This window comes from Drosophila subobscura, chromosome A, assembly GCF_008121235.1.
Source record: "Drosophila subobscura isolate 14011-0131.10 chromosome A, UCBerk_Dsub_1.0, whole genome shotgun sequence".
NCBI classification, from domain to species: domain Eukaryota; kingdom Metazoa; phylum Arthropoda; class Insecta; order Diptera; family Drosophilidae; genus Drosophila; species Drosophila subobscura.
In genome coordinates this window covers 14,914,339-14,986,111 of record NC_048530.1, presented here as the reverse complement: position 1 = coordinate 14,986,111, position 71,773 = coordinate 14,914,339, and the positions used below count along the sequence as shown (strand labels likewise).

Sequence of the window (71,773 nt, the reverse complement as noted above, 5' to 3'; positions counted from 1 at the left end):
GTGCAAGAGCCAGCTGGACAAGATCATCATCACTGGCTACAAGGGACTCCAACTGGAGTACTTCTTCACCGCCGGCCCCGACGAGGTCAAAGCCTGGACCATCCAGAAGGGCACCAAAGCCCCGGCCGCCGCCGGACGCATTCACACTGACTTCGAGAAGGGCTTCATCATGGCTGAGATCATGCACTTTGCCGACTTCAAGGCCGAGGGCAGCGAGGCGGCCGCAAAGGCCGCTGGCAAGTACCGCCAGCAGGGGCGCAATCACACCGTCGAGGACGGTGACATCATCTTCTTCAAATTCAATGCCGGCGCCGGTCTGAAGGATGCCAAGAAGAAATGATACCGCCTGGCCGCCCTCATCGCCATGTCCACTGTTCTGTATATTAATTTGATTTTATACTCCCAGATGTTTCGCTTCGCCTAAAGGCCACGCAGAACCCAAAACCCCGCATGATCATGCCTTAGAATGATGCATTTTGAATTTCTATTTGTACGCCACGTAAACCACTTTTGACAAACTCAACCAAACGTTGTTCTTGTTACTGGTGCAGCCAGGGTAGTCGTAGAACGAAGGATTTATAGCTTGTGGTACTTCCCGTAACTGATCGCCACACTGCGGCCACGAGCATGCGTTCGGTGGAGAATCTTTTCGTGTGGCAAATTCTATTTTTAAGCTCTTCTGATTTGATCTGTTAAAACGACCTTGATTGTCCGGGCGGGCAGGCAGATATTTTTGGTACATTAGCTGTGGCATGATGACTCGGTCATGGCTCCTCGTGGAGCGTGCGTAAGTGTCTCCTGAGCTGTTAGAAATCTTGCGAATAATTTAAACTTTTGTAGAACATTTTCAGCACAAAAGCTGTGGAAGTGTTTTAGCTTTGAGTTGCGATTGTAGTCCAATGGTTTATGGTCGAAATTATTTGTTATATTTATATGAGATCCAGCCGCAGGTTCAGTAGACCAATCGGTGGCCAGTGTTGCAGTGGGCAAAGTTAATTTAGTTTAAGCCTCAGCAAATGTATCGCTTCCCATCATTAGCTGCTGTCAAAGGTGGCGGGCATTGACAATTTCGCAACTGAGGTTTCTGGACTTAACTGAATGCTGGCTCTGCCTTTTCTTCTTAGGGGAAAACTTTTTAATCATCTTGCCACAGCGCTCACAAAGTTTTTGGATGGAACACCTGTGCAAAGAGCGCCGGCCAGCAGCAGTGCAAGCAGACAAGGCACAAAGGCAAAGGGCCAAAAGGGGAGAGCGATGTGGAGCAGCTCTTTGCTGTGTAAATGCAGCTGCAAGACGCACACAAAGCGGCAAAAAGCGGGTGGTTGGTGGTTGTGGGTTGGGTGGGGCTGGGACTGGGACTGGGACTGGGACTGGGGCTTCGGTGGTTGTGTGGTTTCTCGCCCCATCACCGACTCTGGTCGCAGCGGCAAGTTTCTAAGCACATAATTTGGTTTACCGCATTGCCAAACATGCGCCTGGCAGCAACACGCACCAGGCTCCTCAGCGCCCTCCGACCACCACACTCCTCTCTTGCCCCTGCACTGGGCGCCGTCTCTGTTAATCTTTGCCGTAAGAAACTTTCCTTGTGCACTGTGGGACAGATGCTTGGCATTTCAACTTGGATCTCCAAAAACGAATGATATACTCAGCTTATTTATTTAATTAAACACAAACTGCTCAAATATTAATTACACTGTGCAACAAAATGGCAACTTTTGAATGGAAAATTAGGTGTCAAATCTCGATGAGCAACCAACCTCCGCATATGTTCCATGTGAATAATTTAATTTAATTGAATTGCAGTCGAGAATTGTACGGCCTTTGCCTATGTTTTTCCTTCTTCGGGTCGATAGAATGGAAACAAATTAAAATAAAGCGACAAAAAGTTGTAATTTTCCACGATTTTTAATGTTTTTTGGTAATATTTTGTATGGTTATTTATTTATTTATGTTTCTTATATTTGTTTGAGCTTATACATATCTATCTAATGTATCAAAATATAACAAAATAAGAAGTTTAGAATAATTGAATGAACGAAAAACAATTTTTAAAAGTTTTTAGCCATGCGAAAAAAATACAACGGCAGACTTAAAGCTATGAAAATTATTTGTTAAGCTTCAACGGCTCGTAATTTGTTTTGACTTTATTATGCATTAAGTTTTGTTAATATATTGCTTTGTTTTAGCCGAAACATTCTACAAATCTCGCATGTGATGCGTCCCACTGTACGTGCCGTGCCATTCTGCACTCTCCTGCATCCTTTTGGTTGGCCAAAAAGTTCCGGCGTGGCTGCCAACTTTTCATATGAAATGTGCAAAATTACACACTCCCAGGACCAGTTCTTGCGCCCCTCCCAAGAAACGAGCCGACAAAAATATTTGAAATGTTTTATTAGCTCAGAGAACGAGGAGCCAAAGGAGAGGTGGAGCGTGGCAGGGGAATGTAAATGCAATTGCAGTGGATTTGTAGTTAATTAAAGTGTAATGTCTGCCCATGTATGACTGTGTGCTCCCCTCTCTGCTGCACCTCCTCCTGCTTGGTTGGCGCCCCAAAACGTTGACAAGCCCCATCAGTGGGGCATGAAATATTGCCACTCTAAGCCCGGCAAAATGGCTCTGACTCTGACTCTGGCTCGGGCTGGGACTCGGACTCGGACTCTGGCCATGGCCCGTCAACAAAGAGGCCAAACACAAATCATTCAGAGCTACAACAAGTCCGGCATGGTAGGAGTCCTTCAGTTATTGGGGATACCCTTTCGTTGCTCCAGATATAGCTCCCGGGTACTCCCGTTACTTGCCTTTCATCGAAGCCAAGAGACTCTTTCCAAAAAACATTTCCAGCCTGTTGGAGCAAAGGTTTTTGTCTGTCTTGTTTGTTAGCTTGCCATTTGTCAGGGTGACGGTGGCAGCGGCGGCATTCGTGCACTCAATTCAAAAATTCATTCAATTCAATTGAAAAATGGCGTTGAATATTTGACGCATGCAACGGCAGATGGGCGAAGGGACAGTGTCGCTGGCAGTGGCAGAGGTTTGGGTGGGTGTGGATGCTGCATCAACTGTCAGTGGCAGAAGCCTGTGGGGGCAGCATGGCCAGCAAAGCGTTAAAAATGGCTGTCATAAATTAATGAGCGACGAGCCGTTCGTTCGAGTGACGCATCCAAATTGAATTGAATATATATTTTTCGCTGAATTGCATTCATTATTCATTTACAGCTGCCTTGCCGTGTCTTCAGCGTGAATAGATTTTGCCACAGCCACTTTCCTGTCGCCCTGCTGTTCCCGCTGCCCCATTATCCTATTCATCTTCGCTAGCGCCGTTTGTGTGCGTGTGTGTGTGTGTGTGTCCAATTGGATGGCCACTTTAATTGCTTGTAAAAAGTGCAATGCACCGTAAGCAGAAACGTCGTTCAATCGGCCACTCACCCACTGACCCAACTGGCCCGCGCGCCCACGATTAACGCATCTGCAGAAGCCTCGGCAGCCAGCCGAGGCTCGTCTCAATTTCAATCCCAATCTGGCCATAAACGTGACAATAATATAAATCAGCAGATTGTGCCGCTCGCTCGCTCGCTCTCTCTCTCTCTCTCTCTCCCTCTCTGTCTTGATGCAGCAGCAGTGCCACAGGGCATCATCCTCGGGACTTTATCATCATAATCATACTCAGCAGCATACCCATCAGCATCCCCAGCATCATCATCGCCATCGGTAGCATCATCATTGTTCTTGTCGTCTACGTTGGCATTTAACTTAATGCCCACATGCGGCGACAGCGTAAAACGATCTGAGTCCGGGATTAGAGAACACTCCCTCCAGCAGCAGCAGCAGCAGCAGGAGCAGCAGGAGGAGGAGCACTGGGGAGGCAGGCAACAGGGAGGAGCAACAGGGAGGCGCACTGCTGCCTGGCTACAGGATGTGGGCTGGCTGCAACTAAGGTTAAACGTGCCGTTCCTGGAAATAAAGCGTGTAATTGTTTTGGCAGCTGCCGAAACGTTTTAACAGCTAATTAAGGAGCCATCAGAGACGCAGAGAGAGAGAGAGAGAGAGAGGGAAGGCAGAGCGAAGGCAGTCCTACCTGTAGTAAATCTATTTGAAGTGCAGAATCTCGGCATACTTGAATGGGTAACTAAATAAATCGTATTATTTGAGTACTTTGATTACACTTTTCCAACACTCCGCCTGGGCTAGCAGGCTCTGAGTCGGCTCTGAGCAGGCTTTGAGTCGAAGTAATTACTTTGGCGCTTCCCTCCAGCTGTAATCTTGACATCCCAGCCTGAGACCGCGACCGAGACTCTCGATTACTCGCAGCGTCATATTTGAGGCTTCGGGATCCATCCGGCTGCGGTTAATCCCCTTCGCCTCCATCCTCCCCCTTACTGCACTTAACCATATGAATCGTTGCGGCGAATTCCCCTGCCAGGGCGGGGCTTTGTGTGCTCAAGTTGATGCCGCAACGCACGAGAGTCAGAGGCAGAGCAGAGCAATCTCATTAACACCTCCACCGTCCAGGGGCTCTGCTCTGCACTCTGGACTCTCTCTCTTCCGCGGTGGGAGCGTGCGATGAGAGTAATTAAATTCGCACGAGCAGCAGCAGCAGCAGCAGCAGCATGAGTAGCAGGGCCATGGACTCGCTCTCTGCCATAATCTCTTTCACTCACAACTAATGAGCGGGCAGATCAGGGCAAGTGGCCAGCCACGAAGAAAGGTATTTCTGGTCAAAGAGCGCTGAGAAAGTCAACGCTGGCAAACAATACATTAAGCGACTTTCAATCTCTCAGTGCTGCCTGCTGCCTGCTTCCGTGTTCCCGTGAGCAAACAGACACAGACACACACGCACACGTACATATGTATATGTACACACACACACACGTACACACACGTGCCACGTATGCCACCGGAAAATGTGTTCATTTCCGGTGTCAGTGTCAGAGGCAACAATGGGGCAGTGGTAGTGGTAGTGGCAGTGGCAGTGGCAGCGGCAGCTTCTCGCCGCCAACTTTTGCCCGTCGTGACTTTGATGAAAAATCGCGAAGCTGACGCCAACAGGCGACCCCAGCAGATACGTGAGTCAGGGAGTGTGCGAGTGTGTGTCTAGAGATGGCAGCGTGAGTAGTTGCACGGAGTTTCAGCTGCACATTCCGCCATTCTCCCACTCACGACACGAGCTACGTGCATCCCTAGAGAGCTCTCCCTCTCTCTCTCTCTTATGTGCGCTGCACTTCATTCAGGCGAAAAGCGAAGAGACATCATAATAATGTGGCCCATGTGGAAAACAAAGCAAACAGACAAACAAAACCCGGGCCAACAAGTGAGCGAAGAGCGAGGAGCTCAAACAAAAGGACCAGGAGAATATGCCAAAAAGTAGGCAACAAACAGCCTCACCCACACACCCACACACCCACACACACAGATAGACTCTCGCCCAAATGCAGCACACACATATAAATATTTTTAATTTCCTGTTATACATCTGGCACAAAGGGAAGGAGCAGAGCGAGAACAGAGAGAGGGAGAAAAAAAACCGAATTCTATAAAGGAGCATTCATATGCAGAGCTTTCCCACCTTTTCTAACTTTTTTCTAACTGGGCAACCTCTGGGTCAGGGAACCCATAAGCCAGGCCCAAACCAGAACACACAATAATGCAACTTGCACCCGAAATGTGCAAGAGGACAAAGGGGCAGAGGGCAGCTGATTTAATTAACAGCAGAATTTCGTGTAATGGATCTGCCAGAATTTAATCTTAAAGTTTTAATTCGATTTGGCTTCACTTTTCGCTGGAATTTAATGCGAGTGTCGCTGTACGATCTCAGGCATGACTAATAAGGAGCCAAGTGGGGGCTTTTCATGCTTGACTGGGCCATCGATGAAGCAATTCCAGTTCCCAGTCCCCATCCCAGCTCCAGCTCCAGTTCCAGCCCAAGCCCCAGTCTCAGCTACAGCTTCAGCATCTGCCTGGCTCAATCCTCCACTGCACTCTCTCTCTCTCTCCCTCTGTCTCTCCATTTATCCCCTCTCTCTCTCTCTCTCTCTCTTTCTCTGGTCGTGTGTGGCTGTAAAGTAATTTATGGCATGCTCCCTGGGCATCCATATGCCTGATTTATGGCTGTTATTGAAAAATTCTTGTTGCAGCTTTTAATTATGAGGCGAGGTGCAAACAAACACAACAAAAAAACCAAACAGTACCGAACAGAACGAGCTGGAGCAGGAGCAGGAGCAGAAATAAAAGGTTAAATAAATACTCGAACAAGGAAAAAAGTGCAACAGGGGCGACAGACAGACGGACGGACGGACGGACGGACAACCCATTGAGATGATGATGACTGCAAATCCCCCGAACAAACAGCTGAAACTGAAACCAGAAATAATGTCACTCCGGGGAGTGCCGAAAAAAACTGCGCGGTATTGTGGACTTAAATTAGCTGAAAGCGATGCCGATACATGCCCCAAAGAGTGCGCTCTGTATGCCGTATACGTTTTAATTTGCCGGAAATGAAGCAGCAATTCGAAAAAAGAGAGAATTCCATTCCCAAAAAGAGAAAAAAAGAAGCAGCAAAAGGAGCAAGAGATGGAGCTGAAGCCGCTGCTGCTGCTGCTGCAGGATGCCAGAGAAGAAGCTGAAGACAAAACGAGTTACATGTCAAAACACGCGCCATTGCACAAAGGGAGGTGGAGTGGTGGCATGGTGGCATGGTGGCATGGGGGGGCAGGTGCCGTGTGACATGCATGGCGCAAGTGTTTTAACACAATTTAATATGGCCCGACGACGACAGGGAGAAGGACATGGACGGGGACGGGACGGGGACACGGGTACGGGTACGGGTACAGGGGGACCAGCACTGGTACAGCGTTGGCCGACGATGACTGCGGGAGATGACAGAGAGATGGCGGAGACAACTTTTCCCAGCGATGACATGCACCAGAGCCAGATAATATGGGCGCTCGACGAGGCCCAAGATGGCAACGAGTCCCACGTCTCCCACTCCAAAAGGACCAAGCGAGGAGCGGTGGCAACCAGCAGGAGCAGGAGCAGGCATAAAGGAGTAGGGAGCATGGAGGAGACACACAGACACACGCCCCTGCAACGTTATTAAATCATAAAGCGCAAGCTGCCGCCGTCTGAAGCTCTCCCCACACATTAGAGGTACGGCTCGTGGATCCATGGAGCAGGAGCTGTAGGTGGAGCCATGGCAGAAGCAGTCCCAGGATATGGGCTCAAAAAGAACAAATAACACTGATACGCGTATGCTTATGGAGAGTCAACTGCATGCGACTAAAGGAACACCCTGTACAAACAGAAGCAACATAAAGAAGCAATTTCAGACAGCCAGAGATACGGATAAGTGGATACTGCCCAATGAGCAGTTACATTTGAGTTGTAGTAAACAACTTAAGTCAAAAAATATGAAAGGAAATATCTGAGCTGAAGAAACAATCAAAAATGCTGGAAAACCTCAGCTTTATAGCTGATAGCACTGCAAATGTCGTATGAAAATTATGAGTCAAAGTTCTAAAATGTTCGCTGCACATATTCCAAGTCTCAGAACCTTCAACCAATTAATGGCTCTATTTATTATACATCTGAGAGGCTGTACAAACCGAACCCAACCCAGCATGAAAGTATAATTTGTGTAGGGTATCAAAGCGACTTATCTGTAATTGTAGCCTCTTGTTTATCGTAGTTGTTGCAGTTGATGTTCATCGTTCATCGTTCATCGTGTTGTCTGTTGCCGCTGCCGCTGCTGTGTCCCAATGTTCTGGAATTCTGGAATGGCTTAATGCTTAAGCGCCCGTCGTTCCCCCAAGGTTGGACAAACGCACCTGTGCGTCACGTTGAAACGGAAATGGCCCTCTGGCTGGCAGGGAAGAACAGAGCATTGCCATGGTAGGATTAACGAGCTGAAGTTGCGCTCCAATCTGAACGGAAAACAGAGACAGAGAGAGCGAGAGAGAGAGCGAAAAAGATAGAGAGGCATTACAATCTTAATTAATTTGTTTTGTCTTCGCATCAGCGATGTGGGTATGAAAGTAAACACATCTCTTGGCTGTTCGAAGCCGGTTCGAAGCCCCATCCCCATCCCCTTTGCCATTCTGATGTGCAGTGCTGTTGTTGCTTGATTTGTGGCAATGCCCCATGCCTCCATTCCGCAGGGTGCATCGCAGAGGCGAATGTACCGAGTCGTTATTGAAGATCCGCCAGTACGCCAGTCTATTCAACGCCGTCACAATGGTCGCACGGATCACGCTTGCGCTCGCCTCGATGCTGATGCTGATGCTGGCTCAGAGTTCGTTCGAGCTGCCGCTGGGAGAGGCCTCCTCAGATAGCGTGTTGAGCGTGGACCAGGCCTTCCACGAATGCTGTCTGCAGGTGAGGCTGTCACATCCCAGGAGTGCATGTGCAGCATGCTTACATTTGGTGGCACCCGCGACCACAGCGCCACCGGCCGACTTAACAAAGAACACCCTGGACAGTAAATGCGCCCGGGGACATTCCGGCTGCGTACATATTATCAGCAATGAGAAGGAATCGAAGGAATCGAAGGAGTCGACTTCATAGACATTTAAGAAACTCTGTAAAAGTAAAAATTGAAGGAAGTACAGTCAAGATTCATCAATTTTCCAGCGAAGATCTCAGAGAAAATGTTTGCCTGGAAAGCATTGAGTTTGAGAGCGCAATCACGTCTTGTACATGAACCTTCGACAATAATAAAGCAAATAAATAAAATAAAATATATACAAAAATGAATGCTGATAAGCGGATAAGCCTTCCTCCCCACTCTGCTCTCTGTCGCTTTCAGAATTGAATTTCAGTTGGCTCCCGGCTTTCGAAATGAGCGAATCGTCGTTTTCGGTGCACCCTCTGGGATCTCTGGTCGGCCTGCTCGTGCTCGTGCAGATGCTGGCCTCCCCGACGGCGTCCAGCGAGACTGGCAGAGTGGATGTCCAAGGGGCTGCAAATGGTACGGCGGCAGTGGATGAAGGAGGCACTGCACCCAATGCCACAACCATGGATAAACAAGCCACTGAGACTGGTTCTGATGCTGTGGCACATCCGGTCTTCGTGGATCTGAGTGCTTGCGAAGCGATCACAGGGAACGTCACATTGTGCCAGCAGGCGGTGCAGCGCATCGATGCCAGGTTCGACGAATGCTGTCGCATACTGAGAAGGATCCACGCGTCGAACCTCTGCGAGTGGTGCCTGCAACGAGATAATATCGCGGGGTCGAAGGGTGACCATACCAAAATCGCTTGGGGTAACCTCTACTGCAGTCACTCCCCCTGTCCAAGAAAAGAGCTGCGGAGCATCAAAGCTTAAATCGAAGTTTGTGCCTGGATACCTTTCGAAACGAAATTCAAGCGCAAGATCGTGGCCCTCCGCTGCAGCGGAGAATCAGGACAGAAGGCAGCAGCCAGCAGCCAGCAGCCAGCAGCAGTAGGTGCAATGGCAGCAGTGGCCAGCAGCAGCCCTGCAAGGAACCAAAAGATTTATACACCAATTTGCCAAGTTGTATTGTAAAACTAATAAATTGTCGCCGCTTACTTGAATAATGTGTGTCTTTCTCTCTCAAGAGGTGGTGTGTGTATCTGTGTGTGTGTGTCTGTGTGTGAGGATGTGGCAAGTATCTCTGTCTGGCGTTGGAGGCGGCACAATTATTATCCCCAACGTCCGTGGCCGTGGCTGGATGGTTGGCTGCTTGGCTGCTTGGATGGGCTTTCTTGCCCTGCCCTGCCCTGCAAAAGCAAAAGGCAAAGGCAGCCTAAAGAGCGGGCCGTGGCATAACTTTTAAATAAACTTTCATAATTTTGCATACTTGAGATAACAAATTGCATGTTGCAAGTCGTTTCCTCTTTCCACTTGCCCACTTGCCACTTTCCACTCTGGCTCTGCCTCTGCCTCTGCCAGCCTGCCTCCTGCCTCACTCTGTGCGACTCCACTCGTAACTTGTAAACTTTAAATTAGATTGTTTTCTTCTGGCAGGGCAGTGTTTCCATTACGATGTCTCTCTCTGTTTCTCTCTCTGTTCTCCCTGTGTGGCTCTCGGAATTGCAACTCTATTTGTGCCGCTGGCATTGATTGATCTCTGATCTCTCAGATAAGATGCCACTTAATCTCGCTCTCTCGTGTTTCTCTGTGTGGATACCCTGAGCCTGCCCAGGTGGGAGTCCATTGATTTCTTTTGCAATTCTTTACGGATTCTCTTTTCTGCAGCGGCAATCTACTGGGCATTTTCAGCTCCTTTAACTTTACTCTTCAGCATTATTGTTCATTGACTGTCTGTCAATGGCAGACGGACGTGTTTCGTTTAATTTTTGTTCTAATTTTCTTTTGGTGCGTGAACTTGTGGCCTGGGCTAAAGCTGTTTTGATGTCTCCGTTATAAACCAGAGAACATTTTTGCTTAAATGGCTGCAAGTACCGCAGTTAACCGCAATTTTTGGTGAGTGCTTTTGAGTAACAGAGTTCATACTCTCTGTCTTTGCCTCTGCCTCTGGCCCTTCCTCTCTGCATTTGTCTCTTCCTCTCTGTCTTTGTCTCTTCCTCTCTGCGTGCTTTCGTGTGTGTGCATTTTGTGGGTGGCAAATTCATAGTTGTTGCTGCTGAAGTGTAATTAAATTTATCAAATAACAGTTTGGACACCATTCGATTGTATTAATTACGTATCATGCATCACAAACAGAGCGCACAATCGGAACAATTAGTAGCCTATGTAATCAGAGGCACACGCACACACATGGGCATGCCTGCAGGCTAGACAAAAAGGCAATTAACAAAGATTTTGTGGCCAATAGTTGTCAACAGATTGTTTTATTTGCAGGGCAAACAAAACAGACAGAAGCACACACCCCACTGGCAAAACACACACGCACAGAATATCATGTTACAATGTTATTCCACAAAAAGATTAGTCGGAGCGGCTGATTAGCCTCAATGCTGAGAAATCCACGATCGCTGAGTCACATCAGTGCCAGCATAGAAGTTTCCCATACACAAAGTACACTCATCGGATGTTTCACTCAATCCAAAGTCGCTTCTGGAATCAGTCGCACGCTTAAAGCTTAAAGCTTTCAACGACTCTCCCACTGTTCCTGTCTGATCGAAAGCTTCGATCAACGCTGAGTGCTCTCTCAACGCTCTCTCTCTCTCTCTCTCTCACCGACACCCATCGTTTTGCTGGCGGGGAAGGTTAAATTGATTTCTAGTAAATTGACCCTACCGCCGGGGCAGGGGCTGCGGGTGTGGGGGAATGCCGGCACAGGCCCCTTCAAATATTCGCCGCACTTGGCAAAGTTTTGGGGCCAAAAAACCGCAGCAAAAGTGGCAGAAGCGGCTTCAACTTTAGCTGCTATCCCTACAGCTCCCCGTCCCCCTGCTCCGTACACATCGAAGTGCATTTCAATACAGCAAGCGGGCTGTATGGGGGGTAGTATGTACTGGGGGGCAGGGACACATGCATAACTGTATACCAGCCAAAGCTGAAGACTGTGTGGACCGGGGTCCCGTCTCGTCTCTTCTGTTTCTGTTTCAGTTTCAGTTTCAGCCTGTGCATATGTCTTAATTTTTGACCAAAGTTTTCCGGATACCCTCTTCAATCCTAACTTCCTCTCCCCTCTCCCTCCGTGCTAGTGCACGGTGCTTTCACTCAACCCTCCGTCCTGGACAAGCTGTTCCATTGCTTCCACTGATGCTGCTGCTTCTGCTTCTGCTGCTGCTGCTGCTGATGCTGTTGTTGTTGTTGGTGTTTGAAATAAACTTTAATGAGTTTTCTGCTTTTCAGCCACAAAAACCACTTAACCGGCACATATGCATGCCAGGGGTAGGGAGTGGCTCTAGCAGCAGAAAACTTTAGCCAGCATGGAACATTTTTGGCCAAGTTAACATTGCATATACTCGTCGAGAGACAGGCAAGGCAATACCCTCCCATCACCATCGCCCCACCAAACACATACTCGCACATATTTTGGGGTTTTTAAAAATATAGTGCATATTCGTACTCGTTGGGGAAATATGTACATATTGGTGGGCAGGGGCAAGGAATAGCCCATAGCCCACGAATAGACGGGGCAGAAGCTGGTGCTGAGCTGTAGAGAGATCCCAGGCAATGACCAGCGGTTGGCTGGCTGGCTGTCTACATGGCACAAAACTAAGTGAGAGCGAAACGTCACAAGTTGGAATAGCAACTAACGGGATGCCCTACGCTGCTGCACAAATTTCAAGTTCTCTTGAAAGTGCCTGTGCTAAGAGAGCGGCCGAGAGAGAGAGAGAGGCGCAAGAAGTAGCCTCTCACCGATCAAATAAGCTCTCTCTCACGAGCCACAGCCACATGGCTACACAAACATAACAGAAATCGGATGTTCAACAGTTTCATCTGTCTATGTCATCTGTCTACACATTGAAGGGTATTACAAATTGCAGCTAACAATTTGAGCGCATGTAAATTGTTGGTGAGGCGACGGCGACAGAGGCTGTAGAAAAACGAAGAAGACGGTGATGGAGATGCAAAAGAGTTTGGGGTTGGTGTTGGGAAGACAAGAGGCAAGCAACCCGACATTTACGGCCGGCAAATTTTTCGCTTAGTGCTAACCAATCAACTGTGGCAAGTTTTGGCTACTGCCCCAGTGCACAAAAGTCTTGTCAAGTCCAGTATCCTCTGGTCTAGTACCACTTCCATTCCCTGTTCCCTGTGGCTTGCAATATTATTCTGACGTTGCCTTTCCTTCGCTTGACTTTCGTAAATTTAATTTCTGACTAACGATGGCATGTCATATGAGTAATGCATGCACTTTCAGGCCATTCTCTTTCGCCTGCTGCTGCTGCTGCCTGCTGCTGCCTGCTGCTCTCTTTGTTTGCATTCAAATGTCTCCTGACTTGACGGCACTCGCTAATAAAAGAGTCATTCACCGTACGTTCGGGATTCGAAATGGAATGGAACGGAACGGAACAAACCGAAAAGGAACGGGAGCTGGTCTGAGGGTAAGCACTGGAGCTTGTGCCAGTGTCGCTCGCTCGGCGTTGTCAAAGTTTTATGAGTGGTCAAGCTCGCGCATTTGAAACGTCTTTCGTTTAATTACATTTGCGGCACATTCAGCAGGAATACCCTGCGCTTAGCTGACAGCAGCGGTATATCAGGCCAAGAGAAGAGTATGCCAAACAGAGAGATGATTTCTGTGTAAAACTTTATCCAAGCTCTCAGCTCAGAGAGGATAGTCCCACAGTCGCTGCCACCTGATTCGTGGCCATATAAAATACTCGCACATATCTGTCGGTGGATATTCCCCAACCGCTGCCATCTCCCCCAACTGCTTCTCATCTATTTTTTGTTTGTTTTGTTTTTTTTTTTGGCGTTTTTTTGTTGTCAGTGTTGGCCCTGCAATTACTTTGTCTGCAAAGCCAAAAACTAAATGTGGACGCGACGCAGCTGCCGTTAGCATAAAGTAATCAAAAAAGTTTTGCTTTATTGTGGGGCAGCACACTCATCATCATCATCATCATCATCATCATCATCACTGAAGCTGCAGAAGTGTTGCCTTGCCTTTCTATGTCTAAACTAAAAAAAATACTACTACTACTACTACTACTAAGTATATAGTGTGGCTTCTTTTTTTCTCCATTCTCCTGTTTGTACTTGCAACGCGGTGTTTGGTTGCGGCTGCAGCCTCGTGGCGGCGGAGACATCAACCTTGAGCCCCACCAAATGTCCAAATGCAATAAAAAATTGATAACTTTTCTTTTATCTCTCTCTTGCTCTGTCTTTTTTCTATCGTTTTCATTTTCTTTTCTCTTTTTTGTATTGTTTTGCGGGCAACAGTTACACAGTAGCTGCAAAAAGTTAATTGTACACTGACTGCCAGCAGGCAGGCAGGCAGGCAGGCAGTCAGCCGGCCAGCGGCAGCCACTGAATAGAAAAGAACAGAACAAACATCCTTATAAGACAAAGTATAGAGTGCTAAAGGCCATTTGGTATTATTCGCACGTAATTCGATGAAATTTTAATAATCCAGCTACGAAGGTAATAAAGAACTTTTGGACATGTGGGCTGAAGGCCGTTTCCTGTCTCCGTCTCTCGTTCTGGATCTTTCACGTGTGCCCCGTGTGCTGCGATTACACAGAGCGAGCGAGAAAGATTCATTTGAAGGTATGCCAGACTATTGTTGGAACTTGCGGCAAGCTCTGCATGGGTCTTGAATGAAGGCATCGTAAGGAAGCGTGGATAGAGCATGGGTTCACGAATGTAAATATTGATAATTGCTTTAATTGCACTCCGGAAGGACGGGGCATCACCAGTTCGTTTCTTTCCACACTTTCTCCTGGCTCTATGTACACCTGTGCTTGACACCTGCAGCTTGCCACACCACAGACGCAGCAGCAGCAGCAGCAGCAACTCATTCAAACCCACACACACACACACACACCCTGGCCCCCGCACCCCCGGACTATTGAACAGCCCCTGATTGGGCTTTTGACTTGATTTCAAATTGATTGCAATTGCAATTTTAGCTTGACTGGAGAGGCAAATGCTGGCGGGAGGGGGGAAACGTATATGGCAGACCTAGAGAGCGTGGGAAATTAATTAAAATTACTTACTGACTCGCAAACATTTCACTTGATTTCTCTCTATTATTGTGGCGCCAATTAATTTGCTTAAATTTTCATACCAAACACAAAACAAGTGGCTGGAGCGGGGCGGAGAGGGTGGGGCTGGGCTGGGGCGGAGGCAAATGCTAAAAATTTAATTAAAATCGAGCAAACAAACAAACATCGGCCGAGCGGGCTGGCACTCTACTCTGATGGCTAGTTAGAGCCATAGACCCAAAGAGGAGTCCTGCCGTCCAGTCAGTCGGAAACTGTGATGTTCTTCAAAAACTTGCACCGCACCATGCCCCATGCCCCATGCCCCATGCTGCACTCCTGCCACGAGTGCAGTGCAAACACATGACGCATACGCCGTGTGTGCACCACGACGATGGCGGGCCCAAAAAAGCGAATTTCATTTGCGGCAAATGGCAGTGGCAGTGGCAGCAAACTAAATTGCTCAAAAGAGCCAAACAAGAAGAACTTGAAAACGTTTCAGGCCAAGACCAATCTCGGCTCGGTCAGGCACAACTCCGCTGCTCCATCGCCATCGCCGTCGCCGTTCCTCCCGCCTTGCCTTCAGAATCTCAGAATTCAACACTTTTTTTTTCCTTACGAACGACCCCCGTCCTGCCCTCTCCACGAGACGCTGCCAGGACCTGTTTGGCCAGTCCATTTCCTTGGTCTTATTAAAAGTTGCTGAGATTCTTGTGTTTACCTGGCACAAATGTCAAATCAGATGGAAAAATGTGCAAAGGAATGCAATGCGGAATGGCGGAATGGCGGGGGGCAGGAGTCGCAGCACCGGACTCTGTGCTGGCATCTGCATTTGCCACATACTTTTACACCCTTAGAGCATGAGAATGTAAACTTCACGCTACAAATGAAGCAGTTAATTAATCAACAATTAATTGTGTTCAAGTAAGTACAATTAAATATAATTAATGAGCATTAATTGGTGTTTAGTTTGCTCCATTCTCCAGCCAGAGGTGATACGTTGGACCGTCTCCTCCTTGAATAAAATCTATCATTTGACTCCTAGCAAAAGGACTCCTTGTTTGTCAAATAAAACTCCAGCCCCAAGTGGTAAGGGACGGCAGCCACGTGTTTCCACGACACTGGAAATTGGAATGTAAACAGAAAACGTAAACAGACCGGCATATGGAATATATTCACCGCATGGTGAAGACGACCAGCGACCAACGACCGTCGACCGACAACACACACGAGGGCCACACGTCCAGCCGAGCAGCAGGACGAGGCAGCGACTCGACTGTGCTCCTTCGGCTGCCCCGAAACTGTTGCATGGGCGCAGGCGCCGATGGCAAATTGGCGGCACGGCAAAGCAAACAGGAAGCGAGGCTCAATGCCGCCAAATTGTAACACAGCCAACGGCAGGCCATCAGGCGGCAGCACGAAGGACGCCGAGCAACGAGCACGCCAGCCGAGTGGCGCTCGTGTCCTGGCGGCAGTGGCCGAACAGCCAGCACGTCTAAGCACTCGCGAGTCCGTTCGACTCGGCAGCTATTGTGCTGCGGCCGCAGCAACAGTTTTGTTTGAAACGTCAACACGTGCGGTAGTCCTGCTGGTCCTCTTGCTGCTCCTGGCAGGCTCCTTGGCAGTCCATTTCGGCCAGTCGTAGAACCGCGTAGAACCGTCGCGTGTTGCTCAGAGTTTTAGCGCGAATTTTCGTTGCAAGTGCAAAGGCACGGGCACTGGTCAGCCCAGTCTCGCCCAAGTGTTGGCCATCCAGAATTTTATACATTGAATTTAGCACATGATTTTTGTTGTTTTTGTTTCGTGTTGCGCCGCACCTAATCCCCGCCAGAAATCCACAAAGAGAACAAACGAGCAGCGCCCACCGAACAGGCCATCAAATTAATCAAATTAAAAGGTAAAGCCAATGAAATACCACGGGAACGGGCGCGGGGAATGGGAAACCTAATGAGCGAGTGTTAGGGGGGGTTTTGCAGGAGGAATTTTTGTCAAAATCAAATTGCAACCGCAGACGAAACTCGCTCCACAACGCGAATCAAAGCATAGCGAAGCCCCCAAATCAACGTAATTTGTGCTCATTATAATCAAACAAGCCAACATAGTCAGAGCCAGAAGCAGAGTCAGAGTCAGAGTCAGAACCAGAGCACACATTACACCCAGACCACACCACTCCACACCACACCACACCACACACACACACATCGCAACACATTGGTGTTGCCTGGTAATTTTCATTAGCCAACTCCGCCAATAGCTTCCTTCCACTCACCCACAGAGGCTACAGCCACTCCAGTGCCCCAACTGGGGGAATGCGAACAGGAACCAAAGACAAAGCCAGCCAGTTTGTTGACTAATCGTTTCTCGATTGCATTTTAAATGCCAACTTCGAGCGCCGGAAACGGAAGTGCATTCAAACAGGGGTGCAGGAGCAAAGTGGGGGAGCGGAAGAATGCCTTTTCGTCGAACAATCCAACAATCGTACAATCCAAATCCTTACACAGGAATAAGTATTCCTTACAGCACTGTGGCAGCTCCAAGTGATTTTTCCCCGACAATCAATATTTCATATTAACTTGCATTTTAAGTGGATGGGAAATTGGCAGCAAATCGGAGTAAAACTTTGATGCAAAACTCTGAAATTTGTGTGCGTGTGTGCGTGTGGGCGTGTGTGTGTGTGTGCAAGCGACAACAGAAAAATTAAACCCTACCCTTCAGATTTCCCCCTTAAGATTTTGCCTTGTGAATGCCAAGAATTGATTTTGTCTTGAAAGTTGGCAACGATCTCTGCGTGAGTTTCCACCTGAAGATTCCCTTATTAAATTGTTGAAAATTAATTGTGTAAGTAGGAAGCAAATTGTGTTACGGTGTCAAATTATGAATAAAAATATCCATCATAAGGTGCACACGTTTAATGGGCCTTGAGCGGCAGCCATCAACCGAGAGGGGCGATAAGCCTTTAATTATAAAATTATAGTTTCAATCAAATATACTGCAAAAATATAAATATACTGCGGACGGGACTCGGGACTAGCTCTGACAGTCCGTCGATAAGAGGCACTGGAAACAATTCCATTGACGGCAATTATTGTTTAATTGATGCGGATTAGTCCGCGAGGGGCAATTGTAATAATTTCCCCTGCTGCTCCCCCCCATGCAAATGCAAAATGCAAAATTCGAATGCGAATACGAATATTTATGGCAAAAATATATTTCATCAAATTTTCATCAATCAAATGGCCAATTTTTGGACAAACAACAAACAGTTTTCCGTAGCCACCCACATGATACTTCCTCGTATATAATATTTTTGTGGATGCAACACGAAAAGTGGAAGGAGAAAATGGCACAAATATTTACCAGCAATTTTCCCTGAACGGCGACGCCATCAACATCATCAGGCAGGCGGCTGGCTGTCGACAATAAAATCATTCTGGCAATTTATTTGCCGAGTTTTTTCTGCTCTTGCTGTTTGCCATTTTTTTCGAGTAGCCCAAAAACAGCAACAAAACGAAATTAATAAAAAGAATTTTTCCATACAAAAAAATCTCCAGCGCACATGTGGGAAAGAGCTTTCTGCCTGTCGGGACGCTCCGGCTCAGACTGCATTCGGGTCCTGGCACTGGTTCTGGCTCTGGTTGCTGGTGCTCCTTTTTGGACGTCACCAATCAAGCTTCACTTCATTCATTTCCAATCCGTTTAATTGTATACAGATTAGACAGTTTAAAGTGCTCCTCCAGGCTGGTTTCGTTTCGGCAACCAAGAGCCCCGACCAAGTGTTCAATGAGCCAAACGAAATGTTTTTGGTTAGTTCTGGCTAAAATAATGATCGCTTTTAATAAACACTTTTACACTTTGAGACAAACAAAAGAGATAAATTACAGATAAATTCCTTTTTACCTTCATATCTATGACTGAATTTATGGAATTTATTTTGGGCAAGCAAATAATATTGGCAAGTGCTCTAAAAAGTCTCTAAATTTATAAATTAATATCATCAAACGTTCAACTAAAATCAAATTGTTTATTTCGAGCCTTAAACATTTCTAACAACGGGTTTCCTCTTGAATTTCTGACTGATGTTCGGCAGTTTTAGGGGATTTTGGATGCCCAAAGATCTATGCGAAAAGAAGAAAAAAAACTAAATATAAGAGATTTTAAATATTAAAGAGAAACTTTTTTAAAAAGCCTTAAAGGCTGGAATCCTGATCATAAGATGCTTAAACATTGCAACGTTTTTTCAGAAATGTTTTCCTTAAACACTTAACCTAAAATCTGCTCCAGAAATAGTTTAACGTGGCACTTGAATTTCTCTATTTGCGTCACAAATATTTATTTATTTATTATTTGAAATAAATTGAGTGTTAAAAGTGTTAAACTGTGACCCAAATTGGGCTCTACTGAGCATTAAATTCTTAGGCCTTCAGTTTGTGAAGTATTCTGTAAGTTTCTAAAAATTTGTTTTTATTTATTGATTTAGAGAGTTGACTCTTCAATACTCAAAAACTGTTATATTATTTTAATTTAACGTTATTTGTTTGAGTTACCAATTGAATGTTTGGAAATGGAAAAATATTTGTGAATTATTGAACAAGTCACAAAAAAAGTGTCCATAAAAATTAAAATAGTTTTAATTTGAAATAGAATTTGATTAAATTAATAAATTTAAATGTATCATTTGGTATTTTTATTTATTTGTATTTTATTTGTAATTAAAACATTTAAATTATCTCTAGATTGCATTCATTTCAAAGTTCTCTCAAACTCGAATTGATTCTCTAGTGAAACTCGTGTCCTTGTGTAGCTTTTTGCTGTTAAAAGTCTCTCAACAGCAGCCAAAAGATTTCCATTAAATGGAAAGGCAAAACAATTGATTGGACAAACTCAAATGGGGAAGTCTGTACCTCAATTGGGGGGCGCAAATTGCAACGAGCCACGACCCACTGCTCTGCTAGTTTGTTTTCCCCCCGTCTATTAACCATTTTATACGCTCTCACTTCGCTCCCTGCTCCCTTCCGTCCTGTGTCTTGTTCGCCATTTGCGTGTTCATGACGCAACATTTGCGGTTGTTTATGCTTTTGAGGTCGCATTTCGTGGTTAGCCAATTGTTATGCGCATTTTGTTTAATTGCACACACACGCACGGGCACGCACACAGTGTCGTGTGTCGGTGTGTGTCATGTGTGTCGTGTGTGTCGTGTGTGTCGTATGGTGTGGTGACATCGCCCATCGTCCTGCTCCGTTTAGGTGTTAATATTTCAATTAGCAGCCGTTTATGTTTACGTAGCCCGCGCGCGGAATGTAATGCTCCCATGTAATGCTCCACGCAACTGTTACGCCGAAAGTCGTAACGAAACGTAATACGCCTGGACATGCCACACCAGCAGCATGTGTGGCAAGCTGCCTCGTGTTTTTGTGTGTGTGTGTGTGTGTGTGTCTAATGTTCCGACTAAGTTTTACAACTGATTGCGCGGCTGAGCAGGCACTTAACTGGGCTCAGATTGAAGCCAGATTTGTATTATGATTGCGGGACACTCGACTTTAAGTCCGAGGAAAGCTAACACCAGATGAGGCAAGGGTATGCAAAAGAATTCTGCTGGTAATCGAAGGTATATTTAATGCACTTTAGATGCCATTAAGTGGATGCCATGCCAAGATCTAGCTGGGGGACACTTCCAGGATCCACAACTCTCCTTTCCCCTGGCAATGAAATGCAATTGAAAAATAATGCCAGGCCACAATGGTGTGAAGTGTGCACAAACAGAGAGAGCGAGAGTGAACGTGAACGCGAACGTCAAAGGATAATAAATCAATTGGGGGCAATGCCTTAGGCCTGCCATCCATATAGATTTAAAAACATTTGCTTATCATTTTTTGTCGTTGTTGCTGATGAGTCGCAGTGGCAGCGGGGCTGCTGAAATGTTTCAATAATGAATATGCAACAGTAAATGGCCGACGACGTAGCTGTGGGTGCACGGAGGAGTCGCTATCGCCATCGCCATCGCCATCGCTATCTCTCTCACTCTCATTCTGTTTTTTAAACATTTTAATATGCATGGCAGAGCCCGACACATTGCAGAAATGAAAAGAACAAAGGGAAAGTGCAGGGGGGGATGGTGGATCTGTGGGGAAGGGAAAAACGAAAAGAAAAACCGCCAGCGGCAAACGAAATAAATTTGTCAGCCATTGCAATATTCTTTTGGGCCGCAAATGAAACTCTGAAATGGCTCTGGACGTGGGCACTCCAGCAGCTCGTGGCTCTCTGCCTCTCTGGCTCTGTGGCTCTGTGGGATCTGGGATCTGGTCAATAAATAAATACGCAAAAGTAAAGCATATACATATACAAAATACATCATGCAAAACCTACGGATACAGCTACAAATGTGTCTGTCTGTCTGTGTCTGTGTCTGTGGCTCTGTGTGTCGATTCGCTGGAAATTGTGCATGAAAAATATGAAAAGACATTTTCGGTTAACGTTGCCCCGCAACCAGGACAGCGGCGCTCCCTTGCTCCCTTGCTGCCTTCCGTTCGTTCTCTCCACTGACAATAAATGTCATTTAGTTCTGTGGAGCTGTGGCAGGGGGATAGGGGCAATGGGGGTTGCGAGAGAGTCGGATGTGGCAGCGTGCTGGGAGCTGCAGGAACCCAAACAGCTGCAGCAATGCCAATAAAATTTATTTAAAGCAAATTAAGAATCCAATGGCCTGCGAATGATTTGTGTGGTGGAAAGATCAGTCCAGTAGACGATCCTCACCGAGGCGGCTGCTGCGGCACGCCCCATTAAGCCACAAACCATTTTGTACTGCTGTTCCTTGCATTTCCATTTGATCTGCAACTGATGATAGCTTAAAACTCATTTAAAACTCCTTTGGACAGACGGGACTGGCTGCCTTCTCTGGCAATTAACTTTTAAACATTGAGCTCAAAAAACCATTCGACAACAATGGCATGCAGCTATGTACTTGGATTATGCAATTCGAGTGGCGCCTTATCTGGAAATTCACTCTCGTCCTCTCCGTACTTTGGGCATTTGTCACACATTTTACTTGCCACATTTGCCACACACAACACTTTATTTTCCTTTCTTTTATTTTACTTTATTTCACTTTATTTCATTTTGTTTCATTTGAAATATTAATAAGTCTATGCCAGGGTTTTATTTTGCCTACTGTCTGGCTGTCTGTCTGCTCTGCTTCTGCTCTGCTTCTGCTTTTGTGGCTGCCACAGCAAAATGCATTTAAAATTGAAAGTTTAGGCCCACTTTTTGCAGCATTTATTCATAAATAATTGAGCTGGTTTTTTGCTGCCTTAAATGGGGGAGCTTAAGTTCTCAAGGATCATCTTATTTGGCAAACTTTATTTCCATATCAAGTGCCGGAAATTCCTTCCTCCCCCAATAGGCTGCCCCGATGGCTTCATTAGGTTCGATCGAGTATTAACTGACGGCTTTGGGGGCATTGGGGGGGAATTTTCAATTACGCTCATGACATGACATAAAACGTAAATTAAGGCAAAATGTCTAAAGCGAACACAAACAGATTCAGCGGTGTGTGTGGGGTCCTGGGCATGGGCCTGGGCCTGGGCCTGGGCCTGACTGGCGAGTGTAACGCTTGATTTGCTCTGACATAAGTGGCGGCGACTCCTGACTTCTGCCTGCTGCTCCCTTCTGCCGCTGCTGGTTGCCTTATTGTTACGCCTACAACGAAACCATTTCGAGGCATTGCTGGCATTCAACATTCGCCATTTGCCATTTGGCTCGGCTGCTCCAGCTCCAGCTCCTGGTGCTCGTCCTGCTGCTCGTCCTGCTGCTGCTGCTGCTGCGGCTGTGGCTGCGGCTGTAGGTTTTTATACCCCGTAGTCGTAAACAGAAAGGGTATATTGAAGCAGCACCAAGTGCCAGCAGATTTGACACATTTACAAGCCTCAGCCTTTGGTTGTGCCAAAAATTAGTCAAACTTTACACACATTTTGCACTCCGTCTACAAGCCACAGGGTAGCCGCTGTATCCATATCATGCTGCAACATTTCCCTACTTATTCTGGCTCATTCCATTCATGTGTGTGCGCCGCTCCCTTTCCCTGTGACTCTCTGCCTGTCCTGAGTGTGTTGGACAACAGCGACGAGTGCATGTTAAGTGCCTTATTATCCTGTTTATGTAACCGTGCAGTTTTGTCCGGACATGGGACTCCAGAGGCAGAGTCCCTCTCCCCCTCCCCCTCCACCCTGGACACATGTTGTATGCTTCTCCCACAGTGTTTCATGTTTTATTCAGGCCTAGTTTACAAATTGTCGCAACGTGGAACGTGGTACGTGGCGACCAAATGAATATTTTGAATACAAATAACTTAAAGTGGACTCAACAAATAATCACAACAAATTCGAACAAAAGAAAAATATTCCCACACACCACACCACACCAGCCCAAACCGATGATGACGCTGATGAAGACTTGTTGCCGGGGCCTCCTTTTGTCCCCTGGCTGTTTATTGTGGAGGGAGCAGCGTTTCCAGAGTGCCAAATATTTCCATTGATTGCTGGCTGCTTTCTTTTTCAGCATTTTCAAGTTCAGTGGCAGGGCCAAAAAGCACAAAAAAAAGGCAGAAGAAGCCAAAAGGCAGGCAAGGCCCAGATGCAGGCGAAGCCCCACAAGGAATGCAAATTTCATTGATTTTTTCAACGATCCTTCAGTTGATTTTTGAATGGATTTTTCAGTTGATTTTTCCATTGATACTTTAGTTCTTTTAGTTCATAATTCCATCGACCTTTCAGCTGATCCTTTCATTGATCCTAGAGTTGAAATTTCAGTTGGGATCGCAATCGATTGTCTGGCATTTTTTCAGCCAACTGCCATTCACCTCCCTTTTTCTTCGTTTCTTAAAGTAGAAGTTCCTCTTTGAGTGGTGCAAAGTTTTGACTTGATTAAGTTTCGAGTGCCGGCCCCCATTCGCTTCGATTCGTTTGCATTCGGTTGGGTGTGCTCCACCTTCTGGGTGTATTTATCATTTTACTTGCACACACACATAGAGCGGAGCCAGAGGCTAGCGGCGCCTTGGACAGGAGCTGCACTCCACTCCACTCCACTCCACTTCGGGCAGGACTCGCATTCGCCTGGCACTTTAGAGCAGGCTAATTACAAAAAGTGAAAACACAATTCATTTTGCTTGTGGTTTATGTGTTTTCTTTGCTGCCACCCCCCACTCCCCCCCCTGCTGCAACCGCCCACCCACCTTGCAGCGTTATAAAAATGTTTATGGCTGACGTTTGTTGCCATAAAAATGCGAAGTTGCCCGTCCACTGGGATGGGTGGTGGGCAGTGGGGGAATGCGATTACTTGACGACCAAAAAGGTCACTCAGCCGTGGCCATCGCCTGCCATTGTTGTGCCGTGTCCTTGTACGGGGAGGGGGGGAGTAGCACCACTCCAGCCAGTACCCAGGAGCTGGAGTGCCTCACCCTGCCTGCTTGAGTGTCCTGTGTGTGTGTGTGTGTGTGAATCGTGTGTGTATTTGTTCCCGCCGTATTTATGGCACTGTGTTTGTTAATAACATTTGCAGCGTCGAGTGCATTCCATCTCTGACGTAATGCCCTCCCCCAAACGGGGGCCAAAAGGTCTCTGGCTGACGGGTGCCACTGGCTCCTGGCTCCTGGCTGCTGGTATTGCTAATACAAATGTGCTAATACCCTGTAGCTGCATGTATGCCTAGCAGATGGATGCAGCAAGTCCGAGTCGAAGCCATTGGATTATTTTGATAGAAATAAATAACTGAATTCTGATGATTGCTGATTGCAGATAAGGGAGTAAATGCAGATTTATGTTATATTATCCGAACTATCCGCATTCACTGGGTGTCCTGACACAGGGTGTCCTGCAGGTGCTCGCCGAGCAACGGTGCAGCAACTTGACTTTGCTTTGTTTTTCTAATTAATTTAAGTCTACCCCTTCGGGCACCGTTCCTCCTATCTCTGCGTTTTATCCAGCTCTCACTCATGTTCTACCGCTCTCTCTCTCCCTGTTTGGTTTTCTTTTGCAGTACTTGGCCGTGCAATTACGCAGAATGCCGTTTGCCTTTTAAGTTTCAACGCTCGCATTGTTACCCGGCAACGGCAACGGCAACGGCTGGCAGGCAGCAGGCACAGTGGAAAAACTGACGCTAAACAGGAGGCAAACAGGAGAGTCAACGGAGAAGTCTCCATCCTCAGCCTCATCCACATCCACATCCAGTTCGAGTTCAAGTTGCAATTGCAGTGGCAGTGCCAGTGCCACTGACAGTGGCAGTAAGTTACTGTGCAACTTTTGCCGGAGTCCCGTTGGCGCTGTCGTTGTTGTCGCATAACTCAAAGCTGATGAAATATGGAGCTGCTTCAGGTACTCTGCTGCACGCTCCTCCTGCTCCTCGCCCGAATGCAAGGTAAGTCGAAATTTGCCGCCAGCTGCAAGGCGGCAAGTGGCAGCCAGCAGCTGGCAGCTGCCTGCATGAAACGAAACGGAAATTGTACACGATAGTTGTACAATAGTTATGTTATTTTCAGCTTTTACCATATCGATAAGTTATCGATAAACATACTAAACATCGATTAATGATCTTTGGTCTATTTTGCATAAACACAAATATTTTAGTTATTTTTTTAGATATTTAACAATTCAAATTAATCGGTCTGTTATCGATTTATTATCGAGTACTTGCAATCGCTTTGCTATCGACTTGCTTTCGATTTCGAGTCGTTTTTTCTATCGATTTTGCTGATTTTTTATCGATTTCGTATGATTTTGCCAAGGACTTCCTAATCGATTTTCCATAGAGTTTTTTATCGATATTGTTATCGCCGTTTTATCGCCTTAGGTATTGCAATTTATACACTAGCAGAAGCCTGAGCTGAGTCATGTACTTCGCTGTCATCGCTGGCTTTGATCTAGTCAAAAATTGAATAATTTCCTCCCCCACCCCCTAACATGCACCACGTAATACCATCAACCCCCGTGCCACCTGCACTTTGGGGTCAGTGTCAACCGTGTCAACGATATGCGATATGCAAATTTCCTGCACATCAACGCGACACGAGAGCTTGCATAACTTTGCAACACCAATGGCAACACGGAGCAACATGAACAACAACAACAACAACAAAAACAATGGCAACAGGAACAGGAAAAACAATAATAGCAACAACAACAGCAAGTTGAGCAAACAACAAGCGGAACAGCAGCAACATCCAGCTGCAACAACGACAGCCAAACGACAGTGCAACATCGAGTAGGAGGTTGCACCGCTGCCCATCCCTCACCCTGATAAGGGGCAAGTACCCTTGTGCTTTGGTGGGGCTACTTTGCTGACTGTCTTATCAATGCCACAGATCTGCCACCATAAATTTAACATTAATTACGAAATGGCAACCCTGGTGACCCTGGGCAGGTCCCCGTACAGTGCAACCCTGCACTGGAAGGCGCTGAGCTTCACTGCCAGATAATGAGCAACAGAATAAATAAATAAATTGCAGTCAAGAGAGAGAGAGACCAGCACCAGGAGAAGCCTCAAATTACCAGAAACGGATGCAAGTGACCAAAAAGTTTGCACATTAATCGGAGGCTACTTAGGCCCAACTTTAGTCCGGAATAAGCCAAGGAGATGAGATGGCAAGGGGTGGTGGTAGGGGCAGGCGAAGCGACAGGGAAAGGGGCAAGCCAGAGTCAGGGGCAGGCGAAGAGACTGGGAAGGGGCAGGGAAAGGGACAGCGGCAGAGACAGAGGCCAGGAAAGTGCATGGGTAATGAGCCACAGCCCTGAGTCCTGTGCCCTGTGCCCAGAGCCCTGAGCCGAAGCCAATGAAACGATGGCCAATCGATAGATGCAAATAGACAAAAGTTTTTCGGAATTTCCAGACATTTATTCCACTTCAAATTTGATCAAATTGTAATGAAATAAAACAGACAAAAAAAGAAATGTGGAAAACAAGATTTTTGTTGATTTTTGTTGCAATTTCAATTGAAAATCTCAACCCAAAAAGTGTTTTGCGATAATTAATTGACGAGTTTAGCAGCGTCCGAGCTATGAGATATGTTAGTTGGGTTTTTTTTAGCTCTAGCTCGACTGCAAAATGTAATAATAATAAATGCACTTGGTCCAGACGAGAGCCGCGCCGCCACTCTGCGGGCACCGAAGACAATCCCCACAGTGGCACTTTCGCTGGCCGCAAGAACACACACACACAACCACACACACACTCATGAATGTTGCAACTTCTAAACATTTACTCGCAGCGCCATTTGGCAGAGGCATTTGGCTCCAGCGCCGCAAACTATGCAACGTCTGCGAGCACTCACAGCAGCGCGACTTTAAAGCCAGCCGCATACATATGTCTGTGTGTATTTATGTGCATCTATACATACTTATATACATACGTATTTGTCCAAATATATAGCTGGAAACATTTCTAGCTGAGAGCTTCAGGGGCACAGAGAACGGTTCGAAAAAAAGGCACGAGAAATGCTCGAAAAACGAAAATATCATGAAGATGAAGCTGAAGCTGAGGAGGAGAAAAAAACGAGAGAGAAAGGGAGAGAGAGAGAGAGCGAGGAGAAAGAAATGTTCATGCAATAAATTCACGTTGAAATTTTGCAATAGTTGCGTCTAGGAGTTGCAGCAGTAAACGGTGTGGGCAGGGGCAGGGGCAGGGCAAGAAATAAAACAGGCAACAGTGCGGCAGGCCCACCCGACCCATCCTGCCACCCCATTGAGTTGAGTGGCTTCTGCCACCGGTTCCTGCTGCTGCTTAATTTTGCAGAGCCTCCTTCGCTTAAGTAAACTTTGCACCTAAAGGAGGTAGGGTAGGGAGAGGCTGCAACGTTGCAAGGTGGAGCTGGAGGCCCAGTCTGGGCCTGGGCATGGGTCTGGCCAGCGATAAGCAGGCCGCCGCCGCTTGCTGCTCTCTGCACAATTTTTGTTTGCCCCATTCGATTAAACTAAACATAAATTTCATGGACGATAAATCAGCCGTGAGCGCTGGGACAGTTCCAGGTGCAGCTTGCAACTTAGCCCTCCACCCCCTCGCGGCACGTGTGGGAAATCAAAAGAGTACGAGAGAAGGGCAAGAGTTAGAGTCCAGAGTCTGTGTAGAAGCTACTCTCCAGCCTTAATAAATAAGTTTCCACTTACCGAAAAATGCATTAAGTAATCCTCTTCGCGAGGTTAAGATTTACATTCAGCCATCGCGCTCTCTGGCAAACGCGAAATTTAAAGAATCATTTCAAAAATATGATTTTCGGCACTGGACAGCGCTCAGCCTGCCAACGGTTCGTGTTGGAAATAAATAACAAAAAATTCCAAAGTGAAAATGGAACAAAAATCGAGGGTAGGGTAGGCAGCGCATGCTCTTACAGTGCGTTTCGTGTGTATAGTAACGCCAACACCGCTCCCGTTTTGATTAAGTGAAGTGATCAAATGAAGAACTTTCCTCTCGCCATCGAGATGTTTCCTCTCTCTTTTTGTTGGCACGCTTTAAAAACGATTTTAGAGCCCGCTGAACATGCGTTCGAAAATGTCTTTAAAGTGGTGGCATTTTCCATGGCTTTTCATGGACGCTTTTCCGAGCAGCACTTGTTTTGGTTTTTGGGTTTGAGTTTCGTTGTTCGTTGGAGTTCCTGTTTTTATTTTTTCCACACATAAATATTGCCAGAAAATAGTTTTTGCTTTTAGTGTTTGCTTACCTTTTGTTACCCTCCTCTGTCTGCCGCGTCTCCGCCCTCGCTCTGTCTCTGTCTCTGGCCCACTCGTCGGCTACGTAATGTGGCACGTAGCTAACAAACATGGCTGCTGTGTGTGTGTGTGTGTGAGTGTGTAGTTGTTGCAGCACACTTGCTGTGCTGTTGTTGCTTTTGTGTGCAGCTTCCGGTTGGATCTTCAGCTGTGGCTGCGGTGCTGGGGAGGCTGCACTGACCGTAAGAACAACATTGGACCGCTGTCTCTCTGTGTGTGAGTGTCTGTGTTAATGCCAAATTAAGTTGCTGCACGTCGGAGCATGCATGAATGACAGCCCAGCCCAGCCCAACCCACATCCAAGCCCCCAAAAAAAGAGCGAGTCGAAGGAGCAGCCAAGTCAAGCCTCTCCGCAGGCCTCTAATCCCAAAAACATTAAACTGACCCGCGCGTTAGGACATTGATTTTCGCTTTCCCATGCACACCACACACACCACACACACCGCACACCCCTCTCTGACACTCAGATACAGTGGCTACAGTTATAGCCACAGCCATAGAGAGACACTGGCTACTGGCTACTGGCTACAGGATTTGGGAAGACTTCCTGCCATCATCATCTGCTGTTGGCTCTTGGCTGTTTGGCTGTTGGCTCCTCGTTTATGCTTTTGTGCAAATGAAAATTCAATTTGAAATGGAAATTATATCTACTTTTTCTTCAGTTATTTTCTCATTGTTGTTTTGTCGGTTTGTTTGTCGTTTGAGAGAGCGAGGAAGGGAGGCAGAGTCGAGTGCTGCATTTTAGAAATCGTTTCGCATTCAAACAGCAGATGGAAATATGATTGCCAAACTGTTTTGCCCACACACACACGCACACACCTGCCTCCCCCCAACTGGCAGTATTGTAAACTGAAGCCAGCAAGCAGGCCAACAGTGTGCTCGGTTTCAGTTTCTAGGAATGCCTCAGTCTCAGGGCAAAGGCGAAAACAAGCGCCACAAGATACACATCGGCATCAATTGGAGCGATGGCTTATTTATTGAGTTAATCAGACAGCGTGAAAGATAGAGCAGAATGATGGAGAGTGAAAGAGAGTGAAGAGAGAGAGCGAGAGTGCAGAGAGCGAGAGCTGGAGTGTCCGTGTGTTTGTGTGTTCTCATGCATGGCCAATAATCCTCAGCAAATAGAGACATAAAACAATGGACGAGAGGGCAAGGAGGAGTAGCAGAAGAGCAGCACAAGGAGAGCACGAAGGAGTAGCTGGAGAAGGAGGAGCAAGAGCAGAGCATAACATAATTTCCAGCACTTAACCATGGCCAACTGTTGTCCCATTTCCATTTCCTGTCCCCCATGCCCACATGCCATGCCCTGACCTACTCTGCTCCTTGCCGCCCTGCCTGTTGCCCCTTGGCTTGCCTTCCTTCCTGCTGCTACTGCTGCTCCTCCCGCCCGGAGCTGGGGTCATGCATTTTTCCGCTTCGCTTGTTTTCAAACTGATTTCAATCTGCTTCTGCTGTCTTTCGATCTTCCTTCCTGCCCTGCTCAGCCTTCGCCCTGGATGCCACACTTCACTTCACTTCATGCCACATCCCTTGCAGCCACACTGCCTGCCCCTGTCACCCACCGCTGCCACCGTGCCACCGCAGCAGCAACATTTTGGCCGTTTCATTGTTTCATTGTTGCCAAAAGTCGTCAACGGTTTTGCTGTTGTGTTTTTTTTGTTTGCTTTGTTTTTGTTGTCATCAACATCACTGGCCACTGGCCACTGGCCATCAGCAGCGGCAACTTTCTCTCTCCTTCTCCTTCTCTCTCTCGTGGCATTTCGCTTTCAATTTGTGAAGAGAAAAAGGAGTGGGGCCACACCCCGCCACGTGCCGCTAATGAAGGGCGGCATTTCGAGTGCCGTTTGAATATTTTTTGATTCGTGCTGCTATTTGTGAGTGAATGTGAATGCATTTGAATGTCGATAGTGGGCACTCGCAGCATGCCACACAAATGTCACGATCCATGCCCCCCAGTCAGCCCAGGCTGCTCCTCTAATTGCAATAATTGTTCATTTCAGCTGCGGTGCCTCTTGGCTCCTGTCTCCTGTCCCTCTCTCTCTCTCCGCCCATCAGCACTTCTTAGCCTTTTTTTTGTTCCTTAGTTGCTTTCTTCTTTTTTCTTTCCTTCTTTTCGGTTGGAACAATGAAAATTAGCAGTAGAAAATAATCAAGTGCAGTTTTAATTTTGCACAATGCCCCGCGCGCGCCATCTTCAAATGATTTGCCTCTGCCCCTGCCCCTGCCCCTGCCAGTGCCTCTGATCTGCACTCCCCAAAGGCTCATTCCCCCCCCTCTTAGCTGCTTCATCATCTTCTCATTCCCATTCTCATTGGCCGAAACAAAGGCAACTGCAGAGACAAAGGCTCGCCAGGACGCCAGCCGCTGCCGATTCTTTCTTTCTTTTTGTTATTTTCTTTTCTTTCTCTTCAGCCTTCTTTTCATGCCACTGAATCCTTTCTGCTTTGCCCCCCACCATTACCAGCTTCTACAATTTTTTTGTGTTTTTTTGTTGTTTTTTTTTAGGTTTTTTTTGTGTCTCTGTGTGGGTCCAGTGCGGTCACAAATAATTGGCCCGATGCCGCTTTGACGTTTAAATTTTATTGAATGGCAGCTGCAATTGGCAGTTGGCTTCGGTGTTCTCTCTCTCTCTCTGCCTCTCTCTTCTCGCTCTCTTTTTGCTCTGTCTAAGCTGGTTTAATTGTTCCCAATGGCTGGAAAACAATGGGGCCCTGGCCTGGCCTGGCCTGCCTGCTGGGCTGCTTGCTGCATAATTCTTGTGCGCCCCATCGATTTCAAGCACAAAAAAAAAACTTTGCTAATAAATGATCCCGCGCCAGACATAATAATTTTCCTCACACACACATGCACACAACATACACAGCACACACACACATGTGCATTATTTACGGCTCATTTGGCAGCCGCCTCTGGGGCCGCCTTTGGGGCCTCTCTGGGCTTTGGGTCTAATTTGCCTTTAAAAGGGCGACAGCATTTTACGCTTAATTTGGCATTGATAACAGTACGTCCCTCCCCCCACCACCCCCAAAAAACACCTGTTGTTGTAGCTTTGTGTGTGTGTGGTGTGTGTGGTGTGTGTGGAGTGTGTGTGGCCTGCACATTTTTCAACTCATGGCTGCCACCTTCCCCGAAGCACCCACTTCAGCCACCCAAACGACAACAATCATAACAATAATCATAACAAAATGCGAGTGCTACAAGCACGGCGTGGCAAGACTCAAGTGTCACTCTGCCCCACCCCAACCTGCCCCACACTGGCACCCAAAATGTGCTGGCCAAAGTGCCGCGTTGCGTCGTGGCGCGTGTGGCAAAGAGGCAAGAATCTGTTGCCGTTGCTGTTGGAATGCCCTGACATTGATACGTAGTCGTCCTCGGTGCTGCGTGCTGCTAAAATTTTATGATGTGGGTCCTGGGAGCCCTCCTCAAGTTGAGCACTTTACCCCACCCCCGCCCGCCCGCCAGCACCACACTCCCCCGTGAAGCGGCAAATGGGCCGCCCAGGTGACGGCAAATTGATGCTGTTATTGTCATCAGGGCGTCGTAGTCCTCAGTCTCATCCTCAGCCTCGTCATCGTCGTCAGGGGGTGCCAAAATGCCAAACGCTGTCAACTGTCATTTGGGTGCGGGGTGTCGCTCACCCTGCCCCTGTGGCAGTGTCATGTCAGGCGGCCATAATCATTGACATTCATACATAATGGACTCATTGATATTCGCTGGCAACAACAAAAGGTCAAGTGGCCTTTGACTTTCCACACCCCACCCCCAGCCCATCCCCATCCCCATCCCCATCCCTGTCCCCATTCCTGTCCCTGCCCGCACGGACCAGCGTTTATTGTTTGTCCCAGCGTCGTCTGCTGCTGCTGCTCCTGCTGCTCCTGCTGCTCGTTGGGGTCATAACAGTAATTGCCAACAAAACGAGTGATTAACCTGACAATACACTCACACACACACACACACACACACACACACCCACGGCACACACATGTGTGTGTACTCTGCTGACCTTGCTCGTGGCCACTCTGCCACTTTGGAGTGCACTCACATTCCACTAAGCGCGAGTGAATGACAGTCGGAATGGCATGCCCCCCAAGATGCTGCCACGCAGTTGCCCTGTACGCTGATCTGCCTCAAAGTGGCTGCCACAAAAGAGAGTTCCTGCCGTGCCAGTGTCGATCCCTCAATTGATTGCTTTTGCCAGCAACGCCTTTTGCTGTGGCAATTACGCTTGGCCATGGCCATAATTTATGCAACATTATGCTGCATTATTAACTGATTCAATTATTGAGTGGGGTCAGAGGCAGAGGCAGGGGCACGGGCTGGGCAGAGCGTTTTGCTGCAGTCCAGCTATTGGCCATTAAGTATTCAGAGGCTGAGAGGATGAGAGCCATGGAGCATGGGGCAGCCATTGCAATGCTCGACCATAAATTATTCCGAGTGTGTGTGGGTGAGTGTATGTGCTAGTGTGTGTTTGTGTGTGTGAGTGTTTTTGTGAAAACAAAAACCGATTTTCGCCTTAATTGCTGGGTTGTTGCTGGGGTTTTTGCCTCCGGGTGGGAGGATGGACTTTCCTCACCTGTCAGACGGAGCGGCGGCGCCTCCCTTTTTCCTGTCGGCTTCTGCTGGGTCAAATGTCCGTGGGGCAAACAAGCAAATCACTCAAAGGGGTTTAGCAAATGTTCGGCTTGATTTTTCAGTTGATTTTGAGTCGGGAAATTGGCAGGCAATGGAAATGCGCTGGCAGGGGCCAAGCAAACTCTCCAGAAATCATTCAGACTGTTCTTAAAGCTGTGAAAGCATTAATCCAAGGCATAAGCAAGGACTAACAGCATAAGTGGAGGGCTAAGACTAAGGCTGAGAGGGATGCCCCTGCTGCTCCCATCAAAGGATATTTCTTGGCCCATTCTTTGGCTTCCTTTTGATTTGCTAAAAATTAATTTGGCCCTGGGGGCAGGCGGCACACAAAAACCGAAGCAGCCTCGAAAATGCAAATGAAATTCGTTTATTTAATTTGTCTGCCTAATGCCCCAGTCCGCTGCTGCCACTGCCGCTTCCTCGCTGCCCCTTCCTTGCCTTTCCTTACACACACAGACAGATTGAAGTTTGCTGCAGCTGCAACGGCAGGTGGCATGCGTGACGGGAGCAGCAGTCAAAGCCAAAGCAGAGACTGCCACTGGCACTCCTCCTGCCCTGTTGCACGTGCAACTTTGTGGCTTTTCAACGCCTTGGACCAGCCCCCAGCGAGTCTCCCAGTCTCCGAGTCTCCGTCTGAGTGTGTTTGTGTGTGTGTCTTTTGAGGCAGTTAGAAGCTAAATTAAAATTAGAACTTTTTGACTGCACGTTGACGATGCCATTGCAATGCCAATTGCTGGGCTTTGCGTGTGGCACCCAAAAAAAAGGGCACCCAAGGTGGAAAAACTGCTAAAGAAAGAGAACGAGAGTGCAGAGAGCAGAGAGCACAGTGGCATCTTTCTTTCTCTTTGCCTAATAAAATTGGCCCCAAAGTACGTTTTGTACAAATGCCAAAAATGCTGTGCAAGTTCCGGCACGAACGAGAGTTCGACTTGTGGTTGTTGTTGTTGTTCTTTTTATACACTTTCAACAAGGGAGTGGCATGCACGATTTTTCCAATCAGGGATCATTACACATCACACAAACCAGCCACAGATCGCTGGAACTCTGCGCTCCTTTAGGGCATTCGCCATTTGGCAGCTCTTGCCTGCTGGGCAAGTTTTGTCGCAAGTTGTTCTGCTGTTCTGCTATTTGTTCGAAGGATTCGCATGCAAAGCATGTGTAAAACTGAAGCAAAGCATCAACTGACTGGGTCTCTTGGCTGGCACGTGACGACGTCATCGTCATTGGCCACTTTGGGGTCAATCTTTGGGCTAGCCCCCCCCCCGGGATATGCTTCGTTGGTCAAATGTAATGGCAAGTGCCTCTCGCTCTCTCTCCATCGAGATGAAAAGTGATGCCTGCATGCAACCTGCCACAGACAGTCGTGGCACCCAAAACGTTCTCGCTGTGCTTTCAATTCGCTGATTTAACCAAAAATTGTGCACAACTTTAAAGCGACTTTGACACACTTGCCACACAATCCTTTTGTGGCACAAAGGGTGAAGGCAGTGCAGACCCAAATACATGTGGTGCACGTTGCTGGACCCAACGGAATGGCAGCACAAAAAATTGGCATAATTTCCTGGGGCGCGGTAACAAATCAAGAGCATTCAAGGTGCTTCCAGTCACATTAGCGCCACCTGTGTGCGCTTAGATGAACTAGCCTGACGCCAGCTCATGTGTGTGTGTGTGGGGGAGTCGGATGAGGGTGTGTGTGGGTGTAATGTGATTTTCAGTAGTCAGGTCTGAAAAATCAGCAGACATCGATTTCTGTTGCCATGAAACGAAACGCGAAACGAAACGAAATGAAATGAAACTGAAACGAAAAACGAAAATAAATGCCAATGGCTCTCATTTATCATGGCACCCAGGCAAACAAACACACACACACACACACACACACAGTCACACAGTGGGGTAAAGGCTTTTGCTTTTGCTTTAGCTGTAGGCCAACAAGGAGGAACAACAAGTGTAGCACACTTTCCAGCGCAAAAAGAAAAATGTGTGCCACACGCGGCTGGCTAATGAAGAATGTGTGTTCGATGCACAAAACTTTTGCAGCAGCAGTAGCACCCAACCGAGACCTCACATTCCCCTCCTGGTCCCCGCTGCTTCCACCATAATGCTGATGCCCAAAGAATGGCAAATGTTTGGCCAACATTTTGGGGGATGTCGCGGCACGAAATATTCAAGGTCCCTGCCCCGCAGGCAGCAGACTATAATGAGTGTGGCACGATGGCGGCTTTAAGTGTCACAAACTGAAAGAGAAATCCAACTGGAACCTACTGGAACTGGCAGCTGTGTGGAAAATACGCTGAAAATGCAAGTGGAAAACGTTTGGCAATGCTGCATATGTGATTGATAAATGATTCAAATGAATATCGTCGGGATAGCTGGGTATCCGATCTTGGCAGCATTTTGGCACGATATTTTGAAAGCGAGCAATCGCTGGACTCAGTCCTCAGTGCTCAAGAGTCTCACGGGGCAGAGACTCCGCCCCGTTACGGTCACTCACTTTCAAGGCGAATCTAATGAATACAAATGAATACACCCAACTTGAACCCTTCGCTGGCATCCTCGGCTCTCCTTCGGCTCCACTCAGCGGCTGAGACTCACTTGAGATGCACTCGAGCTCGCTCGCCTGGCTGCCTACTCGTCTAACTCGACGAACAGAGCAATGAAAAAATGAGCACAAAAATAGACGGGATCAAATGGAGTCAGGAATACCCTAGAACTGGTGTTTAAGGATGCCCCTAGGTGCAGCACCGTCCGGGCTGCACGAGGGAAATGCCAAGTCGCAACACGCTGGCCGCCGCAGCGAAAAGAGAACAGCAGTTGGGAGCTGCAGCAGACCAGCACAGGGAAGCACCGAAAAGAAAGAGCAGGACAGTCCAGGCCAGGCCAGGACAGGTCCGGACAGCCAGATGGCCAAGTGAAAGTAGCAATTGGTGGCAACACAATGAAGGGCGAGGGCTGGGGCTGGGGCCGTACGGGCGGTACTCGAAGTTTGTGCACCCATTTCCACTTAGACTAATTAACGGCGCCGTCACTTGGATACTCTGCCATGTCCTGCCTGCTTCTCCCTCTCTCTCCTTTCAATCCTTCGACAAGCCAAGAGTGCAGCAACAATACCGACTCCGCTTGCTCTTGCTCCTGACTCTGCGGTCATCCGGTCACTCAGCATTCTGAAGACAGTCGTGCAACATCATTAAAACTCTTGAGAGGGGGTTGGTCGGGGACTGGGGGCTGTGTGTTCGAGTCCCTGGAAGTGACACCAAAAATGGGCTCGCTTAACTTTTCACTGTTTGCTCTTTTGCAGGCAGCATTTGGCAGCAACAATTTGAGTGCTTGCAGCCACCGCCATCACCATGCAAGCAAAGAAAGGAAGGGCACACACACACCGGCAGCATGGGATTGGATGTGGTCTCCTGGTGCTTGTATGGATGCAGTCGCTCCGAAAATGTGCTTCAGAATATTTGTTTCTTCCTCGGCAAGAGTCCAAGGTACAATTAATGAAAGGAGAGGCATGGCATTGTGTTTGTGTGTTCCCCATATGGTGGCTGACAGACCTGACTCAATAGTTCCTATACCTTGTAAAGGGTATATGTACATATACAGGTATAGGTATGCCATGTGCCGTAGCCCAAATGAGTCTAGAATGGTGTAAGAGGCAACTTGACAATAATGAGTGCAACAGCAGCAACAACTTGCCAAAGTTTAAGTGCAAAGCGGGTGAGGTGGGACTGGGGTTCGGGTTGGTGTTGGGGGATTGTGGTGCTCTCGGAAGCAAACAAGCACTGTCACTCAGTTGTTGGCTCTCACTCCTCGCCTCGTGGGCTCTCTTACACCTGTGCGCCACTCACACCCAAAGCTCACGCCACTCTTCGCTCACTCTTCTCCTTCTCCTTCTCCTTCTCCTTCTCCTTCACTCTCCACCTGGCAAAGGTAACAAATCAGTGTCAGTGCAAAATTTACGCTTAAACCTGACATTCTTAGTTCTCTCTTTCTCTCTCTGTCTCTGTCTCTAGCCCTTTCTCTTTTCGCAGCGGGCGACATAAAAACTTTTGCTAATATTTAAGTGCAAGCTTTTTTTATACCCGGTACTCGAAGAGTAAATAGGGTATATTGTATTTGTGCACATAACGGTTGTATGTAACGCACAGAAGGAAACGTTTCCGACCCCATAAAGTATATATATTCTTGATCAGCATCAATAGCCGAGTCTCTGTCTGTCTGTCTGTCTGTCCGTCTGTCCGTCTGTCCGTCTGTCCGTCCTGATGAGCGCCTAGTACTCAGAGACTATAAGAGCTAGAGCCACAAAATTTTGCATCCAGACTTCTGTATGCTCACACTGTTACAAGTGTATTTCAAAAATGAGCCACGCCCCCTTCCGCCTCCGCAAAAGGGCGAAAACCTCCCAAATCTACAATTTTGAAGATAGCAGAAAACTAAAAACGCCATTCCGTAGGGAATGACCATATCTATCAGATCACCAAATTGGGATACGATTGGATCATTATTATAGCCACAATGAAGAAATTAATTTGCAGTAGCCAAACCCACCCCGTCCCGCAGCATTCAAAATCTGCTTCGCGCTGTTTATGGCCTGGCCCCTGACACGTCACTGCCTCTGCCTCTGCCGCTGCCTCTGCCGCTTCCTCTGCCGCTGACTCTGCCCTGACTCTGCAGTGTGTGTCTATAGGGGAGGGTGGCGAGCTAAAGGAGCGTGTTGGCGTGAGTAGTGTTGTTGATGTAGATGACAGATGAAGAAAAAATGTAAAATTGGACAAATAACCGCTAAAGTGCAGATGTAGTACTGAGTGCCGGGTATAAAAGTTGTGACGCGTAAGAAGCGTCTCACACGTCCCTTCTCGTTCTCATTCGGTTCGTTTGCTTTGTTTGAAATTAGTTTTTTCGTTGGCTTTGCGTGAATGAAAGAAGAAAGAAAATTGGACATACAGAAGGTGGGAGAGCAAGAGCGATCGGATGAAGTGGGCTGGTAAAAAAAATAAGAGAGCCACCTGAAGGCAAAAGAACTGACACTCCAACATGGGGAGAAGAGTTCCCGGAGATCGCAGCAGAGTCATAAAGGGACCGAAGGGGGGTCGGCATGCCTCCACGCCACGCTTTTACACTCAGCGCCCTTGCCTTTGCGCTCTCTCTCTCAATCTCTTACCATTTGCCTGATCCAAAAGCTGCTTACAAAAAATGCAAAGCCAAAGTGACTGCGGTTCCTCACTCCACTCCTCCGCGCAGGCATCAGAGAGTTACAGTTACAACTGCATATGTCAGCGCTGAGTGCATGGCAAGCTCAGCTTTCAGCTATCTCTCTTTTCCTTTTCCCTTTCCTTCGCCTTCTCATCCGCTGCTCAGACTGTGTGACGCGCCTATTGACAATTTGACTAGTGACGAAAGCAACAGCAACGAAATGAGCCAACAAAAGTTTAACCCCCCTCTCCACACACCCTTCCTTGCACTTTCTTCTGATGTTTTTGTTTTGTCTCGGTTTTATTTTTTAGTTATTTTTGCTGTGGTTTTTGACAGGTGTTTTGCGTGTCCCTGACATACGCGTGGGTGAGTCAAAGCCAGAGCCAGTGCTTTTTGCACGGATTTCATCACGACCACAAAATAAATAACACAAAAAGAGAAATACGCAAGCAGACAGATTTTTGATTGGCTTGAGAGCGTGTTTTTTCTTGGTTCCTTTACCTCTAACTCCTTCTCTCTCTTGCACTCTTTGATTTCTTCGCTTTGCACTGACTGTGCTTTACTGCAACCGATCGATGGCAGCCCTAGGTGAATTTCTGTCTCTTGCCAGCGCTTGTCTCCCTCTCTGGGAGCAGAGAGAGCGAGTTGAAACAGTGGATGGTCGTCACCTCAGCTGAAAGCGAGAATAGAGCGATTAAAATCCACAACCAGCTTGGCCGCTCTGCTTCATGAGTCATGATAGAAAGTACTTGAAGGGATATCTTGGGTTAACCTTTGTGGCTCCAGCCAATTGATTACCATATGCATAGGTGGACCACAATCAGCGGCACATCTTATGGGTCACTCCTCTCCGCTCGCACATCCGGTACATTTCATGTAGAATACTCACATAATGCCCCCACACATGGATGGACATGGATATGGAAATGGATATGGATGGATGGAGCGAACCTATCGGATTGATGTTTGATTATGGCCGCACCCTGTGCTCCCTGCCTGACACACCAACGTTCGTCCGACTTCTAGTCTGCCTCCTCCATTGTGCAAATGCACTTAAAGCGCAAATGGAAATCGACAAAGCAAAAACACAGAGAGGACGAAGCCGAGGCATAAAATTTTAGTACTGTGTACGTAATTGAAATGGCATTTACCATTAGCTCAAACGGAGGGCAAAGGGCGTGCCAAGGCAGGGTAGGAGAAGGAGGACAAAGGCGTGGCTGGCCAGACCGGACCGGACACAATGGCGGACACGGACGCGGAGGCAGACGCGGATTCAGACTCGTTGTGGCGGACACACGAAAGCAAAAACCGAGTCGACAAAACTTAATAAAAATCAAAGAACGAGGTGTGGCCCAGAGCCATAGTGGCAGTCCGTGGCCAGAGGGTTGTAGGAAGGGGACAAATATGGGAAATGGAAATGGTTACTTCAAGCCAGACCTGACCAAGGAGAACCGTCTCGAACCGCACCGAACTGAACCGAACAAAGCGTGGCAGAACTAAAAAATGAAATCGTAGCAATAGAAATTAAAAGCCAAAACCAGAGGCGTGTGTGCCCCCAGACAGGGGGAGGTCCGATGGGGGGCTGACGAGCGAGCGACATTGATTGAAAGCTTTCACTTGCTTGCGCTTTTAAAACGAATTGGAACGGAACGCACCCACGCCATGGAATCCTGGAACACTCCTTGAGCTATTTGCATATTACCCGCTCCAGTCCGCCGCCAATGAATTAGCAGTGGATAAAGATGACAGGGGGGGACAGGGGATGAATGATTAAAGCGGAAGAAATCAGATAAGTCTTCGTGGGTGGGTTCAAGGGGAGTGCAGCCTGAAATTATATTTCAATCTGTCGCCTATAAATCCCTCACAATTTCCGGCAACACTTGTCATTGCTCTGAGCAAATGAAGTGAGCAAATGTTCCATAAGTGAATTGATACACGCAACTGAGTGTTGGGCAGTCGCAGAAGAACCAATCCAATGGTAGCTCACTCTCCATGAGCTTCCAGCGTACATCTTCTTCAGGACATCTTGAACGCACAGTCCCCCCGCACTCACTAGGTTTCAGTTTCTAGTCTTTATCCCTTGGGACCATATTATTCTTCCCAGTAGTTGCCCTATCGTGTCCTTGCATGAGCAAATTTGCATATGGTTGCCAATGGGCGTGGATGTGGATGTGGAAGTGGAAGTGGCCGGGGTGTGTGTATATTATGATAGTGATAGATATAATCAAGTTGGGCAAACATCAACAAAATATTATGTTACCCGCTGGTGTCTCCCATATCCTCCTGATATGGTGTCTCCTCTGCCAGCACATGGCGTGTGTGAGCTGCCAGCTTTCCCTGCCCCACCAGCCAGCTGCTGGGAGTGAGGGGAAACAACAAAAACAATCAGCTAAAATGGCAAAAAGGCAAAAAGCCGCGACAGCGTGACTAAAATGCGCACGTCAATCCTTTTTTAGCCACCCACACCCCTCCAAAACCTCCGAAACCCCCACCTAATACCCACTATGACACTGTGCCTCCTGCTTGAGTACCCGGTAATAGCGAGGAACAAAAGTATATTGAATTAGGGATGGAAAACGACCACAAACATCTAACCAAAATAGGATAAACAAAAACTTTCGCTGATGTTTTGTTAAGAAAATCTATGCGCTGGTCTCGCCATGTGGCAGCATCTCTCCATTGCCACTGGATGCTGCAACATTCACTACACTGCAGTGCATTGGGTGGGCCGAGTATAGGGCATCTCCTGGTCGGTTCGTCGTGGAAAGGCTCTCTCGGCATGGGTTTTTTTGTTTTGGGCGCGCCAGGAGTCGGCCATGTTTACGGTGCCTTTTAAATGGACAGGAGACGTCGACGACAGCAAACAAATATCAAAGAGAGAGAGAGAGAGAGAGGGCACGCGAGAAGTAGAGGAAAAACAATGGCAAGAAGAGCGAAGAAAACGGGCAGGGAGCGGTGAAGGTCGAGCATAAGGGATTGGGAATGGGCAATGGGAATAAGGCAAAAAGCAGACAAAATTGAACGCAACTAAAGTGTCACCGTTAATTTGCTGAGCGAAACGAACACGAGATAAAACTGCGACATCGAAGTTGAAATTGAAAAGAATGAAACCAAGAGCCAGATGAAAAAGAACAATAAGCAGTGGCAGCAGAGCTGAGAGGAAGAGCCGCGAAGGAGAGCCAAAGGGAGGCGGACAATTAGCACGCATTGCCCATAACCATAAACGACAAAACAACAATTAGCAGCAACTATTTTCGCTTATTGGCCCTAAACAAGAGCAAGACCGAGCCCAGGAGTGGGTGGGCCACAACCATGCCAAGCAAGCCAAGCAGGAATACACCCAAGGCAACCAGAGACAGAGAGGAGGGGCACTGACCCAGACGACCCTGCAGACAGAGAGTTGTCAAATGATAAGGAAATTTCATTTGTAATTAATACTAAAGGCGCGACAGGCAAAGGACAGCAGTGAACGGTGTGTGGGCAACAGAAGCGAAAGAGAAAGAGAAAGAAAGCAAGCAAGAGGCAGCCACAAAAGCGACAACCACAAACCGAAGCCAAGAAAGCAGAGAGAGAGAGAGCGGCAAAGAGGAAGGGTGGGGAGGGAGCGCAAGCGGATGCGGATGCGGACAAGAGCGCTGCCATGACACCGCTGGCCAGGAGCTACTCACTGCTTTGGGGAGCAGTGTGGGCAGCCATACAAATTTGTTCAACATTTTGTTGCCTTTTATGATTGCGATTGCGATTGGCAGTGCAAGGGCCGGGAGCAGGGAGCAACAGGAGCGAGAAGAGAGTCAATCAAATGTATTTATGGGTACCATATTTATTTTTATAATGCACAAAAAGATCGTTCGACAGCAGCTGCTAAGTTTATTTTGCTCTTTAAAGTGTAAGTAATTCTTTTAAACAATTTTAATGTGGAGTTATTCAATTGAATCAGAGTGTTGCCACTGCCCCTGCGCGCCTAAATCTAATTATAATTGCTATAATTATTATTTAGCTATTAACTATTGCACTGGTTGCAGTTTAAGCACTTAAACCAAAACCCCAAAGTTTGGCCCTGGTAGGTCATTAATTTTCGCTTAAATTGTAAATAAACACACACACACACACAACACACACACAGAAGTTGCAGTAAAAATACAAAAAATAAAAAGCATCAAACTGTTGGTTGTGGGGCAGGGGCAAGGGTAAGAGAATGTGGGAAAATAGTTTAGCCTGGATTCGGAATCGGAATCTGTATCAGGATCAGGGCTGCCGCCGCTGCGGTTGCCGCTCAAGTTTTTGTCCCACTTTCAGATTCAGATTCAGCTTTGGTTTCGGTTTCGGCTTCTGTTTCGGTTTGAGGGTTATTCCGGGTCTCGGTCTCGGTTTTGAGTTCAAGCTGCAGAGCTGCAGAGCTACAGAGCTACAGAGCTGCGGGGCTGCAGAAAAACATTAAAATGGAATTAAGCTTCAAGTGTGCCACAAGAGGCAACAGCATTCGAGGCCATGTAAATCGCAGGGCGCAACATTCTGCCACAGCAACAATTTGTCGACAAGCGAGGTTGCCCCAGGCCACCAGCACTCCACAGTCGCCATTCCATCCTTTCGTTTGGTCGCTGGCAGGGGCACTGCAATGACGCAGAGCATTTAGAAATCCATTAATTTCAATCATTGCCCATGACATTGCATTATTATTATTATTATTATTATTGTTATTACTCTCGTTGATGTTGCCGTTGCTCTTGTCGTTGCCTTTTACTCTTTACTCGTTTACGTTTTTTTTTTAATACTTTTTCACCCCTTTTCACACTTTTTACAATTTTTCTGCCCTCTCACGTTCATTGCAAACTTTCAAGGTTTTTTTGTGCTCGTTTATTTTCCGTTGCTCTTTTTTTAGCAAAATGTTTCAGAGTGTAGTCCGTGCGGCCGTTACTCTCGCAGAACTTTCGAGTTCGCTCTTCAGTGTATTTTTAAATATATGGCAAGCAGATCCATTCTTTAATTTCACTATTTATAGGATATATTATGATGATCAGCTCAACTTTTCATGGCGAATCGAATTCTTGTACGATAGTAGTGCCTTTTCATGTTTGATATCCTCCAAGGATATCTTTCAGCTCGCCCTGCTTGCCGACTTGCCGGCCACAAAGATATCTCGAGTGTTGGAACTCGAGTTTCAGTTCTCCAAGGTGTTCCCTGGAGCGCACAGCCGGCACCACCGTCGGAAAAGTGCCACCCTTCCGGGAACTGCAGTGCATTTCACACTGCACTTTGTGGGGGATGCCGCTGCCTTAGGAATGGGCAACGCGTTTTAATGACTCAACATTTCTTGACTTTGATTCGAGTCGCGGAAGGAAGGAAAGTAAAAAGTGCAGGTTGCCGCGTCTGAAGCAGCAGGGAAGGGGCGGGCGTTTTGGCCAAAGGCATTGGCCCGCTTTTTTGTCGGCTGTCAAAATAACAAAGTGCTTCAGCTGTGGGGCCAGAAAAACACAGAGAGCGTGAGTAAGAGCAGGGGAAGGTAGGGGGCCAAATGGCAAAAAGTGTCGATGAATGTTAAAGTTAACAAGTGACGGAAGTGAATTTACAGGACGGGCAAAAAGGCAGCCACAAAACAAAGGCAAAGGCAATGGCAAAAACGAAACGAAACGAAACGAACGAGAAACAAGAACGAACACGAAAAAATTAAAAGGCAAGTAAGCAAAAATCATTTGCCCAGAGTGCAGGACGAAAAGCACAACACGAAGGAGCAGCAGCAGCACCCAAAAAAAGTTAGGGGCTGAACGTTGGATGCGCTGGCTCAATGGGGGGAGGGGAGAGTGAACAAAAAAAAGTACAGCTCGGACAGCCATGACATGAGATGGATGGAACTGAAGTTTCCGAATCGATGGGTTGCTACGTGCTTGGTGTGGGGGTGCCGGCAGCAGTGATTTGGGAAATGTGATTGCAATGAAGATGGGATCCTCAAGCTGAAAGATCTAGACATACCCTCATCTAAATTTGGTCTCGCTCTTTGTTGCTTTGGCTTTGTCTAGGGATCGCAATTGCCAAAACCCTACCCGCATATAATTGTTGCAAACTGATGGCATACACAGATTTGCCTAAAATCATATGTATTAAGGCACAGTAGCCTGATGAAATCTCTCCGAAAGTGCCAGCTGTTGGATTCCACTGTTGATCCGCGTGTTTGTCTCTCTTGTCGGTGTCGCATTATTTTGTATTACTTTAAGCCAAATGTGGCCACATCTACCGCCTTGTTGCCGACTTATGAATCAGCTCTCTGACTCCCGTTTCTCGTTCTCTCGTTGCAGTGCTGCTCGCCGTCAGCTGGGAGGATTGGTGGACATACGATGGAATCTCAGGTAAGCTGAAACCTTTACCCTTACCCTGCCTTTCCTTCATCCAACAGCATCAGGGTTTAAGTTTCATAAATACCAACAACAAAGTAAATTTTAATCAAAGCTCAGAGAGAGAGAGAGAGGGAAAGCACTAGGAGCTGTCGGCGGACAACAATAACCACGACGGACGGACGTACGGAAGCGGAAAGTAAAATTTTCTGCCAACGAGCAGCACGCGTCGCTTAAGCAACAAAGTAAAGAGAAAAGAGCGCCGCCGCCCCACTCTCTTCACACTGCAGGTAGGGGAATACCGTACTGTTTCGAAAGAGAGACAGTGAGCGAGGGGGGTGACCGAACTGCACTGCACAGCACCTGTGTGTTGGAGAGCGCGCGCGGTAATACTGCATTTATGTGTGGGAGAGTGTGAGTGTAAGAGAGGAAGAGAGGCTAAACCCATGGCATGGCATTGCTGTTGCTGTCGGTGTAAAAACGATTTTCCCAGCGACTGAAGCTGCACGCGTGAACTGCATGGAAAAAGGCATGCCGCTGGTGAATGGAAAAAGCAGCGATGGGGTATGGGGGATGGCTCCCGCAGGGCAAGCACCATCGAGACGAAGCCGATTTGCAGCTGTCAAATGGAAAGGCAGACAAAGTAGAGTAGGGCGACAGAGGAGTGAGAAGAGAGAGAGTGCAGTAGCTGGAGCAACTTTCCTTTTTTTTGCTGCCATTGTCTGGGGCATATCCCCTGGAACGTGATAAGCAAGGACTCCAACACTCCAACGGGGACTCCCAACTGAGACTGAGACTGAGACTGAGACGAAGACTGTCGACAGGGTGAGACCCATCCCCCGAATTGGAGGCGGCGTACATTTCGCCATGTGTCACACGGGGCGAAAGCAGAGCTGGGCTGGGGGTAAGGTCCGTGGAGATTATGTCCAGACAGAACGGCAGACAGCCGATAAGCATGGCTCTCTTTCTCACACATAGCCACTCTGCCCAGCACTCTCCATCGCTCTCTCTCTCTCTCTCTCTGTCTGTGCTCTCTGTGTGAAAGCATCCTTCTTAATCTTATTAGAGAGCGACGCCATTTGCACAAGACAAATGCATAAATAAGTTCAAGTGCTTTGAATTTTGAATTGGATTTCGGAACACCCCAAGTGCCCCAGAGGGGGGAGCGAGACTTCCGGAGACAGAGAGGGGAGTTGGAGAAATGGGCATTGGAAAAAAATCAAACACTGAGAGAGAGGAGCGTAAAAAGCCAAAACGAATGCCAGATGATCTCCTTCAAGAAAGTCTCCTCCCGGCATTGAAGGGAAATGGTGGAAGGAGCGAGGGGTACACAAACGGGTGGGGTGGGGTGTTGGAATATGGTCTGGGGGGACGGGACATAGTAACACGTGTTGTCAACAAATTGCAACCGAAATCCAGGCGAACTTTGTGTCTCTTTGGCATAAATAAATTTGCATAAGCATTGCATACATGGCAGGAACAGCAGAAGGATCCAGGAGCAGCAGCAGCAGGAACCAGGACTCGCGACCAGTAAAATCCTTACCTTAGCTGGCGGAGTGTGAGGACACCCAGCTGCAACGTGCCACTTGTTTAACGTGATTTGCACTCGCAACGAGCCAAATAAAGGCAACCCAAACGAAATCAAACGAAGCGTGCTACATACCTCAAGGCCCACCAGCTACCAACTACAATTTAGGTCCTGCTGCAACTCTTTCCAACCAGCCACACGAACGGGATGAGAACGAGCAGTAGCCCAGGAATACCAGTAACTCCAGGGAGCCAGGGAGCCAGGGAGCCAGCCAGCTCCCTGCGAGTCAGCCAAGCCACTAATGTTGTTAATGGCTGCTAAAATCGTTTGGCAATTGCCTCATTGACTCGAAGCAAGCCCCTGCCCCGGCCACCAACTCTTCACCGCTCGGAAACACGACGCCAGACCGCAATTTAATAGACTCGAGACTGCAATATCCTCCAGCGCTATCTGCTGCTTTTCATGCAACTCCGACATCGCGTGCTGCAACGCGGTGCATCGGTGCTGCTGACGTGACACGAGAAAACCCACAAACAAAATTATTCCAAGCATTAAAACACGTAAAGATGGCAAAGCTTAGTCTGTTTTTTTGTTGAGGTTTTTTACTCTATAAATTTCTTAGGGATTTCGTAGAGATATTTTCGATAGTCCCACGAATCGCAGCATCACGCAATCATCTCTAGTCAGCATCTGGGGGCTAGCACTTTTTCCTCTTGTTCTCCCCATGGGTTTAGTGTTATTTTTGCCGTACTTTTCATTGGGTTTGCCCCGCGTTCTTTTCCTTTCCTTTCTTTTCTTTTCGGCGGTGGCTAATGCGATGGCATCGTTGAGGTCAACAATCGCTTAAACGCGTGTACGTGGCATATCTATGATTGAAGCTTTTGATTGCTGCGGCCTCTGCCTTTGCCGCTGCCGCTGCCGCTGCCACTTCCACTGCCTCTCTCTCGATATGGCGGCTGACGTGAACGTGTTGATTCTCAGGCACACTCCTGCCCTGTCCTGTCCTCTCCTGGCTATTCCCCGTGCAGCACTACGTGTCGCATACGCAATGCGCCCTCAGGCGAATCATTTTTATGGATGGATGAGGCGGCTCCGGCTCCAGCTCCAGCTCGGGCTCCGGCTCTGCATCGCTGCAGCTGCAGCTGCACATGGGCAGGAGTGGGCAGAAGTGGCTCTGTGGGAGTGTGTGCCATAAATGGGATTACAAGTAGATGAACTTGATGAGGATGCGATGAACGGTTTTTTCTGCAATGGAACAGTCTAAGCCGCTAGAGAGAGTAGCATAATCGGTTTATTTTAAGAGAAAAATGGATGTACATACCTCGTATTTGTGGAAAGGAATTTGCTATATAAAATCACTAAATAGGATAGAATTGAAGATGGCATGGACAAAGGCGTACACTGAAACCCAATGGATTCTTGTGGGCTATGATGGAATTCCGATGGATTCTTATCGGACCTGAAGGAATGCCGAATAATGGATTGCAAATGGATGGGACATGGGCAATGGCAGAATATTGAAACCATTCATCATATCGTGTATGATCTCCATGAATGATGAAACTGTGCAAATGAAATGAAACACGTAATAAAAGAGCTTTCACCGTGTTCCCTCGTCCTGCACCGTGATTCGTACTGCGACAATTGTTTAGACCAGCTCGACTTGATTTCATATTGCCATAAATTAAGCTCCCAGCCAGGATAAAGTTGGCCAACCCCATGACCAAAGCCAAAGCCAAAGCCAACGACAGACAGAACCGAAGATAAACCTGCAATTTTACTGTTTGCCGCCCCATGGTCAAACCCCCCGACAAGGGCCAGAAAAACTAAGCAAACCGCACGAAATTAAAGCAGTCAGAGGTGGGGGGTAAAAAAGGAGCGCAAGGACATCGACATGGACGTGGACATGGACATGGTTGTGAGGCCAGAATCAAGCACAGAGAGCGACGGGGCAAAAAAACCAAAAAGGCGAAGCCGACGCAGGCCAACACCTATGCAGATGCAGACAAATATTGTAATGGAGGTCAGGTCGGGTCTCTCCAACCTCTTTCTCCCTTCCCTATCTCTGTCTGTTTGGCCATTATACAATTTGTGGCAAGTTCTTGCTGCCCCATAGCCCCTGCCCTGATTGTGGTAGGCAAAAGAAAACTTTTTGGGCCCTTTTTGAGGCAAAGTGGGTTCATAAATCTCGCCGGCGCATCGATTTGACAATTTTCAAACGTAAAGATGGACCCTCCCGCTTTCCTTCATTGCAGGTCCTGCCTTCTGGGGCCTCATCAATCCGGAGTGGTCGCTGTGCAACAAGGGCCGACGTCAGTCACCGGTAAATCTGGAGCCGCAGCGCCTGCTCTTCGATCCCAACTTGAGGCCGATGCACATCGACAAGCATAGGGTGAGTTTGGATGGAGAAGGGAGTACCAGGATTACCTTGAAAATCAATTGACTTTCCCCTGAATTTGCTTGGATCTCTGCAGATATCTGGACTAATCACCAATACCGGACACAGTGTCATCTTTACGGCCGGCAACGATACGGTGGCCAACTACGACGGTATGCAGACGCCCGTGAACATCTCAGGGGGGCCGCTGTCGTACCGCTATCGCTTCCACGAGATTCACATGCACTACGGCCTGAACGATCAGTTCGGCTCGGAGCATAGCGTGGAGGGGTATACATTCCCAGCGGAGGTAAGTCCAGACAAGACATGTGTCAATTTCAATTTTCTCTGCTACAAAGGGTGCAGACACCTGCCCTGTACTCCCCCCAAAGCCCACATCGTGTGCGGAGCGCCTAAATTTGGCATGGGACACTTTGACACTGGGGCCTTAGATTCTATTTCGGTGCTGTCTGCCTGTCAACAGATTTGCTTTAGCTTCCAGCCCTCTTTAACAATTCAATTGTGTGTGATAAGAGGTGGCTGGGGGCGGAGGCTGTCGTCGGCGCTGGGGGTTGAGTGTTGGGTGCTCATTGAGTCAAGTTTTTCAACTTTTCTTGCGTCATTTCTTTTCCATTCTGTCTCATTGCTCGCCCCATTGTGCTCCGTGTCCTGCCTCTAAACTTGTTACCAACTTCGGCTCCCCTGCCCTCCCTCGTTCGCGAGCGTGCCACAAGCCTGCTCAAATATTTACACAGATAAACGAGCGGAAGTGTATTTGATCAGCATTTAACGTAGCAAATGTCGATTTGTCGCTGACAAAAAAATAAGGCAGCCAGCGAGGGAGAATGCGAGTAAAGTCAAGAAGCAAAGTCGAACAAAAACAAATGTAAAAGAAACGCAAGAGTCAAGTAACGAAGTTGGTTATACACTTACAGATCCATTGCTCATACATGTGTTTAAGCTTTATCTAGTCACCCAATCTAGATCAAATTTGAATATGTAAAATATTCCATGGGCACTCTAATGTTTCCCCGAGTTGCCACAAATCATAGTACCCCCCGGAAAAGGGTATTCAAAAAGGTCTTTGTCTGTCTCTGCTTGTTGAGCGGGATTAGGTAGGGGGTACAAAGTTCATAACTTCAGTCCTCAATGTTATCATCAACGCTCTGACAGGCTCAAGATTTTGTCGAGAGAGAGAGAGAGAGAGAGAATGTGCTGGGTGGGTGCTCTTTCTCTTGTCTTGGGCTTTGATTTGCCTTGCTTTGTTACCTCAGCCGCTGCCGCTACCGCTGCCAGTGCCCATGTCCATGGCCATGCCGATTTGCTTTCCAGACAAATCATTCACACTTGTAAGAGCAGGTAGAAAAATGCCAAGCCGATTAGGCATACAAACACAAGTTCGCACATACTAACATATATGTATGTATGTACATATGTACATCGCTTCTGTAAAAAATCTTATTCGAGATGCACCGATCTAGCTTCTGCTTTGCTACTACCGATCCGGAGCGCGTGAGAGAGCATGTCTCTGCATAGGTGGCTGCGAGAGTCGATCCCGTTACGCGTTGCTCTTTGGTTGTTTTCGGACTACCTACTCTTGCTGCAGCCAGAGGGCCAGAGGTGGAGGTGAATGAGTTGAGACAGATACGTTTCAAGTGCAGCTTAAGCGGAGAGGCTTTTTATTTTTAGAGTTCTCTTCTGCTTGTGTTTTGTATTTCTGCACATTCAAAGAGACATCCATATATTTTACACTGTGAATGATTTCACTCTGCCATCAACTCCAGCCGTTGAGGTCTGCTGCTGTTCTCTGATGATTTTGTTGGAGTACTGTTTTATTTGTACACATTGTTTTAGGGCACAAGCGGGGTAGCATATTTATGTGTCATATGGCAAAACGGCAGACGGGTAGGTTGGGGCGAGGGCCTCTCTCCCTTACAGACGTCGACGCAGACACCTTGTCTGCCGGCCGCACAGGCCCGTCCCTTTCACGGCATCCACCGCCTGACGGATGAACACATGCGTGCTTCCTTCTGTTTGCCTCCCTCCTCCCCTTGCATTCCCGTCTACACGAACGCTTCCTTATGATATTCCCGTTCCGCTTGTTTCCTTCTGTTTGCCTCTCTTCCTCCGCTTCCTACTCTTTTCCTTGTTGTTTGTCAAATATGATTTAACCTCTCTCTTAATGCTCCTCTTGTTGTTGTTGTTGTTGTTGTTGTTGTTGTTCTTGTTGCTCTTGTTCATTTTGATGTCAAGTTCATGCGCTCACACATGCTCTCTCGCTTCAGTTGATTTTGCGAGCAGTTTATTAAAAATATGCAAATACGCGACTTTTAAAGGGCAGACCCTGGGTTGGAAGAGCTTGGTGGGCGCGAGAGAGTGAACAAAGCTTTTCTGATTACGGATTTGTGTAAGGTCTCCGCGTGTCTCTCCCTGCAATGCATATTACATGGTGGGTACAGCCATTCTGCATGTAAAAGGCTGACCTCTTTGGACTGCTCTACTGTCTATTTAGTGTACCTTGTGCCTCTCTCTCTCTTCTTTCAGCACTCTTCATTAATTTGTCGCTTTCGTGCAGCTGTCCAAGATGGACCCTAATGATACCCATTGACATGCTGTGGCAAAATTGTTGGACAAATTCCAATTAATTGCAACACTTTGACCATTTGTCACGCTTTCTGCTCTCGCCATAATCTGCAGCTGCTGTTGCCAATAGGCCAAGTTCTGCCTCGACTGCAACTCAAATTAGTCAACGGCCATGTTAATAAAATCATAAATTCCAGATGCTACTGGACGAAAGGGAAAGTGCTGGGCATCTCTAGGAGGCTGTTGTTCAAAGGTTTCAATGGTTCCAATCATCTTTGTTTAGCAAACAGCATTTTTCTTCTCCAACAAATTTCGGAAAACTTACGAGTAGTTGCCATTTCTGAGAACTCTTTTATGGAGTCGAGAAGGTCCTCGGAGCTTAGCCCTCTGTCCTCGGATTGGATGCTGTCATCTGTCTGGCGGTCCTTAGCCACTTGACTTGCCTCGAGTCGAGTCGAGCTGAGTTGTGTTGTGTTGAGTTGGGATTGGGTTGAGTGATGGGCGACACAGTTTTCATTTTCATTTTCATTCCCATTAGCATTTCGTTTTCGCTTCGTTGTCGTCATGCTGCGGCGCCTTTGTCTCCACTCGACAGCCAGCGAACAGGCAATCAAAAGTGAGCCCCCCCGGCTGCAGTTGCAGCGATGGGCTGCCACAACAGGCTGGCTGCCTGCCACAGCAGTCTGGAGCGGCGGCAGACAGCAAACAAATAACGTTATAAATCTGTTGCATGTCAGCAGTTGGTGACTGTCTCCGGCGGCAGAGTAGAATGGAGTGGAGCACAGTGGAGTGAAGCGGTGACCCCCACTGCCGCCAATGTCAGCGCAAATTAATTAGAAATCCGGCAAGAGGCCATGCCACGTACTTCCCGTAATCATCTGTCTCCGACCGACAAACCGACCAACCGACCACCGACTGCCACCTGCCGACAATGAGACGATGATGAAGTATGCGGCGTATTATTTTTGTTAAATTAAGACTACGACTACCGCCTAGTTGGGCTTCTACTTGCACAGTTTCAATTTTCTCATTCAAAGCCAAAATGGGGGATTGACTGCTTTGAATGGCCCTTCTCCCATTGCCCCATTTGATTTTAATCCGTTCGATGCCTGCCATGGGGTAGGGAATTGAAATGCATTGTTCGGCCAAGTGCCGCAGCGGAGGGGATACTCCCCTCTGCAGTTGAAGGTTCTCCTCAAAGAGTTCAAAATCCGAGCTCAAACTAAAAATGAAACTAAAATGAAGTTATTAATTTCAAAAACTGCAATGCATAAAAAGGTCTAAAGGTCTTCTTATTTGACGGTCATTTTGGTGGCTTCAAAATGCAAATTTCAACGTTAGATTTTATCACGCTCTAATTCACATGTCACGCAGTTCCTTGTGTGCATTTGGAAGGGTAACTTGAAATAAAGAAAAAAGTGTGTAAAAGTTCCATGAAATATAATAAGTTCTATGCACAAATTCAAGACACAATGTCATCGAACGATTCCTGGAAGAACGGCTTGATGAAGCGGTTCATGGGTTGCTCGGATGAGCATCCTGCCGGCCTGTCTGCCTGCCCGGCAGACCGTAACGAAAGCCTCCTTAATGGCTCGGGCCAGAATTTGATCAGCCTTAATGAATACGTAATTGGCAATTTTAATTAATCCCCACGAAATCCGCACAAGATTGCAGCCGTGTCTTGGATTTCGTTGGGATGCCGTTGTCATAGGATGCCACCAGTTGGGTTGACGGTAGTGGGGAGGGATGGATGTTGGCGGGTAGTAATCGGAGGATGCGTTATTTCAATATCCAATGCACAGTTGCTGGATTGTGATTTGTTTTTGGGGGGGCTTAGCACTTGTCCTATGGCTACAATTTAATCATGCGGCCAGGATGTGACCAAGAGATGAGATGAGATGTAGAAATCATCGAGATGAGAGCGTGAGAGAGAAGATTAGAGTATTTTCTCGGCCTCTTTTATAGAAGATGAAACAAGGGAATGTCTCCACGCATGGTATACCCTCAACGACTTGTTATCGATGGACACTGCTATGGAAAGTCCTCGAGTGTCAAAAACCATTCCAATCACGCGCTCATCTCTGGTTCCATATAATAGACTGCCCCACTCAACCCCTTCTTTTGGGGTCAGCCAGAGTACGACGGCCTGCCAAGCCTGCCCCCGGCCGCCCTGTGGTTGGCAACCTATGGCAATGGCAACCCCCCAGCCCTAACCTGCCCGAACGTCCGACCGACCGACCGACCGAACAGCTACCGACAACGACGATGGCTTAACCATTAATTTACGCGCTAACCGTGAAAGTACTTAAATATACAAATGTATCTCTATCTCATCTATCTGTGCACTGCACTCACACGGCAAGGGGGCTCTCGCGGAGGGAGCATTGCGACAGAGACGAACAGACAACGACAGAGTGAGTGAGTGAGTGAGTGGCACCGAGAAACGCCAAAATATTTGCTGCTAATGAGGTCGTGTTGTAATTTCGACTACCCCGAACAGCCCCTCCACGGTGGCGTCGCCCCATCAATCCCATCAACAACCCTTCACTCCCACTAAGCACCACAAAGCCACCCTGCCCCACCATGCAACCCAACCACACAGCCACACAGCCACCCCTTTCTAACAATCCGTTAAAGGCCAACCAGCAATTAAAGCGATTTTCGTGCGCGTTTTTTTCTCTCTTCCCCCCACGCTTCGTTCGTTGGCTCTGTTCTCGCGTTTTAAAACGCTACTAAGTCGTTAATGTGGTCTGAGTGGATTTGTGCTGGTTTCCCCATGCTTTGAATCCAGCCGGAACAAACTCCTGAAATACCTGGCTGGCGGGGTAATGAGTCTGGTAAAGTTTTTGATTGGATTATGAGGCTAAGAAAGTCAGGTGTTAGAGCGTTACGGATTGTTTGTTGGCGTTTTAAACCGCCTGAAAGTTCGCGTTTTGTAGGGGTCTAAAGTCGGTGGGAAATCACTTTTTGGGTGGTAATCTGAGGACTCGGAAGATGTTGGCAAATCCAGCCGTCTCATGGGGAAAAGGGTTGGCAGCACAGATTGAAGCGTTTCGTGTCGCTCTTTTGTTGATCCGTTGTAAAACACGCATTAAAAACGCGCATTAAAACCGCGCAAGTTGCTCTCAAATATTTTGTAGTCTTATCCTTACATAGGGATAGTTCTTCAGGACTCTTCTGGCAGGAGCACACAGACCAACACACTTTAACACACGCACACACACACATACGACTGCCATCCGTGTGTGGGATCTCAGTGCAGCTTCAGCGTTTCCATTTGGGTGCGTTTTAAAACGCAGCCAAAACGCTTGTAGTGGGAGGAGACTTCTGCTGCTCATTTTGGGTTTTTGCATATTTTCCGCTCCCATTTCCCGCACATCATCCTTATCCGCATCTTCATCTGGATGTTTGGGGCAGGGGATAATTAGCAGAAAGTGCTACAAGTGCATCAGCCAGAGTGCCAGGCAGGCAGGGGCCATGTGACGGGTGGTGAGCCGTTGTGGCAGAGTGGCTGTGGCAGAAATAGAGCGATCTAAGTCCGGCAAAGTACCACAAACTGCTTCGTCCCTCCTTCCGCCCATAGTTCTCCACTGTCTCCTGTCTCTATGTCTGTGTTTTGGGAGCGTGTTTGACAATGTCCCCAGTGCGTTGTTAAGCTAATTTGCTTCATTTGTCTAGAAAACTGACACACAGACCGAAGTAGGAGGAACTACGGGGCGCCAAAGTGTTGACATGAGGCCATGTTCTCGGGCCTAGAACCAGCAGACACTGCTGTTTAGGCCAGCTTCTAGGCTCGTTCTCCCGGCACTGGACACTGGGCACTGGCATGCCATGGCCAACATTAACGGGGCGCCCGCCTGGTCAGTGCAACACGAAAGCCAAGTCAACCAGCTGGCAGCACACAGACACAGGCACAGCCACAGAAGCCAAGAATGCCACTAGCACCGCCCCGCCCCGTTCCATCCTGCGCCGTTTTGCTACCACTTCAAATTGGTCGAGGCACACAGTGGAGCAGAATATAATATTGTTGTACATGGATTACAAGGGGCATTCAATTAGTTGGATTGAAATATTATTATTTCTAGCATAAAGTACCTGAAAATACCCGCAAAATATATGAATAAATACCAAATTAGTCTAGCAAAAAACTAGAAACAAAAACAGAAATCAGGAAAATAAAATATATTATAGGAACAATCATGGAAGAGACTAGCAAAAGCAAATTCTTCATGTGGTGAACCAAATCTATCCTCAATTCGGTTGCATGCAACTCTGTAGCTCTCTTCAACATATGTATAGCCCAGAGATTTTGCAGTGTATGTGTACCACTGTGCAGTGCGGCTTATCGACTCTGCGGAGTACCAGGTGAAGGGTGGGCTGGGCTGGGCTGGGCTCGGCCTAGGCAAAAGTTTCAGCAGCTGGCGTCGCGCTGGTCGCTGTGGCTGCTCTGTGCTGGGCTGTTCGGTTTCTCGTTGTCAGCTCGTTTACTCTGGGCCCTAGTCCTGAGTCCTGGGCTCCTAGAGTCCGATGTCTGGGCCTGCCTGGCTGTGGAATCCATGCAGTGAAAACATGTGTAATTGATCTGATTAAGTTGCCTTTGCCGCTGCGTGTGTGTTTGTTTATTTGTGTGTGTGAGGGGGGTGAAGAAATATGCCAGGAGCTTGTGCGGACTTCTCCTTCTCAAACAAACACACACACAGACACAGACACACACACACAGGGTGGGGCAGACAGACGGGCATCCCGTAACACCGCTTAGGCTTTGGGTCTTTGGTTTGGTCGGTTGGCTGCTGGCGTAGGGGGGTGGGGTGGAGAGGGGCTTGTTGTCCGGCTATTTGCTGGTACTTACACTATTTGTTGGCCTTGTCCTTGTTGTTGCCACTCCTTGTATCTATTTGCTTGGGCCAGAGGCTTTTGCTGTTTAATGAAACGGAAATATAACATTTTAGTTTGTGGTCAAATATTGTATCATTTTTTTGTTGTTTCCTTTTGTTTTGTGTTTGTTGTTTTTGTTGTGCCATAGTCTGGGTGTTTGGGCTTTGGTTTGGCTGTGAATAGAATGTGGATATCCTTTATGATCCAATTGGAATTTATCTGAACAGCAAGTGTGAAGTGTGCAGCTGCCAAAGAGTATTGCAAAATTATTTCTTTATTTTTATCAAATGTGTGTAAATGCTTTTTGCCATTACTCTTTATGATTTTTAAACATTTACAGCTTGAGAACTCCCTATCTAAAGTTAGGAGTAAAAACTTAATGCTTGCTACTTTCATCTGGGTTTCTTTCTTTCAATTTTTCAATTTCCTGAAACATTTTATTCATTTTATTGAATTTCCCTCATTTCCCCAAGCCCAAGCATCTTCATTTTGCAGCATTCTCATCAAAATTTCATTTGCATTTGCCACAAAAATAAGTCTAATACATATGGGGACAGTGCGTTTCAAAAATGTTTCACTTACTGTCGTTTTGTGGTTGCAATTATTTAAGTAATTCCCTCTTTGCCTTTTGCTCTCACCATAGAGACACTTCCAGTTTATTACAGCATTTTAGGGACGCCGACCGATGACGACTCCATTTCATTTGCGAAACGCACTGTTCCTTTTATTTTTGAACTGCAACTTCTGTTCTATTTGCACGAGTTGCCTCACTCTCTGTCTTCCTTCCACACACAGTTGGTGGCGACTCTCCAAACTCTCCACTCCACCAAAAACATTTGGAGAGCAACTTTCAGAAATTTTAATTTAATTTAATTTTTATTTGCCTTGCTGGGCACACATTAAAATTGCAGCATGTAGTTTTTTAATATTTAAATGCATATGCCTCAGTCTCCTCAAAGTGCTCTCGGCCGAGCTGCCTTCTACTGTCTATTTTTCCCCTGCGAAATTCCCAAAAAAATAAAATAGAGAAACCAAAAAGGAGCAAGGAGAGGACGACATGTGGGACCGGACAACTATTAACTGCTCTGCGCCTACAGTCAGGGGGCGGTGGGTTTTCGCTCTGCTATTATTATTATTATTTTCCCCATTGTCTGGAGCATTTCCTTCCGCTCGGTGCGTCTGGCCTGGTCATGCCAGACCGAAAATCCCCAACGAAAATCCTTGTACACATGTTACACAAACACCACAAGCAGTGAGAGAGAGAGAGAGAGAGCCAGAGGGTTGCCAGAAGATTCATACCAGTGTGGGTAAACGTTAACAAACAGCAGAAACAGCAGCAGCAGTTTAACAGCACTGCTTTTTAGAAAAGCAACTAATTATTAGTGGCAGTTCGCAGGATATCTGCATGATCCTCTCAAACACATCCGAGGCGATGAACGATCCCAGCCCAGCTGCAGAAATGGTTGGGGCCACCTCATGAAGATGCACCACAAATATATGTATGTATGTGGAGCAAAGGGAAACCATTTTTCAGGTTTTTGTTTCGCTATCAAATCGGGTAAATCTGGGGCAACCCTCGGCATTTGGGCATTTGCTTTGCATTTAAATTGTGGTGTCGCCTGCTCATGCTGCTTCATCTTCCTCTCCTGCTGCTGCTTCATCTTCCTCTTCCGCCTCTGCTTCATTTCCCTCTTCGTATGCTGCTGCTTATGTCTCTGCTCTTCCTGCTCGTGCACCAATTTTGCTGCTCCTTCTGCATCTTGTTTAGGCGTTTTGTTGTCGACGTGAAACAAAAGTGCAATTGCATATGTGTAAGTGCTAGAGTGTGTTTGTGTTCGTGTGTGTGTGTGAGGGGGAGAATGGATTTTCCTGGGGCAGCCAGAAGGCAGAGATGTGCCCCCTCCAGCACCTCTTCTTGGACGTTTCTCCCAAAAACTGTTGGCTAAAAGCAAAATATGTGTTGTCCTGCCGTGATCTTCTCGCTCTCCCTGCCCCCTCTCTCCCTGCTCTATGTGTGCGTGTTTGTCCACACGTGTGCTTGTATTTGTGTTTGTGTTTGTATTTGTGTTTCTATTTGTGTGCATTTTGTTGATAGTTGGGATTATTTTTGGGGCAATTTATGCGAAACAAGGCGTGGAGCTACACTGCCGCCTCCCCCGCTTCCGCTGCCGCCGCTGCCTCCGCTGCCTCCGCTGCTGCAGCTGAACCCGGGGCCACGCCCCCTTCTGTCACCGGTTTTGTATGCATTTGGGCTTAAATTGAGCAACAATAAAGTTTTTCTATTTTTTGTTGTTGCCCACACTGGCCACAACCCAAACAAAGTCCAGTCCAGCAACAACAAAGAGGCAGAAAGACGAGGAGAAGTGTCCACAAACCCGCCCATGCCTCCTACTAACGCTCTCTCTTTGTCTCTCTCTCCATTTCTCACTGGCACTTTTTTCCGCTTTTGGGCTTTTTCCTTACAGATACAAATATTTGGCTACAATTCCCAGCTATATGCAAATTTCTCCGACGCCCTGAATCGTGCCCAGGGCATTGTGGGTGTCTCCATTTTGCTGCAGGTAAGTCCATTGATGTGACTCGATACTTGTCGTTTATTTATCACTGCCTATTCGATTGTTCTCCAGCTGGGTGATCTGTCCAATCCGGAGCTGCGCATGCTCACCGATCAATTGGAACGCATCCGCTACGGCGGCGACGAGGCGTTCGTGAAGCGTTTGTCCATACGCGGCCTGCTGCCGGACACGGATCATTACATGACCTACGATGGCTCGACCACGGCACCCGCCTGCCACGAAACGGTCACCTGGGTGGTGCTCAACAAGCCCATCTATATAACAAAGCAACAGGTTAGTTGAATATCAAATAAGAACTCGGAGAAGGCTCAAACTCAAGGCAAAGAGTGACATAAAATCTCACTCAAAGAGGGATTATTAGCCAAGTAAAAGGTTGTTGGCTGCTGTTCGAATTGGCAGTGGAAAACAAAGTAAAATTCAGTGAATTTAATGCTGCTGTCTTGGTCACAGCTTTGGCTCCTCTGCCCCCTGCTGAGTCGCCTTCTTTGCCTTCTTTGGTTGGTCTCCTTGAGCGCTGTCTCGTGGCTCCCAGCGCCTTCTGTGATCATTTTGAGTGATGACCACCTTAATGTTTGTTAATTAGTATACAGTACTCTGCGCTGTCCGCATGCTGTCCGCATGTCCGCCTGTCGTTGTTGTTTGTCTCGTCTGTTTTATTAGCTAATTTCATTTAAGTTTTAAATTAAGTTGCTGCTGGAGCAGCATCAAGAGCGGCAGAGGCAACAAAGTGGATAGTGACCATAACTCAAAGGAATGGCGGAAAGCACACACACACACACAAACACACTGAAGGAAATGGCGGAAAGCACACACACACAGACAGAGAGGGGAGAAAAAATTTAACACAAATGTTTATTAAGTGCAGCGCTGTAATAAAGACGCCAACATGCATGCGGCACGAGGCATGAGGCACGAGAGAGAGAGAGAGAGAGAGAGCGAAAGCAGAATGAAGCGGTTGAATGGTGGCCAGCGGCATACGTGTAAACAATGTAACAGCCGAGAGAGAGAGAGAGAGAAAGGAGAAGAGCTGGAGAACGAGAGAACGAGACAAAGACACAGACACACACACATGGTTGCATCCACTGGCAGCAGCAGTAGCAGACTCATAAAAACTTCAACAAGCTCAATGGGACCCATGGGCACATGATTACAACTTGTGGCAGCCATGGAGGACCCATGGAGGATGCCCAGACACCGCCAAGCGACGGGGCAATGTAATTTAGTGGCACGGCCAAACAGAGACAGAGACAGAGAGAGAGAGAGAGAAAGGCAAAGAGAGACACTGCACCTTGCTGGCAAAACATAATTTACCAAATTAAAGTAACACCAGCGCATGAAAGGAGCAGCGGCAGTGGCAGTGGCAGTGGTAGGATGTCCTGCAGCAGGAAGCTGCGCGACATGAGCTAAAAATTGCAATTAACCCATTAACTTGCAAAGCAGAGGACGATGGAAGAGTGAGATGGAGATGGAAGGGCAACAAAAGGCATTATAGAAGGAAAATTCCCGATCTTTGTGGATCATTACCAGAGAGCGATGGGAGAAGCTGCCAAATTGATTTTACAAGACTTATCTGCGTGTGTGCTCGTAGGTGTGTGCCTGTGTGTGTGTGTGTATGTGTGCGTATTTTCATGGTTTAATTGCCGAGCTGTCAATCAGCGTAGCACACAAAACCGAGTCGCGTCGCGACGGGAATCCCAAAACGTCCATGCGGCGATTCCATGGTAAATGCCTTGAGTGCCATTTGGTGTTGCATACTTTCGGGCGCCTCACCACCCCCACACACACACACACACACAAGCACAAACACCTCCTACTTAATTCACACTTGAACGGGCACTCGGGGGAGGGGCAGCATGCCCTGCAGCAGCATCCCCTGCAGCACACTCCTCAATCAACATCAAGCCCACGACAACCCACGTTTGTCGTGAAAAGCGATTTTGACGGAAGTCAATTGATAAACAGATTGAGTAGATTAAGTGTTATTGACTCGATGTTGTCGTTGTCGCTGTCGCTTTTGGTGTTGTTGTTGTTGTTGTCGCTGGCTGTCTCATCGCTGCTGTAGAGGGTGTCCTGGCTGTCCTGGCTGTGGGTCTTACTTTGATACGATTTTTATACTCGTACGAGTATTAAACTTTTTGTTGCCGCTGCTGCTGCTGCTCAGCGAGCGCTTATTTTTAGGATTAGCAATTTATGTCAAGCAGCGGGCTGTGTGTGTGCGAAAAGGTTTATAATTATGAACGTTAAACGCTTAAAAGATACGATGCCCGGTCCTATCTACATCTACGAGTAGACCCAAGCACGGGTCTCTATTGTCTATGGCAATCATTGTTCCACTTCCGCATCTGGCACTTGAGACGACACAAAATGTGTACAGCTTGTAAATAAATAAAGAAAACAGTTCAAAATTCACTGAACAAATAAATTGTAGTGTATTTGGAGTTACGGAGATCTAAATATTACAAAATGTACACTAGCGAATCAAATGTATTGCTAATTAATATGTATTATAATGTCTTTTTGCTTTTTGGTTATTTTCAGTTGCATGCTCTGCGCCGTCTCATGCAGGGCAGCCCCGACCACCCAAAGGCACCGCTGGGCAACAATTATCGGCCGCCACAGCCGCTGCTGCATCGGGCCATTCGCACCAACATTGACTTCAAAACGACGAAAACGAACGGCAAGGCCGCCTGTCCCACCATGTATCGTGAGGTCTACTACAAAGGTATGCCCTAAATGTTAAGTAGAAATTAGAATACGTTACATTGGGAAACAGATCGGGAAAATGTTTGAAGGAAGTTTTGTAATGTACTCTGCGTGCGACAGGATTTGTCATGCTTCTTGATAGAATGGATATACCTGAAGACTCAGCATTGAAAATGTCTACCAATTTGAATGTTTCTTCAAGTTTGATAGTTTTGTAAATAGTTTATTGTGACAATACGATTTTGTTTGCATACAACACTTTTTTCTTTGTCAATTCTTTCACAGCGACCAGTTGGAAACAGAACTAAGACGTAACTAATGGCCGTTCTGACGTAATGACGCAGTGACGTAACGTAAGCGCCAGACGTAATTAGCGTGCGGCGTGCAACAGGAGCTTCCACTAAACATACATATACAACCCGGCGATGCTGCTGAGGAAAGATCAATCGAGGATGTGCCCAGCAGCTATAACGAACGAGGAGAAAGTAGCAGCATGCGAGGAGCGAGTAACGAGTAATGAGGAGCGAGTAACGACTAACGAGGAAGTGCAAAAGAAGAGCGTAGTCATAAATGAAATCCATGCACGAATTCATACTCGTGCATACATATACATACATACATACATATATAGGAGGTGCATCAAGTGAAGCCGAATAATATTGATAGCGATAAAGATAACTAGCATTAAATGTGCAAATTTTTTTGTGTCTCCCGCCCCACGCCCCACTACAAATCAATCAGACTCCTTTGATTGCAGCTGTCAGAGCTGCTCGGGGTGTGTGTGTGTGTGTTTTTTTTTAGGTCAATGTGTGTGTAGGGCTCTGAATGCAATACTGCGTAAGTACGATAACGATAACGATAGCAATAGCGATGACTAGTAAACAGAATTACCAGCATAATCATAAATAATCATAATCATAATAATAATAAGAATAATAAATGCTGTATATTTAATGCAAGGCAAAACAGTTGCAAATAAGAGATCAAAATAATAGTAATAATAATACCAACACACACAAATAATACATACACACATAGCGGTACTTGTATATGTGTGTGTGTGTCTGTAGCTATCGATAGCCGTAGGCAAATTATGGAGAACAGCGAGAGAGAGCATTATGCTAAACCCACCCCCAAAACACCGACCATTCCGTGGCTGCCTCTCTTTGTGTGTGTGTGATTTAGTTCCAGTAATAGTCGTAACAATAAAACTCCGAACCGAAACCAATTTAAATATGATAATCTCCTGTAGACATAACCATGCATAAATAGAGCAAAAAGAAAACATACTCGTAAACAAATATATTCTCAACATGCTCCACTCTGGCTGCAGCTTCAAAATTCACTGGAAAACAATACACTTCAAGGCTATCGCAAACAACTTTCTCCAAAACAATTTCAATGAAGCATTTGAAGGGGAGGGGGCGGGGTTTCGGTCTGCACTTACCGCTGCCACACATTTAATTCCAATTTTCAAATTATGAATTGGTTATATGTACGCGCATTTCTTTTTAATCCATAATCCCGATATGCACGCCGCGCACTGGCATGTTGCCGGGCACCACACAAATGCGTGCATTTTGCATTTTAAATGGACTTGACCACAGCATCCCTCCCCCCCATAGGAACTTGTGTAACCGGTGGACGGGGGGGAGAGACCTTATCAAACCCACTTACCAAAAGTCCAGTGACCATTGCCCAATGCCCAGTGCTCAGAGCCTCGCTGGCGGCTGTCGCTTATCGAACAGCAAATGCAACATGAAACCACAAAATCTGTTGCGGTTATTTAAAATCACGTTTAAATACGAAAGTGCAGCCAGTGCACAGCCAGAGTGCAGTGTCCGGAGTCCGGAGTCCGGGGCCCGCATAAAAATCAACTTTTTAATGGCCGAAAGGAAAATGATTACGTATACGCCGCGCTGCGTTGCGCCGCACCGCACCGCACTGGCCCCAAATGCTGCATAACTTGTTCCCTAAATGGCAGCCAGACAGCCAGGCAGGCAGCCGGGCAGCCGGGCAGCCTGGGCACTGGGGAGAGGGCAGAGGTTTCGGTCTGGGGCTTCTCTCTCTCTACAAAATCACATAATAATTTGTATAAATATTTGCATTATTTGCACAAGTTGACATTTTTGTTGCTGCTTTTTGTTTCGGCATTCTGCTCTACACTCGTATTTTTTTTTTGCGCATTCTGCTGAAACTCTTGCAGCTTTTCATTCGAGTTTTTGTGTGCTCTGTTCTGTTTTGTTTTTGTTTTGTTGTTGTGCTGTGCATCGTGGGATTTGCCAATGGAAAATTATGACTTAAATTAATACATTTCAAATGTAATTTATTTTAGTGAATGGAGCAGGAGGAAGCTACAACCAGCAGCTGGCTGAATGCTTTACCATTCGGTGGCTCAGATGATGGCCTCCAAGTGTAGGCAAGAGGCGAAGATACCCTACACGGAACACTGCAGTCTCTGCTGGAGAGTGTATACAATAGTCACAATCTGTTGCACTCCTCTGCTGACTGCTGCCTGCTGACTGCTGACTGCTGCCTGCTGACTAATTAGCCAGGTCAGCGGCCAGTGGCAGGGCTAGGCCCAGTCCATCAGCAAACTCAATTCCAACTTTGGCCGACTTTCAATCAATCAAATGAAATGGTGCGGTGCGGTGCTGTGCGGTGCTGTGCGGTGCGGGGCTGCACTCTGGCCGCTCTGGCCAAACTGATTTGCGGTGAGTTCTGCACGAAGTTATCCTGCTTTCACGAGGAGCTGAGGGCAGTGGCAGTTGACCACTGCATCAGAACGGCGCTAACCTGACATATATTGGCAGGCGGGCGGAAGGCCCGACAGTCCAGCTGGCAGCGAGCCACCACAGAGCTTCTGAGTCGGCACTCCGCATCGGCCGGAAAGCCTATATTAACCTATACACATATACATGCATACATATGTGTATATTTTTATAGATATATCGCACGGGCAATCCTTTAATTCAGCATGCACGAGTACTCGTATTTGCTTGCCACCAGGTGGCACGGCACTCTGCTCTTAGAGCCTCCATTAATGGCACTCCGCACAAGCACACAAACCACCTCGCTCCCCCTAGTGGCAAATGAATTTCCCCATCAATGCCAGCCATGTGGTACAGGGTATCAGCTAGTCTGTCTTCTTGGGGGGCCACAGGAAGTGGCATTTTATCGATGCCATAAAAACTGCGGCTACTTTTTTACACCATTTTCCATTTTTTCGCATTCATATGCAGATGCAGTTTCGGCTGCAGATTGCAGTGGGCCATTTGGCGCACGTTTTTCCCTTTTTTTTACCATTTTACCATTTCGACTATTGGTCATTTCGGTGATTATTTTTAATATATTGGCCATTGGCCACTGTAGACACGGACAAAAGACAACCATCGATCATGGGAGTGGGAGTGTGAGGCGGAGGCGTCGCTGGCATTGGAGTGAAAAATATTCCAATTTGACAAACAGACAAATTCGTTTTCCATTCATTTGCTGATAAGGCAGAGTCGTACCCTGTTATCAGAGTGATGAATGTTAATTCGATTGAGTATTTAATAGACACAAATGGAGTTGAATAAATAATGCTCTAGCTTACGCAGATAATGGATGGAAGATATTAAAGATGATTTTTTGATGAGTTATGGAGAGACTTTCCATTCATTGCCAGAATTGTTTAGGGTATTCCATGGCAAACAAAAAAATATAGCCACAGCTCAGCTCGCTGGCAGTGCGGACTTTCATGGTAGATTATCATATCTAGTTCTATACAAAACCAGAAACAGAAGCAGCAGCAGCAGCAGCAGAATCGGCAGCAGATGCAGAACCGGCAGCAGATGAGCGCAGCCAAACACAGCCTCTGGGCTTATGCAACGCAGATTCCATTACTGGTTATGCTAATTCTCTGCTCTGCCACGCCGCCCCCTCCCAAACAGTGCCACATGCAGGGGGGCTGGGTGGCTGGGTGGCTGCAGTTGGGTTATCGCTGTTGTCCACACAAGACTAATTAAATTATGGAAATTAAATTGAATTGAGCATATTTGTTGTTTGCAGTTCATAAATTCTACCCATCCCGCACCGCGCAACTAACTAAAATGTCCAAAGCAGGGCCAGGGCCAGCCCCAGCCCCAGCCCTAGCCCCCATGCCTGCATGCATGTAAATCATTTTACAATAAAATGCATAGCACAGCAGCAGCAGCAGCAGCACACTTAATTATGACATCATTAATTTTTAATAATGACAATTTTGCGACAATAAATCACTTAACTAACACAACTGCACAGCGGCGTGTGGCGAGTGGCGAGTGGCGGAATGGCGAGTAGGGGTTAGAGTGCCGAGTGAGTGTGTGGGGGCGAGTGCCGAGTGTGTATGTTGTGTTCTGGAAGGGCGAGTGCAAGGGCTTTGCCAGCGATATGCATGAAATTAGTAAACTTTAAACAATGCACACCACACAGACGCAGACAATGCCGAGGCAAATGGGTTGGCAGAGGGTTAAGGGTTGAGGGTTTGGTGGAGCGGCATAAGCAAATAAACAGATTGACTGTCCCCACAGCCTTGTCCTGGCATTGAGTGATGGCAGCCAACACACGAGAGCAGGAGCATGTTGTCCATGGTCCATGGCTGTTGCTGTTGCTGTTGCTGTTGCGAGAGTGTGCGTGTGAGTGGGAGGACTGGCTTGCCTGGGATGAATTTAATTAATCTCGCTACCGTCAGTTGCACACAATTGCAATTAACTTGCAACACTCGCATAATTACAGGCGACCTCATGTTTTGCTACTTATCAGCATCAACATTGACCCAACGACAGCAGCAGCAGCAGCAGCAGCAACAGCCAGGAGCAACATTGCAGCTGCACTTATGGACGCACTAGGTACCCTGAGTGCAGGATCATCTATGAATATCTATGAACGAAACTCTGCTGCTGCATAGGGAATAGAGTAGAGGGATTTGCGAGCTACGGATTCCAGTAAGCTGCTGGAATAGCAACGAGTGAAACGAATAAGTAGCGATATTTCCGTTCAAAATTGTATCCCAAGCTTAGCTTTTGTTGCCTGCATGCCTGCAGTCGCTTCAAGTTAATGGGTAAAACATGCGACAAGCATACCCTGACACATGCAATTTCTCGCTCTCTCTCTCTCTCTCTCTCTCTCTCGCTGAGTGTGTGCGTGTGTGTGTGTAGTGGTTGGCTCATTGGTCATTTGGTTGCAGCTCGGTCGGTGTTAGCGGTTGCTCGTCATCGTCATCATCAACGTTGTTGGTGCCAGTGTTGGTCAGCGACTGATTGCAAATGTTGTTGCAGCATCAGAGACCTGTGGGTGGCAGGGGGAGGTTTGTTAATGCCTGTAAAGCACAAAGCTGCTGCCGCTGCTTCTGCCCTGTGGTTGAGTGAGGCACCTGCCGCAGAGTTTCCACCTCCACATGCCACATGCCGCATGCCTTCACGCCACCACCGAACCCCTCCCCTTGCTGATGTCGCTGCAAATTAACATTTTGTAACGCGTTTCGGTTGCTGCCGTGTTTTCATTTCACACTTTCCCTCCACATGCGGAGGCTCGTGCGGAGAGTGTGTCTGTGTGTGCGTTTGTTGTGACATGCATTTGACACAGGAACAGGACACGGCAATTGCCTAACCCACTCCGTTTTCCCTTTTCCAATCCCACAATTCCGAGCCAACCACAGACAGAGTCCTGTGGCAAATTTGTTGTATTTGCGCTTGATTGCCAAATCAAATATTTGCTGTACTCCAAGTCCGACCCAGTATTGGGGGTTCTGGATTTGTGTTTCGGGATTGGCTTCCCCATCCACACACACAGACACACACACACATAAATATATTTTTTTGGTTCTAATTTGCCCGAAAAACTGCTTAAATCGCATGTGAAACGCCGCTGATTGCTGGCTACAATTTCAGTTTGATTTATTGACACACACACAAACACACGGAAAAAGCTGAGAAAATATGGAAGGAATCTGCCAGAAATCAGAGTGGATTTGTGGGCAGTACAACCTAAGCAGAACTAGATAAAAAGTCTCCATAAGTTGCACATGGCAAAAGTACTTAAGAGAGAGTTAATGTTTTTTTTTTTTGAGGAACCCCGTTGGAGGAACTCCACCGAATAATCCTACATATAGCGTACATACTAGCGTAATTAACTGTAATGGGTATTGAAATACATTTATCACATAGTGAAAACCAAAAACTAAATGCTTTCTATGTTTAACGATTTAAGTAGCAAAACAACCAAAAACACAAAGAAACAAACAAAAACCAAGGCAAACACCAAGTGTGTAGTGTAATAAAAAGCATAAATAAATACAAATACAAATACAAATACAAGTAAATAGAGCAAGCTCCCACATTGCATAGAGGATATATCGTACATGTATTTACTGTAAATCCCCATCAGCTTGCCCCCCTCCTACCTTGTTGTATGCCCCCCTCGAATATATAGTGTATAAAAAGAGATTTGCAAGCCACAAGTTATATATAAATATTTATTATTATTATATATGTATATCCATAGAAATGTATTCTATTGTATATGAGAACAACAAATATACGAGAAATATATATAAATATATATACATATGTATATGAATATATATAGAGTATATACAAGCGAACAAACTGTCTCTCTGCTTTCTTCAGGTTTTCAGAGAGCTTTCTTCCCGAGGCTAATCCCCGGGCCCGAGAGGAAATTACCTGTAACAGCATAACAATTACTTATTTCCGAAAGCCTTCTCCGCTACAATTTTAATGACAATGCCCAAGGAGGGGCCACAGCTACGGCACACAAGGACGCCACTGGTAGGGGGGGAAAGCAAAAAAAAAAGGAAGAAAAAAAAACTAATTTCCGCCACGCCCACCATGGAACAATAAAGCTGCCGTCATAAGAGTGTCGTCCCACCCCACGTCTCCCCACGCGACACAGTCAACACACAAAAAAGAATATCAAACAAAATTAGAAGTGAAACCAAACAAAGAGGAAAACCGAACCGCGAAGGCGACTGACTTTTTGTATACCCTGGAGAAGCCACTAGAATGTGTCCCCCAACAGCTATGGGTTATAACAATTAAATAGCAGATGGGCATAAGGACAGGTAGTTATGGGCAGGACCTAAGCTGAGAGCAGAGACTATCCAAAATTAATTAGGGAATCGAATGATCGAATTTGATGGGCGATTTCCGTGGTGGGGACTCTCACCTGTTCGGCAACTGAATGTAATCAAAGCCAAACAGCAATTTTATTTAATAGTTTTGCTCCTCACAATGGACGAGGGCGAGAGCGAGGCTGAGGCCGAACAAATAAATATAATAATAATAAGATGATAAAATGGATTTTCGTGTTGGCCAAGTTTATGTGTCGTTGTTGGCCGTTGGCCATTGGCCATTGTTGTGCTCCGATAAAAATCTCTTTCATTTCCCATTTGAATTTGCGCTGTGCCGTTCCGGGGCGGCACGGGCATATGTTCCGGCATCCACGAACGCATCTTATCGAGGCACAAAAAAAGAAGCGGGAGAGCAGCGAAATAAATGCCGGATATCCTGGCTCTGGTTCGCAGCTTCCCCTCCCTCTCCCCTGCAGCAGGGCAGTGTTAATAGGCGGGCGACAACAGCAACAAATTTGTTAAACAAACGACGGGGCAGAGCCTCGTGCCACAGTGCCTGCCCCTGCACCCGGCACCCTAAGAGCACAGCCTGAGCTCCTCTGCTCTGTGTCTTGGCTTTAATAGATTTAGAGGATTCTTTTTCGGCTCTGGGTTCAATGGCCATTCCACTTGGTTATTGATTATTTTTGGCTGTTGCTTTTTTTCTTTCGTTGTTGTTGCTGTTGTTGTTGTTGTTGTTGTTGTTTTGGATGGGGTTTGCTACGTTCCGGTTTCTTCTAATTTGTGGCCGCGACTGCTGCCGTTTTCAATTTCATGGGCAAACACAAAGAGGCAGCCTGCAGCAGGCAGATGTGCAGATGGGCAGATGGGTAGACGAGCATCCAGCGGCAGTGCCTGATGATGACGTTCGCAGACATTTCACTTTTCCTCCGCCGCAATCGGATTACACATGCAAAACCCCAAAAAAAGGATGGGATGGGGCAGAAGGAAAACAAACAAACAAACCAACGAACAAACATACAAACACAAACGAAACGTGGCCGGACCGGGCCGACTGCATTTTCAATTTCAATACTAAAAAGCGCCACAGAATCAAATCGAAACAGGAAAAGAAAATGGACAAACGACGGACAGAAGGGAAAAAGCTTGACATGGAAAATGCACAACGATGGAATACCCTCGAACGGGGTAGAACACTTGATGATGATCTTTGCCACAGGTAGAGCTGATCGCAGCACAGACAGGCAGGAGCCTCGAGTCCTCGTTGCCAAAATCCAAATTTATTTACAGGCGCATTTCTGGCAACCACAAACCCATGTACCCCACTGTGGCAGAGGGCTTCTGTTGGCTGTCAGAAGCGTGGCCAGCAAATTGGAAATATGAAAACTGCAAACTGGGAAACGAATCAACAAACCGATCGGCCGGACAAGCGCATGCGACAAGGCAGGAGCCCTTCCCCCTTCCGCTCACCCTTTCTCTCTCTCTCTCTCTCTCTGTGCGGTGGACTTTTGGTAGCCGGATGCTAACGGGCAGCAGCTGCAGGTGCAGCAGGATGCCAGCACTGGAGTACTGGCGCAGGGACAGCTGCCGAGGGGCGAGTGGCCAGAACCCCATAACAAAAGAGGAAATTAAAATATGCAGACCCCAAAAACCGCGCGTTTTGAATTTTCGCGCGATTTTTAGGGGCAACGATTTTGCATAAATTCAGACGATGGGCCACCACATGCCACATGCATCGTGCATCGTGCATCGTGCCCTCCCGCTGCAGCATCAGCCGTCATCGAAGCGAGAGAGTCATGTATCATCAAAATATGCAAATCTCGAATGCCGTCGCTGCCACGTGAACTCCAACTCGGAATCCTAGTCCAACTCCAACTCCAACTCGGACAATCACGGATACTCCACGGCAACTCGGACGCTCGTACTCCCTCGGATGCTGTGCTCTCGATTTCGATTTGGGGTTACGTGGGGCAAACAGTAAATAAGGTTGTGTCAGAGCAACAGCAGCAGCAGCAGCAGCAGCAGCGGCAGCCAGTTGTTCCTCGGTCAGAAGTCATTGCCTCTGGGGGGCTGAGACTGGGAATTTATAGATACTTATGCATCGGTCGCAACAGTCACGTTCCCAGCTAATCAGTGGCGTAAGCTGGACTTAATGCTGGAAAAAGGGATTAGACACACACGACCCCAAAGCCAATAATAATCCTTGACAAAGGGTTGTAGGTGGCAAGGTGCATATTATTCATTTGGAAAGTGTTCGAGACGCTTTTGCATTCGATTTGTATTCAAAATCATTCAATTCGATTCGTTTCGATTCGTTTCGACTGTCTGTTGTTTTTGTATAATTTCACAGTCGGTGCTTGGAAACTTTTGTGTCGATTTGAACCACAAACACAATTTCCCATTGCCCTGCTATGTCCTGTCCTGTACTGCACCGCCTTGCACTGCCCTGCCCCATCCTCTGCCCTGCTCTGCCCCTCTCTATGCATTTATGGATTGTCCTACGATTTATGCACATGTTCGATGCAGTCGCTTCGATACAGTTGAAGCGCACAGGGTTAAGGCAACCAAGGGGCATGTGGCAAAACGATTTATGCGCTGCCAGATAGAAATCGATTGAACTCGCTCTCTCCCTGGCTGCCTGGATCCCTGGCTCCCTGGCTACTGGCTCCTGCCTCCCGAACCGACACCGTAGCCGTAGCGGCATGGATGGATGGTGGTGGCAGGGGGCAGGCGGTGAGTGTTTAGATTGAATGTAAACTGCACTTATGACAATGAACAGGTGACCCAAGCACCACCCACTTGCCGTGCCGTGGGGCAAGACTAGAGACAGCATCAAGGCAAACGATATTGGCATTTTCTGCTGCACAATACTCGAACAGTGGACAAATCACTGAATCGAATGGCATTTACAGATGAAGTTGCAACTATGATTGCAAGAACCCACGGAGTTGCAGCTGTGGGTTGCATCTGGAGACCCTCTACTCATTTTTTCTTCACAGCTTTATCGGTGCATATGCAGCCCACTGTGCACGATGGGCGCCTCTTGTAGCTCGCAAAGTGGGTTCCGACTTCCCACCTTTGGCGAAATATTCTACACGCTTCACTTTTAGCCCCTTGCCACCACTGACCCCTGCCACTGACACGCCCCTGTCCCTACCCCCTATTCACACTGGAACACTGCCGTTTTGCCCCTCCCTGGCCGTACTCCGCCACCATTCAGGAGCTGGTGGAGCTTCAGCACAAGAAGTCTGCAGCAATGGGGCTGCAGCAATTTCTATTTCTTTTTATGATTTATGGCGTTGAAATATTAGTTTTGCTTATTTCATACAGACGATGGCCCAGGTCTCAGTCGCTGTCGCTGTCTCTGCAGAGGGTTGGGGGCGGGGCAGCTACCCAAAGACCTCGAGGCAGGAACGAGGAACCAGGAACCTGCAACCTGGAACCTGGAAGCAGTAACCAGAACCGCTCGATTCGTGTAGCCACGTCTAAGTTGCATAGCTCATTTTGTGCTCGTCAGGCGGAGCGTTTATAATAATCGTAGACGGTGCACTTGCCACCTGCCACAAGCC

General features: G+C 47.3%; 2 protein-coding genes across 2 annotated transcripts in view; both read left to right on the top strand.

Moving 5' to 3' along the window:
• The window catches only part of LOC117892281 (obg-like ATPase 1), a 2,353-nt gene extending 1,830 nt beyond the window's left edge, over nt 1-523 (top strand). The window contains exon 6 of the mRNA XM_034798404.1: nt 1-523. This exon is cut by the window's left edge and continues 230 nt beyond it. Within this exon, the coding sequence (XP_034654295.1) occupies nt 1-340 (340 nt within the window). The 3' untranslated portion in view covers nt 341-523.
• A 24,262-nt stretch (nt 524-24,785) lies between these two features.
• LOC117891816 (carbonic anhydrase-related protein 10) lies at nt 24,786-62,024 on the top strand. The gene is made up of 8 exons (XM_034797545.1): nt 24,786-24,968; nt 44,419-44,469; nt 48,238-48,374; nt 48,457-48,669; nt 58,283-58,378; nt 58,445-58,666; nt 60,932-61,115; nt 61,382-62,024. Exons 1-8 carry the CDS (start codon nt 24,911-24,913, stop codon nt 61,402-61,404), a joined length of 984 nt encoding a protein of 327 aa, XP_034653436.1. The 5' UTR covers nt 24,786-24,910; the 3' UTR covers nt 61,405-62,024.
• The last annotated feature ends 9,749 nt before the right edge of the window (nt 62,025-71,773 follow it).

Excerpts from the sequence above, each read along its gene's own strand:
- LOC117891816 (XM_034797545.1), top strand. The coding sequence starts at position 24,911 with ATGGAGCTGCTTCAGGTACTCTGCTGCACGCTCCTCCTGCTCCTCGCC. Across the intron at positions 48,670-58,282 it reads GGTATACATTCCCAGCGGAG|ATACAAATATTTGGCTACAA; the intron begins GTAAGTCCAGAC and ends TTTTCCTTACAG. Across the intron at positions 58,379-58,444 it reads GTGTCTCCATTTTGCTGCAG|CTGGGTGATCTGTCCAATCC; the intron begins GTAAGTCCATTG and ends ATTGTTCTCCAG.